Source organism: Mya arenaria, chromosome 4 (assembly GCF_026914265.1).
Source record: "Mya arenaria isolate MELC-2E11 chromosome 4, ASM2691426v1".
Classification (NCBI taxonomy): Eukaryota; Metazoa; Mollusca; class Bivalvia; order Myida; family Myidae; genus Mya; species Mya arenaria.
The window spans coordinates 2949017-3000593 of NC_069125.1; the positions used below are offsets into that span (position 1 = coordinate 2949017).

Genomic DNA, 51577 nt, shown 5'->3' on the forward strand with positions numbered 1-51577 from the left:
TTTAACTTTTTATAAAACCAAAAAAATATCCCCCCCGATGACGTTAAACATGTTATCAACTTGGTATGGATTTATAACATGTCTTATTGCTATTAAAGCAGAACTCTTCTGGTCTGGCCAATGGCTCCTTTCAGGGGCACAGACTGCTTTTTCATTAATTTAAAATGGGGAAGAAAAGAATACTTAAAAGAAGTCTTTATTCGAAGCAAAATATTGACATCCGACATAGCATTTACATCGTGTTTTATCACGTGGTATACACACACTGAGTATATTGTTATTGAAAAAGGGCAGCTTGGAGGCTTCCGAATACCCCAGTACCTGATAGCAATAACTGGCCACTACAATTAAGTTTCTTTCTTACGTATGACTGGACAACACTGAACAATAACTGTTGACAACTTGCGTTTCGATGTTGATAAATTACACCGCGTTTTAAAATTGTATTTATAAGTTGCATAAAAGCTTTGATTCTACCAACTTAATTCAGCTCAACTCTAAACATATTTGCTTTATGATCGTTTTACACGATTACAAAAACAAGGACAAATTAGTGACATACAACATGGCCACGCGGTAATCAAGCCAAAAATGCATTTATAAATAGACCACATGCGAAAATAGTTTACACATTTTTAAAAAAAATCGGTTGTGAAACAAATTAATGCAACTTATATCAATCCCTCTCATTAGCACGATGTCACGCAAGAGTATGGTCTTGTGTTGTGGGAGGAAACCGAAGTACCCGGAGAAAAAAACCCAGTTGTCCGTTAAATGGGGGTTCCGTGTGACAGTGCTATTCACTGTGGCACGTTAAAGAACCAGGGTTGCTCTAACCAGGGTTACATTCTGTCTGTGCACTATGGTCCAAACACCTAAAATGACTAACAATCTTAACGGAGCACTCGCCGAATGGGCAAGCTGGCCCGAGTGCGAGTATAAATAAGCTTACACACCACCTGTATTCAGAAGAAAAAAATCGATTCTTTCGGTTTTATGAATACGTTAATTCTAGTTATTATGAACTTAGCACTTTGTGGAAACATAAATGAAGAAAGTGTATCTTTGATTTTATCAAGCCGTCTATAGTGGTGTAATGGACACGGAGACTGGAGACTTGAGAATCCTGCGCCCTCAGCACATTCTTTTCTTTCTTCTTAAAATTCGTTTAAACCATTATAATTTTTAAATTTATTTCGTGTTTTTACATGTTGTTTTTTTTCAAAAAATATTTATATCGATTTATTTTTCAAACAGACACTAAAGGACCTTTTAAAAGAGCACCATTTGCCGCCTTTATAGTCTATAATGTAACTTATCATTTTCAGTCACGAAACACTTTCCTAAACTCAACCAATTTTTTTTATTATATACCCATCATAAATCCACACGCAATACATATCACAAAATACGGTAGTCCGTTTTCCACTCTAGTGACGTCACGTCATTACAAGTATCGTTGCGCGATGTTAAAATGACGTCATAAAACAAATAAGTGCGTCGTGAAAATAACATTAATTATATTATGAAAACATGCGTCTTTTAAGTGATCTAACCAATGTTGTATATAATCAAAGGGTTATTAGTACTGCGTTTTGATCCGCTTGCGCCTCGTGAAATCCGAATCTGCAAAAATCCTCTCGAGTGAAATACAACCTCCCTGATCAGAACGCAGTACTAATGGAACCCTGTTGTATTTTATAACTTTTAAAACGTATATTATGATCCTTTATCTATATTCGCTCATTGAAATTATAAATATTTTATAAGGTATAGGCTTTGAATTTTCGCATAAATTTTGAATCACATAACACTCAGACATATTTTAATGTCATGGTACCTGAAACCAATACATTATACTCCCAGAGGATACACAAATTAGAAGCTGATGTAATTTAGTTCAAAACAACAAAGCACGTATATATGAAATATTCATTTAAATATAAATATAAAGTTTTGTGAAGCACAGTCAATATCGCGGTTGTCCAAAACAGCACTGGTATTCATGTAATTTTGTTGCAGTTGTAATTAGAAAATGTGTATCTTTTACATGCTACTTTTCTACTGCGGATTTGTTTATATCTACGCAAAGATTCCTGCACGCGTTCACCATGGTTACACGTCGAGCGAGTGCCATCTTGCGTATATACCAGGACTTACATTTGAAATCTGTCTCAGCCAGTGCCGGGAGTTCTCCACTGCTTGTTCAGGTGAGGAAAGCTTGGTCGTCCAGGCCGCTTGGCTTTCTAATATTATCATAGAACGCTTAAACATACATTTACAAAGACCGAAATCGATGGATGAAACGTATCTTTAGTTTTTCCAATCATTGTTTCTTCGTTTGACAGGTATCGCCTATAGCCGCCACGCCCAACTATGCATCGTGTACCAGAGAGGCACTGGTGAGCTAAACAGGACACCAGGATGGGTCTACGTAAACTCATCGGACTTACCACCGGTAAACAACGTTATATTATAGATATATAAGTTAAAGTTACAGCACACAGTGCACAACCAGAGTTTTCGATATAATAAAGGAACTGTTTAGCACAAGTGTATAATTTCAATCACCATGTCAAGAAATACAATTTGTCCGGTTAGCGCGGTGGTTAGCGCACTCGCTTCTCAACTAGGCGACCCGGGTTCGATTCCCGGCTTGGGCGCATGTGAGTTTGAAACCGGACAATTGGGTTTTCTCCGGGTTGTCCGGTTTCCCTCACAACACAAGACCACACCCTCGCGTATAATCGTGCCAACGAGAGTGATTGATATAATGTTGTAATAACTTGTTTCACAATCGTTGTAAAATAAATATGTTTAGACTAGACTAATACAAGCCAATTTTTCCACTTGTCATTTCTACACAAGCGTCAATTTCAGCTACACATTAACCCCTATGTGTTTAATCATGTTAGCTTGTCTTGGAAGTTGCTGTAGTTTGGGTCATTTGGAAGAATGTATTCAATTTTGCCTATAGAGACGTGAAGAAGTATTAAGTGTTAGACATAATTACTGACTACTGGTAAAACTTAATATTAACTTAAATAAAAAAATATGCTGTTTTTTTATGAGTAACATTTACTTTTTTAAGACATATGACAGGTGTTAATGAAAATGATATGCTTAAACAACTGTTTTATTTGGAATGTAAATGTAACCTATACAGCATTAAATATTAATCTGGCCGTTTCATAGGCGAGTTATATTTAGGGGTATGCTTTACTAAGCGTATGGATATTGATTTTAAAATGTCAGATTTATTGGGTTCGCATTTTTTAAACAAAAACACACACTCTTATTATTCATTTTTAAAGCTTTGTATACACCATGGAAAATGGAAAATACAAACGAAACTTGAAAAAATACATCACATTGGCGAAACTGAATCTCCGAATGTTAAATTTACTTCAATTTTGTTCATATCATCATGAACACATTCTGAGGCGTTTAAAATGCATTTTCGTATAACTGATTGCGATTTGTTTTTGCAATGTTTCAATCTAGAAAATTGCTTAGTTTTGTGTTCATCTGGCATTGTCTTCATACCGTGACCGGTGAAAGAACATTTTTTGACCCACATAAAATCACGACAATGGTCGCTGTCCTTGAGTGGCTCCTTTTCTGTAAAATATTGACCCCCCCCCCCACACACACACCAAATAATAACATGACTCCCAACAATCGTTACTGTAAATAGGTATTTAATCCCACCGAACAGAACCGACTTGGTCATTTAATATGTGTGCTCTTAAGTCTTTGACAGGTGGTAATGCTGCAGCTATTGCTGTTGATACTACCACTACTGCTTCTGCTATTGCCACTGTCAACAGCAACGCCATAACACCACCGTCACCACCGCCACAACCACCACCACCACCGATGATAATGATGGTGATGATGATGATAATACCCATCAAAACTACTACCGCTCCTGCTGAATTATTATTGTTGTTGTTGCCACTTCTACAACAACAGCTACTACTATTCCTTCTACTAACTATCATATAACTACTACTGATGCTGCAAATCTCGCGTTAATCGACTATATGTTGCTGTGAATGAAAAAACTAAGCTTCTTGTATCAATGCGAAGACCCTTCATTTAATATCTATTTATAATGAGCGCAAAGTACAATGAACCCTTAAAGGGACTGTAAATCAGATTCGCACCAAAAAACGTTTTTTTTCTGTAACGAATCTCAGGACAATTATGTAATGGAATGTGTTCCGCTTTGATATCATAATTGTAAAACAAGTACCAAAATGTAAAAAAATGTGTCGGAGACCTGGTTCGAACCCGTGTCGCCGAAATTGCAGTCCAGCGTCGTATCCACTGAGCTACGACGGCTTACTCTATTAATTACATAATTAAGCTATACACGTACCTCGGTAATTTCACGTGATAACACCGACTAGCAAATCACGCATTAGGAATGAATTCTACCTGACATACCCAGTACTCTTTTTAATGGAAAAATACGAAATAACTGCTAAACTTAAATAAATTGTAAACTATGTGGTACTTCAGTTAGGAAGTTTCAATGCATTGTACAAATTGATGCCAAGTTTATGTCAGTTTTCGACAATTTCCTCTTTTTTTCCCCGCTATTTTATCATACGGAGTACAGCCCCTTTAAGCAGATTTTCGACATCCACAGATAAACGACTCCCCGGTATCATTTTATTAAATATACATGAGTCATAACATTTTGAGCCGGTAGTCGATAAGTTTGACTGGGGCTCGTGATTCTATTTGGGTCAAAATACCTCCTCACGCCAAATCAAGTTTGTTAAATTAAACGACTTGATTACGGCATTGTTCTATAAGAGGCTATTAGGATTTGGCCGGCGTGAGGAAGATATTTAGCTGTTGGGGAACTAAGAAATATAGTTAGTACATTTGTACTTGATGTTTTCAATCTTTAAACATAATTCAAGAGTGTGGTTTAGATAGTTAAATATTGTTATCACGGAGATTGTTCATAAACAATATCAATGATGTAATGCTTAGCTTAGTTAATTAATAATTATACTTTTTTATAGTTAAGAAAATCATGTCAATACTTAATAATAAACTATTATTGAAATTTTTGTTTTATTTTTGACAAGTGTCGTAATAAACAAAATGAGACGAAGCGTTAAACCTAAGAAACATGCACTATAGAAAGATTTTTCCGAAAAATGACCAAAATCATTGCTCCACTGAATTTCATGCTGGTCGTAATGGCCAATAAATGAAATGAATTAGCTGTTACAGCAGATAACTGATAAACTACATGGAGAACCAAGTCAGCCCTTTAACCCTTAGCACAAAACCACTGAATTGAACAAAATGCATATGCTGCTAAAATCCAGGTATATGCTGGCATACAGGGGTTTCCTTCTTAATCGAAAATTGGATAGGATTTCTTGGCATGCATACCTTTAATAATATGCTACGCTCACTCCGCACAATATTAATCATTAAATGTTATTTCATGTCATCTATTACATTATGCTCTGCGACTGTTTCACAAGTAAGAAATAACTAAAGGCCAAAGCGTTTGGTGTCAGTTCCAGTACGGTTTATGAGGGAAAATGGGATACCTGGCCCCAGTGTCACGAACATACTTAAGTCTTGTTTCAACTGAGAACAGTATTTTAAATCTTATACATGAAGTTAAAGGAATAATTTGAAGTATATATAATCTCACATAAAGACGTTTTTAATGTCGTGTTAGTTACGAATGAGTGAGATCGCTGCATTAATATACAGCACATTAAACACGCCATTACTCTATTATTTAGCGGTTATTGAGCGGAATAAGTTATTTGGCCTTTTTGTAACGCAGTCCCAAGCTGCGTTTTCATAGGATCATAATATACATCAAGTTTCATCACAAAACAAACCTTTTTTTATCGTAAATATAAGCGACCCTGACCTAACAAAACCTAAATACAACCTTCAATACTTCTGCACAATGGCTTGTTTTTTCATATACATCATCATCATCATCATCATCATCATCATCATCATCATCGATAAAAATGTAAATCATTTCGAACTCAAGGTGTTGAGCTGAAAATCTTTTTATCTATTCTAAACCAATGACAATGGTAAGAACTAAAACTAATGTCCCAAACTTCACGCTCCTATAATCTTGTCTTGCACTAGATATGCTTATCTAATAACTAAATAGAAAAATGTTAACGAATATCACATCCATATTCTGTTTTCTATTCAAGGAAGACTTCCTTTGCGGAGATACTCATTGTGAATCTGGATACACATGTAAGCACCTGCCCTCCAGTCCGGCATGTCACGTGACGTACTGCGGCGTGGAGCCACAGCGTCTGCCGTACGGTCACACGCTTGGGAACCTGAACTCTATCGGTAGCCGGAGACGGTACATGTGTGATTTTGGACCGGAATTCGACATACAGTCAACCATGATTCAATGCCGCAATGACGGCACGTGGACGAGTCCAGGAGATATAGCGTGCAATAAATTTAGAAACGCTGTCCAAAATGGTTACATCAACAATCATGTGACTCAGACCTTAACCGATATTGAGCTAACCTACTGTGCTCAGACATGTATAGATGCAAAATGGACTTGTCAATTTTTCATGTACTCCGAAGACATGAAGTCCTGTCATTATACACAGATTCGCTGGTACGGGTGGAACGACTTCCCCCAATATGACGTCAAACCAGGATGGACGATAGTACAGAAGCTTTTCCCGGTGTATATTGCCAGGAGTCGGTATAACATGCGGTACAACATGGCTAAACTAACAGCAATCGAACGATGCCAAGAGCTTGGAACGGAAATTGCAATGTTACAAGACTTGACGGACGCGTACAATGACGGTTACTATGCGTGTAACTGTGGCTACGTCAGTGACCAGGAGCACCCGATATACTACATGCCTTGGGTCATTGACGGATGTGGTAATAAAAAGGGCCTTATCGTATGTGCGTGGCAAACCGAAGCAGATGTTTATTGTAAAAACCAAGATTTCATTTGAATGAAAAAAAATAATATTGCTTTGTCGTTAGTATACGATTACAGTGTGTATACGCGACCACTAATAGCACTACAACTGCTCTCCGTACCAGCTCTACCACTGCTCTGTGTACCGATTCTACCATTGCTCTGTGTACCGGCTCTACCATTGCTCTTTGTACCGGCTCTACCTCTGCTCTGTGTACTAGCTCTACAACTGCTCTGTGTACCGGCTCTACCACTGCTCTGTGTACTGGCTTTACCACTGCTCTGTGTACCGGCTCTACCACTGCTCTGTGTACCGGCTCTACCACTGCTTTGTGTACCGGCTCTACCACTGCTCTGTGCACTAGCTCTACCACTGCTCTGTGTACCGGCTCTACCACTGCTCTGTGTACTAGCTTTACCACTGCTCTGTGTACCGGCTCTACCACTGCTCTGTGTACCGGCTCTACCACTGCTCTGTGTACCGGCTCTACCACTGCTCTATGTACCGGTTCTACCATTGCTCTGTGTACCGGCTCTACCACTGCTCTGTGCAGTAGCTCTACCACTGCTCTGTGTACCGGCTCTACCACTGCTCTGTGTACTGGCTCTACCACTGCTCTGTGTACCGGCTCTACCACTGCTCTGTGTACTGGCTCTACCACTGCTCTGTGTACCGGCTCTACCACTGCTCTGTGTACCGGCTTTACCACTGCTCTGTGTACCGGCTCTACCACTGCTCTGTGTACCGGCTCTACCACTGCTCTGTGTACTGGCTTTACCACTGCTCTGTGTACCGGCTCTACCACTGCTCTGTGTACTGGCTTTACCACTGCTCTGTGTACCGGCTCTACCACTGCTCTGTGTACCAGCTCTGACACAGCTTCATGTACCAACTGTACCATTGCTCTCCGTACCACCTTTACAAATGGTCTCCGTACCGGCTCTACCACTGTTCTCCGTATAAGCTCTATCACGGCTCTTCTTACTAGCTCTTCCAGCTCTTTCACTGCTCTCCTTACCAGGCAGCTATACCATTGCTTTCCATTCTAGCTCGATAACTGCCCTTCATACCGGCTCTTCCACTGCTTTCCGTACCAGCTCTTCCACTGATCTCCGAACCAGCTATAACACTGCTCTTGATATCAGCGCTATCACTGCTTTCTATGCCAGCTCTATCAGTGCTCTCGGTACGAGTTCTACCAGTACTTTCCGTATCAATTTCAAAATCGTACGTTGAAATCGTATTATGTTTGCGCTCCCTAGGGACGACATTTTTTTACTTTATGAAATGCAGATATGGATCATGAAACCGCTTTTAGAATGATAAGGCTATAAAGGAATGACAGCTTATTAAATTTAGGTTCAGAACTTACAATTAACACCTTATTTCGCGCTTCACGTTCTATTCATTATAAAGGTTTTCGAAAATTTGCGTAGTATTCAACCGTTTCACATATCGTTATGTGCTTTTTTTGAGTGTGTTGAGTCCGAAGCACTCAATAGAACGACAGAACGTAACCGGAAACAGTTTGTCATATGGCGTCATAAAATAGCGGGAAAAAATAAATAACTTTATAGTTGAGTTGATTTTTAACATAAAATTGAAACGCTAATGACAAGAGTATTTTAACATATAATAACTTAACTCTTTCAACATGTTCATCTAAGGTTGGTCTGTTGACACAATAAAACGAAAACAGATTAACAATTTTAAATTTACAAGTATATTTTATACGGGATCTTTGGGTCGGAGCATATCCGTATATGTCGCGTTCATCGGATAATAATCGCATTTGCAGAACTGCCGTTCATTTAAGGAATGGAAGTTGAGGTGTAAATATTATTGATTGAACACACTTCTGTAATAAAGTTAGGACTTATTTCGCTAGCAAAAACGTTTTGAGAACGCCCCCAAAATATTTGGTTACCGTAGGCCAAATGGGAATGACATATGAATAAGTAATACTGGTTAAACTCAGGAAAGTTGTCAACTGCGTGCACGTTAAAGAACGAATGGGTTTATTCGGAAAGAGCACGTGGCGTCATTTCGTTTCGCGCACCGTTTGTAATAAGGGTTAATACTTTGTCGTAACAATACGTTTAACTGTTATAACTGAATCACCGTAGGTTATTTTCCACACCGTCGACCACAATGATCACAAGTACATGGCGACACTCGAAGATATAATTATCTATAACACATTTAAAGAGATTTGGTTAGTGGTCACCAAGCCGGACATGTGGGTTATAACACCGGGTACTCCGGTTTTCCCCACAACACAAGACCACACTTTCGCGCAACATCGTGCCAACGAGAGTGACTAAGTATAACTTTCTTCACAATCGTTGTAAAAATATGATGTTTAAACTAAAAGAGCTTTTTAATATAGAGACATACATGTATTACTTTTTGTTGTAAGAATTTAGCGTAAAAAGAAATTATGATTTTAATTAAAGTTCATTGAGACCGGTTATATTAAAACCATTTATTTAGTACATTTACACAACACAACCCTCCATTTTCCCATAGTCCATAACGGCCCGAATAAAGTGCATACATATATACATGTATAGGAGGGCTGTTCGACAGGTTTATAGACTATACTAATATATTTTTACGGAAGGTCAGTTTACCAAAACGAAATAAAACAATAATTTTCTATGGAAGGTCAGTTTACCAAAACGAAATAAAACATTATTTTTATGAGCAAAATACCTAACATTTATTATGTTTAATTTCTGCAAGGCAAAGTTTTTACTTAAAAAGTCTAAGATATTTTTAACAGCCCTCCAATATACGTCATCACCATTGGCTGCATATTGTATTTGTTGATCTTAATACATGAACTGCATCCCTTATTCATCTTGTTTGTATCAAAACAGTTCATCCACTGCTTGAACTACTGTGACGTCGCTCCCTTCTTTCCTGAAAACATGGGATTTAAAGATGCACTCTTACTCCCAAATAAGACTTACCACAATTAATACATTTTTTTTTAATATTCCAAAAAAGATGAATACATGTCAAAACAATGGTTCTTATGAGTGTTAGCGAGTATAATTTGAAAGAAAGGCGCAGAAAACACGGTGTTTTTACCTTATGAGACTATAGTAGATCACAGTAAATCTTTTAGCATTCACCAATCATTTAATAGTTTTGCTTTTCAGCTATTGAATACACGGTAACAGTTTTGCTATTAGTAATAATATTTTACATTAATAAATTATTTTGTAAGTAGTAGGTTTATCACTCAAAAATTATGTTTGTTATAGATGTGTATGTATTTATGTTGAATAAGAGTGTCACTTTAATAAATATATGTTGAAAAAGTACTGTACATTGAATCGTTTACTGAGAAACAGTTAAGCAACAAAATTTGCTCATTTAATGAGCTTTACTGGTATTTGCTCAACTTTTAAATTCCTGCGCGGATTATATACTATAATATGTCGAAATAGGTATGTTTAAAGTAAATTAGCTACGTATTTTCGATATTACGTATAGTCTGAAAACAAGGTTAAATGCAATGTTGTTAGACATTATATAATATTCTGATGAGACATTAACCTTTTCCCTCTTCCGGTCACGCCTTTCTTTGTGGTGTTTCTTTTTCTGAAATGTAATTTCATAACAAACGTATGTTCGTACTGTATAGATAAAATATACTTCATGTAAAGCATGTGATCAAATAAAAATTATGAAACGTGGAGATCGCCAAAACTAATTATTTACCTTACTTTTGAATGACATGCAATTATCTGTAATCGAACAAATTACCTAAAAAGAAAAGCTTCCAAACTCTTCACATTATACCTGTTTATAACGCTGATTACACCTCAGACAAGTGTTCATACTCCAAGTAGTAGAACGCGCTCATTTAAATTATCAATTGAAATATGGAAACTTATTTAGTACATCACTTTAAAGAATAAGTGTTTCCAAGAGATATAATAATTCCAAATTTTCTACTTCAGTTAAAATCTGAACTCATTTCTGTAAAAGAGCGACCTAAAAGTTATGTGTCCCGGTGTGACCAAAGTTTCATTTAAATATTTTGAGTTATGCCCCAGGTTAAAGGTGTTTCTCGCCGACGCCGACACCAAGAATATGGCGGTAAACTGACCCTAAATAAAAGATCACATGACCACATTACTCAGGCATACCCTATGTCTAACATCGTCGTCACTACTGGAATCTAAACTTGAACTTGAGCTGCTGTATCGCTTTGTCTTCTTCTTTCTCTTTTTCTCTTTTTTCTTCTTCTCCTTCTTGTTCTTTTTGCTCTGTGTTCAATAGATCGTCCATTAAATCATTGCTCTGTGTTTAATGGATCGGCACTATACTGATGTACTAACTATGTGCATTAGCTATAAACATACTTTGATTTTTAAATGATGTTTTTTTTTAATAAAAAAATAATTGATGCTTCATATACTTTACTTTCAACTTAAAAGCAGTTCCATGATCTGGTTTACAAGGTAAACAACTGTTTCTTAATATTTTATATCTAGTCTATATATCACACTACCTTTTTCTTTGGTGACGATTCTGTATCTTTCTTGTGAACATTTGAAGTCCCCACTTCGTGCATATAGTCGTCCAGGTCAGGTATCAACTCGTACGATGCGTCCCCGGTCTTAAAACAGTCTTGGGCTAAATGACCTGTTATTTAACAGATGTGTCTTTTCTTATAATTATACAGTTTGTTGTTGTTTGAAATGACTACTGATTTCAATTCACCGGTAGTATATAACTATCATTAAAACAAGTAGTATGAATAATTATGTAAAATTAAATGTTGAGCTTCATATAATACAGTCAAAACTTCAGGAACAAGCCCAGTCGCCGAAAAAATAACGATGAATCTGTTTAAAGGCACAATGTCAAAGACCAACATACACTTAACTAGAGACACAATATGCTAAAAACAAACAGGGACAAAGAACAAACAAAACAACAATGGCACACCGCGCATGCGTCGAACTATGGGGGTCATCATACTAACAAGAGTATAATCTAAAATCAAGAATTTCAGTTAATATTTAAACCTCTTATGAATTCTACCTTGGATCAACAACTAATCCTACTCCCAGACTCTAGTAGCAAAATCCAATGAACTTTGCACAGACTGATCATTTAAACTCTTAGTTTCGAAATACATACCATAACTACTGAGAAATGATCATTAGAATACGCGATCGTACAATACGTGAGTTGATACGATTTACCTTATATATTTATCCCTTCAATTCAAAACCATCATCGGCACCCCAGCGTATCATAACCTATATGATACCCTGGGCAAATCAGCTGTAAAATCTGTACTTATGAATTATTAATTAGGTGAAATCCAGCCACTTGATAGGTCGCATGAGACACACCTCATGCGGTGCGGAAATGGCCGAGAAGTTACGGATGTAATCTCGGTTCGAATAATCCAATGAGATCACGGCTTACAAATCGTTTAAGGCAGGATATTGTTAAATATGCCGATAACTCGTCACAAAGGAGATTCTTTCCTCTTTGTTATCGGTTATTTCATTGGTCGGAAAATGCTTATGAATATTCAAGATTTACGAAGTTCCTCTTGCCAATTTGCCCACGGTATCATATAGGTTATAATATGCTGGGGTGCCGAGGATGTTTAAAACCGACTCTGGCGACAAGTCTTACCCGTGCCCCCACATTTCTTGCACGTAGTATCGAGTACAGCATCCAGGACAATCTTCTCTCGCCCTGGTCGGTTTCCAAACTGTTTACGCCTCTGCTCATCCTGACTGGAAAACAGGAGAGTAATAAATAGTGCTGATGCTATTGTTTATATTCACAATATTTGCGATAACTCAATGATCGACCGCGTTATAAAGTGTAATTGTATATTATATGATTTATCTAGTACTTGAGTTTTATCAGGAAGGTTTTATGAAGCTCGGACTGGTGATACATTATCGAGAGTTCTATGTACCGACCGGAAGTCAATCGATCGAGATTATTTGAGTTTTGATAATAAACACTGTTTCAATACGATCACATAAAGGCTAGGAGTAGTGATTATTAAAAGTCTTAAGTCTGGTTTTAGACTCAAGACTCAATATGGCAAAACTTCATTACATTGTATTTTCCTTCTATCGAGGCATTGATGGTGAACATTGCTGAAATTTGATACTATTTGAATGTTTTAATATTATTTATATATCTGTTTGTAAAATGAATGGAATAAATATGATTTTTTTGTTCCTTAATAAAACTGCTTTTCTGCATCTGAGTCTAGACTTGGACTTGAGACTGTTCGAAATCATGGCCCCAAGCATAGCATAACGCCAGCACTCGTCTGTTCATTATAGTTCATTTACACTCGAAAAAGGGAAATAACTCTTCATATATTTATGCCAAAGTTACGGGTTTTGCTTCACATGCGCGTATGGACTTTGGAAACATGTGGACTATCCTGAACGGGTTTGCAAAGATAAAGGTTTTGCACAACGATATTGTCGACGACACCACCGACAACGACATAGCCGACGACGACGCCTTAAACGACATTGCTGACGACGTCTAAGCCAACGACACAAATGGTAAGACAACACCTCGTTTATCTATCTGTGAACAACAGCAGAGCTAAACACCTATATTTGTATTATTCAACATTAAATGATCTGTTACATCGAAACTTGTTATGCAATTTACCTAAGCTCTATGTTATTTGGATCTTGATCCTGGCCGGTAGTTTGGTTGACACTTTTCATTGCAAGTCCTATCTTATCACCATCTTCCTATAGTATAAAGAAGACCACCAAATAGTCAAAACTCATAATATAAATGTATGATAAAGAATACATTTTGTCAATATATTCAAGACTTATTATAACATTATTATTCGATTATAAAAATAAATTACAAAAACAAATTGTGGTCCATGGTAAAAATGATACTTTTTCCCACTGTCGCAAAACTTAATCTTTACTCTGGCATACCGTATATAACATCGTTTAATTTCCATGTGGCTTTGAAACATGTATAGACTATAGATATACACATAAAGATACCTTGATTTAACATGGATACCGTACATTACATACTTACTTGAATTGATATGACTTTACAGTAAACATATTCCCCTCTTGCAAACATGTCACTAGGGTCGTCCACCCTACTTTTCGATATCTGCGATTTGTGTACTAAGCCTGAAACGCATAGCAAACACAAAGTAAGAGCTGAAAGAGCATGTAATTCATAGTAGGCATATTTTAGAAGGTACATAGTTCTTTTTATGCATTATTTTTATAAACCTTTTCACTGACTAACATGCTATGGAAGACATTTATCAAACCATTAACATTTTTACAACAAACTGATGGTGTTAGTCTGAAGAGTTTGTATACAAAAGCTTGATCATCTACCATTATGTCTTACCTCAGAAAAGAATAAGGAAAAATGTTACCTTGTCTGTCTGTTCCTGGAATTTTGACAAATATCCCATACTCTTTCACAGACGCAACCTGAAAGTAATTTATAAACCTTATGCAAAAATGTTAGCAGTCATATAAATATTGTAATTTTGACAGGTATCAAAATTTTATTATAAGTTTAATGGCTATCAATTTTATCGACTTTAGAGATTGACACACAAAAGTATATTTGCTATAGAGTATGACAAGTTTCAGGCATGGCAATAGTACTGAAAGTCATACACCTGACCACAACGAACAAGTTTTTCATCATAAATTTCAAAAGTTTAATATCTTATATTAGTTTGTGCATAAATTCAACATATTATATAGTAGTGTAATTGTCTTAAAATAACGCTAAATTTATATTAATGTTTAACAATGTCTGCGTGAAATCGGCTTGTACTATATACATGTGTTCAAGTACATATTATCAAGAAATTTTACCAGTTTGATGACTGATGTCTTTTAAACACATATGTGTGAAACTAGTTCTGTAAATATGATACTTCAAACATGTTTAACTCATATTTGTCATTTAGAATAACATTTAACCTCAAAAGTCCTAGCCACTGTTTTCAGGAGTTCAATCACATACACACGTATGGTACGGTGGTGTACGGCTTTTAAGTAATAGCCTATGAATTATCTTAGCTATCCTGGTTACATTTATAATCACAGTCGAATAAAAGATTAAAGAGCTTGTAGTAACATTATAGTTTTCATCAAAACCTTTATGTCAAGTTATCTGCAGATGGGAACAGATGAAAAACCGACTATCCGATAACCCGTACACTATTTTTCTCACCTCACAATGAAATACTTTAAACATAGGTGGCACGGGTCCCTCATTCCTTCGTTTTTTAATCGGACCTTCTTCATTATCTTGACGCCTTTCTGGTGGACGTTTTGACATTTTATCGGAATTTCAGATCGATTGACAATCACCACACTTTATTGTTTACAATTTTGAAAATGACAAAAGTTTAGACAAGGGAAATAACTGGTAACAAAATGGGATAAAAGCATCAAAGGGAAACAACCATAAAAGTCACAATAGGAATTACTATATATATATATATATATATATATATATATATATATATATATAAGTGGAAAAAACATAATCCAGTTATATATATTTTTTCATTAAGTATTTATCTTGATGAATGTTGCATAAACTTAAAAAAACAACAAAAGGAAAGTTTAAGTTACTCTTTTAACAATGTAAACGTCTATGAAAATGAAGAAATGTAACCGTAGAATTCAGTTAATGTTTATTGAAAATCAATGGAAATGTACAATCATATAGAAAATGGTAAAACATGCTATAATCTTACAGTTCCTGTATTTTGTAAATGTATATCAGCAAAATATGGTTTTGAATATTGACTTTTACAGGGGCAATCGAAAATATTGTTTATGTTACAGTAATATGCTCATTACCAGGTATAGTTATGAAAAGTAATTGGACGGCGATACTTTCTGGCTCAAAACTTGTGGCCAGGGCACGCGGGATAAGTTATGTTTTACGTTTTTGGGACATACAAATGAAAATGGAGCGAGCGGACGAACTAAAATAAAATAAGAACGGGGAAGAAGTGTTAACGGTCATTATTGTTTTATTTACAAATGGCAAATTATGCGTCCAAATACATCAAGCGAAAGATATTCAGCCACGGTATTTTTCAAATGATATATAGTTGTGCATAAATGCAACTTTATAACACAATATAAACAATTTCTTGAAAGTGCTTACGTCTTTTTTAACAGGGTTAAGCTAAGCTCACTATTGTTGTGTTTCTATAATATAAACGAATATTACTTCTCTAAGAATTTTTAGGCGTTATAGAGAAAATATAATTATAATAATTGCAAAAATCCGTTTTTCATTTATTAAAATCGATCTTAAGAATGAATTTTGGCTAATTGAAATAAGCTTCTATAGCCCGTTAAGCTTAAAAAGTTTCGAGCAATTGGGACCTGAGTTAACGAATTGCCCCATTGTCAATGACGTCACGAGTTGATCACGTGATCACAGCGAAATCCTAAATGACACGGCGTTGCTAAGGACGTCATTTATTGCATCGGGTCCAAACTACTCGACAGCATTTTTCATAATATTTTAATATTATTGCATAAAAAACTTGAGCAAACGATGGGGAAACTTCGGGAGTGTTTCCGCACATGTTTCCGCGAATGTTTCCGCGCATTCTTCAGAACGTGTGTAGTTTTCGATGATGAAGACAGTAACAATCACGCTGTTGTTCTGGTAAATAAAGCAATTTTGTCACTGAGTAAAGAAGCTTATAAATATATTACGAAATTCTCATGTGAATATCAAGTCAGTAACAATGTACATGTATTCGTTCTTAGTGGTACATCTAATTTAGTAATACGACGTGAACCACGTGTATATGTACCTCAGTACGAAGACCAGCCTTCACTTTAGTGTTATGTTGTGTTATAAGTAGGACATATCTATGTTTATTGTGGTATTTTCTCTTATTTCGTTTTGATTAAGATTGACTATGATATAAACTACTCTCAGGCTCTTTTTAAAGTCCAAGTCCTATTCTTATTTAAGATTTATTTCATTTCTTATTTCAGGATGAGACGCCGAAAAACAAGTCCTGGATTGACAAAGACATGACAGGGGTCACTATTGGAGGATACGTCATTCGACAAAAGATATGCTTTAGCAACTCTTACATTTACCTCGCCAAGACGAGGAGCGTATTTAAATCCCCAGCGTTTAAACTAGCCGCAAAAGTGAGCAGAAAAGATATTGCAGGCGATCAGCTCAGAGAGTACGAACATTTGAGGTCTCTCCGTCATGCAAACATCATCAAACCAATCGCTTATGTGTCCGCCCCTACCCTTGATGTTATGGTGATGGAGTATGTGAATGGTGGAAATATAGGGAAGTACCTTGATGATCATTTCAAGGATCTTACTATGAGGGTGAAATATGGAATTACATTCCAGGTTATTACTGCAATTAATTTTATTCACGAGAATGACATAGCTCACAACGACATTAAGTTGGAAAATATATGCATGACTGGAAAGGGGTTAATTAAAATAATTGACTTTGGGTCGGCCCTGAAAATATCAACATCGACTATTCAGGACGTCCGAAGAGTTCCGACGACCTTAGAATATCTACCGACAGAGTTTTTTGATAAACAATACACGAGGACAACTTTATACAACATACGAAATATGGATTCATACGCATGTGGCGTAACCATGTTCTATCTGCTTTTCAACAGATTTCCATATGGAAGTCGTGGAAACATGAACAGAAACCAATATGCACGAATGCTACGAAGAGTAAAGACTATTTATCTGGACCGCAATGAATGGCAAATGAAGGACTGTCTGTTCCTATTTGTAGCTAGGAAACTGTTAATACGCAATCCAAGAAGCAGAATAACAGTGAAATCAGCATTCGAACTTTTGTTTAAAAACACTTCTCCTTAAATAAATCTGCCATTCATGTGTACATTTGAATTAGATGTTGCATAATGCCTTTACGTTATTATATATACATTGATAAATAAACTGTAATATGCATTGTGTTTATATACCGATAGAACTTGCTTTACAAGATACAAGATACAATAATCTTTATTTAAAGTTGGTTATATGATGATAAGAAACATTTGCTAACGAGCTTATTTCCGACATGAATTTTACTTTTACATTTTTACATGAACTTACATAACTTCTAAAAACTTAACAATGGACTGGTGACCTGGGAATGAAAGCTTGAATATTTCAATAGGTTGTTTTCGCATTTTTTCATTTACAGGCATTGAGATTAATAAGAGCACTGTATAATTATTGTAATAACCTCAACTAGTTTTCCCAGTTGTACGGCCAGTAGGCACGCGCACGATTTCGCTAGTTGACATACCACTGTAAAACGGTTAGTTCTTTCAAGAGTACAAATTCAAGATAATTCTAGTATACATTTGAAACAGCACAGATTGTAAGTAACATTATTTATACGGGAAATACAGAAAAAAATATATAGTGAGATTTTCTGGAATTTGCAAATAATTACTGTGTTTAATTTGGCAATAAAATTACCAGAATAACTGTATTAAATAGTTTTTATGTTACAGTTTTACCTAAAGTATTTTGTGAAATGTGATTTTAGGGGTAAAATGTTTGAAAACCCAATGAAAATGAGATCTTCTTCAGTTTGCCTAAATCTTTGTCAAATTTTACAATACAATTACCAGACTTAGTCTAACTGTATTTGATAGCAGACATATTACAGTATGATACCTTAAGTATAGAAACAACGTTATTTTGTGAAATGTGATTTTAGGTAAAATGTTTGGAAAAATAATTGAAAATGAGAATTTCTGGAATTTGCCAATTATTTTGTCAAATTATGCAATGAAATTATTACAATTATTATATTTAAAACTGCACCCTCACAGATTGAAATCCAAATTTAATACAGACAAATTCCAGAAACTCTTACTTTTGTTCACATTTTCGACATTAAAACCCAAAAAGTTATATTACACAACAGATGCTGTGTATATACATTAGATATGTTATGGTGGTACACAATATCTGATAAATGCAGTTATTCCGATATTTCTATTTCTAAATCTAATTTTGATATAGACAACTCCCAGAAATTCATACTTTTGTTTACATTTTTTAATCTTTTACCCAAAAAATCACATCAAACAATACATGGTGTGCCTGTACATAAGGTATGTGCTAGTGCTGAATACTAGCTATTTAAAAAAGTTATTCTGGATTTGTTTTGCTCCAAATCCAAATTTGATACAGAAAAAAAACAGAAATTCATACTTTTGTTTACAAATTGTAACATTTTACATTGTTCTATACTTTTTTCCACACACACTTAATATCGAACAACACTTATATGCAAAAAAAAATTATGTGCATTTTTTCTGCCTTTATTTGCATTTTCAGCCGCAGGGTCAATGGACTATATTGTCCTCAAGTTGATGCTGCCTTCAATAAGGCATGTTCTTATTGACAATAGTTTACAAGGAACTCGATTTTCCAATGACTGTGCTAATTCATTTAGATCGAGGATATTATTACCGAAGCATTCGCAACGTTAACCCTTGGGTGAGGCTGGTCATGTGGTATAGGTTTCCATCACTTATCCCTGAGGTTGTGGGTTCGATCCCCACCTAGGCAACAGTATATTGGCCTCTTAAAAAGGACACAGTACTGGGTTTTGCGCAGGAAACTGACCCGAGAGTTCTTAGCTGTCTTCACAATCGACCTAAAATAAATAAGAATCAACCAGCCCAAACATATTTTAACAATTTGCCCTTCTCCAGTGGAGGGGTTTAGCTTAGAAAAACTTATTACCTTGTCGAAATCATTTGAAAATGCTAATATGACATTATTGTACCTGAGTGTTCTCAAAAGCATCATCTTCATATACGTCATATAAAGTTTTATGATACATACATGCACGATACATGAGATGAAAACTCACGAAAGGAAACAGTTAACTTGCTACCGAGCTGCTGTTTAATTCTTCATTCTTGCATCTAGTAGTGGCATCTCCCGTTAATGGCTTGATTAATGGTGATTTCAGGTTGCTTAATATTGATTCAACACGAGAATATTCTATAAATTGAAAAAGATCACTGGCACCCAACTGTATTGCACCGTTAAGTTGGAAATGTATAGGGTTATGCGACACGCACATAGTCATACGTTGATATTGGAGAGATATACTCAGAGTTGGTTTTAAAAGAAAATGCCAAAAATAAATAATCTCATGGATGTTTATGTGCCGTTACAGCTCGCATGAACACTTTTCATCGTGAGGTATTGTCCTTCGTGGGCCGTCCTACTTGCGGCGTCAATAATTTGCTTGTTAACATAATAGCACTTCCCACTAATCATGATTCATAATTTGAATGAGTGTGTGTGTCTCTGTGAAATCTAGGCATATATTTTTATCATGGCTAATATCTAGGAAAAAAGGTCACCAGTTCAAACATAAAATAAACATGTAAATACACTAGAAGCAACATGTATACACTCTTTAATCAGAGACAGCATTACAACACTCTATATTCAGCATACATGCACTCTAGAAGCAGCATGTAAGCACTCTAGAATCAGAGACAGCATTACAACACTCTATTATCAGCATACACACACTCTAGAAGCAGCATGTAAGCACTCTAGAATCAGAGACACCATTACAATATTCTATAATCAGCATACACACACTCTAGAAGCAGCATGAAAACACTCTAGAATCAGAGACAGCATTACAACACTCTATAATCAGCATACACACACTCTAGAAGCAGCATGTAAGCACTCTAGAATCAGAGACAGCATTACAACACTCTATAATCAGCATACACACACTCTAGAAGCAACATGTAAGCACTCTAGAATCAGAGACACCATAAAAACATTCTATAATCAGCATACACACACTCTAGAAGCAGGATGTAAGCACTCTAGAATCAGGGACAGCATACACTATTTTAGAAGCAATATGCACACTCTCTAGGAGCAGCATGTAAAGAAATCTTATAGAATTTTGGAAATATTCTAAAACCAGTTTATCCATGTAAACATTCTAAAAGAAGCATGCAGCATGTTCGCTATCAAGGTTAAAGTGCTCGAAAGTATGATTTTGAAGCATGAATGACAATCCATGTAGTTGTGTTAACAATCTCATGTCTGCAAGCGCGGGTTTTTGTACTTTATGTATTCTTTCTTAACCAAAAAGAAAATAAGACATTTGTTGAGCGCTACATTTGCTACTGTCTAGAAGTTTTCTGTCAATGGCTTGATTAATGGTAACTTCATAGTTCGCTATATATGGATTCAGCACATGAGTATCGATGTTGACAAGACTCACACAGAACTCAACCTTTTCTTCCATCGTGATGTTGAAAATCGGGCATGTCCAGAGGCATTATGTTGGAGAAACGCCTTCAAAGCGTATATGTAGTTTGTAGTTGGTGATTAAAATTTTTGTTTACCGTCCTATAAGTATGTCTTTTTTGTAATAAAAAAACATAAGTATTCCGACGTCGGACTTGCGTTTGTTTTTATCAAATTATGACCTCGTATATTGTTTCAGAATGCCATATTATAAGCATCTAACTATTGGCCGCTTCTGTAAGAGGCTGTCATTGATATGAGAATATAATGTACACGCTCGGTGATTCGTGACCAAGTGGGCCATTAGTTGATTTAGCAAATCATATGTTAACTCTATTGAATAGTGTCAAACGTCTGAAAAGCTGACAGAACGTTTACAGGGAAATGTCAAATTTGTTTCCTTGAATATTCTTTGTTTAATAGTATTTTTCTTCCCACACGAATATCTTTTTATATATCTTTTTTATAGTACTGGGTAAATTCCATGCTCGTTTTTATATCAGAGACAGTTTGAGTTAGAATGTACGGCATTCTCGATATAGAGAGAGAGAGAGAGAGAGAGAGAGAGAGAGAGAGAGAGAGAGAGAGGATTGTCTTTGGACACTTTCGACCATTGACTTAACTATATAATTGGCAATCGATGGAGCCTTTACTGGTAATAAAGAATGTGGTTTTATCTAATTTAGAGAATGTCGGAGTTGTGGGACAATCCAGATGCCATTAAAATGCTGTATAGGCATGAGCAAACATTTATAAACTCAGAGGATGACTGTGCCGTTAATACCTACGGACTTTAATACCGCAAATCGAAATCAGATATCGTCAGATCTACTTTTCGATATGACATGTTTTAACAATGATTGCGTCAGGATTACAAAACGGGACGTATTGTATTATGCGGTTTAAGACTATTAATAGACATCATTATTTGAATACGTTCATAAGATTGCAACTTTAAGGTTTATTTCAAAGTTAGACGAATAATCTTAAATAAACTGAAAGGAATAGATAATTATAGATGATTACGAACTAAATGGAAATGTGTTGACCAAAAGACCCCGTCTTATTTTATATACCTGTAAAGTCAAAATATCGGATTTCCATTCATTTACTTAAAACTAGCAATGAACTTGCAACAAGAAAGCAATGTTATTATATCCCAGTACATACAGGTTTATCACTTACTACCAGCAAACTAGCTAATTTTATTAAAAATCATCAATTTACATTACATATTCTTAATGGCAGGCACTTATCGATTACTTTTTGGGGCAGCCCAAACTATTGTTTTGGATTTGATTTGTATTGCATGTGGACAGAAATGTAAAAAAATGAAATCATGCTTGTCGCGCCTACAGCCTTTCAACGCTTTTAGCGCTTTCAATACAATCACGATAATAACCCCATTCACCTTGTTTCATATGGAAAATACATTTTCAGTTTTGTTCCCTCATGTTTTGTACAATGATTCAATCACTATTATACATGAGTACATAGTTTAAACCTTCCCAAAGACAATCTACGTAATATAGATGTCTGCGTGTGATTTTAGTTGAATGTCGAGTACTTGCAGATTGCAGTCTTATAAATTAGGGATACGAGGCTTTCTACTTTATTTCCTTTGAAGTTGATTTTGCTAAAATGAGGCTTACACACCTTATTTTACTTTTATAATTGACAAATGTTAAAATCTTGAAGCCCGGTTTACCCCTCAGTCTTGTCATGTCAACACGAATACCCCAACATTTACCCAGGCATCGACCTTGTGTAATTCTTGTTTATGATGTCTTAATTGTTTATTACTGAGCTTTTCAAGTCGGAATACGCAACATTTACTGATTACGATGTTCTAATATGTATATTATCTGTGTTGTGGCGTTGTGTGTCTCGTTCAGTGTTTGTTGAGTGTTGATCTTTGTGTGTTTCAAGTAGATCGTGTCTGTAGATTCCATTGTATCATTAATGATATTTCACGTTTTGAAAAGACGACACTGTATTACACTGTATTTTCCAAACATTCGATTTCTTACCGCGTTTTTAAATATGATACAGAATGTCAGGTTAAATGTGATCGTCCAGATACATTATATGTAATGAGTTGTAATACAATATCTGCACTCATTGTTAACAACGTATAAGCAAAATGGGCTGGCAATCGTTGAGGAAAGGCGTAAATGATTTGATTATCTGTGATTTCAGGTTGCTGTAAAATTTATATTGATTCACAGCGAGAATGCAGCGGATTGGAGAAAATGACAAGCACTCAAACCCTGCATCGCTATGATGAAGAGATTGTGGCAGTATGTGGAATATTATGTGTTTCTAAGTGAGGGTTTTAACTAAATTTTTCATGAGGAAAATACCCCTAAGTAGTTTGTGTGTTTCAGTACACGAGAGTGGGACAATATACTACAAAAGAAGGGGGAATCATTAAAAATATTAGTGTTACAATACTTTTATTTCCCAGTAACAGAGATATTTAATGATATATATCTCGAGTTGGAACACAAATTTTTAGATATTGATGCCAGACTTTGTATATGTCCTGATTGGCTAAACACGGTCTGCCCCGTTTCTGTTTTTTTGTCCAGATCTAAATTATTAAGACTCACTATCCAATTTTATTTAACCCTGTGTTCTTCATATGCGCATAATTTTATGTTTTACATAGCTAAAACAACATTTCCTTGCTAACAGTCGACAATCTAGCCATGAAAAAGTAATGCGATCGTTTTGTCAATCTTCTCTTTGTTGTATTAATCATGCGTTTTAGTCACACAAGTAACGAGCTGCAGACATTGCAAATGGTATTAATAGTTTTTAATTACTAGATGTCTGTTTTCCTGCTGGACGCCCATTCGCTTGAGCAGAAATCGCAATAGTTCCCGTATCGGCGCATTCAAGCTGCGGATCAATAAGGTACTTGCAGATCAGAGACAGTCATCGGCATATGATAGCCCTGCTATTTGTGATGAAGATCGCTTTAATTGTTTTCGAAGAACTTTGTCATTCGTATGAAGCACTGAGTGTTTGACATTGCTTTGTAATAATATCTCGGGAATAACTCGCCGTCGTCTAAAGGCAAATAATTGTGTGAGAGATGCGGCCTCTCGTGGTAGTGTTTGTTGTTTTCGGTGTGGCGCTCTGTTTGGATGATGGATACCGATCTTTTGAAAGAACAGGAGGTAAATCTTTTTTCTTACATTTTTATGGAATTATGACTTAACAGATTTGTCACAAGCTCATTGTTATTTTTATTTGATATGATATGTATGTCTGTTATTCATGTCGGAAAATAGCTCATTGGGCTAATGTTTCTTGTTAACACATACCCGACTTTAAATAAAGGTTCTTGTATCTTGCATCTTGTATCCTGCTCTTTTTAATATTTAAACGCGAAAAGCCGAATAGTGCCCTTCCGTTATACATTTTACCTCCAATGGTTTTTATTTTCCATCTCGTCGATGTAAAATGTATATGTTATTTGCCATAAAGGAGGTTTAAAGAATTTTATCAATGTAATCCGCTGATAATTTACTTTTTCAAGCTTTGCAAATATTAATGAAATATTTAGCAATGTTTTGAAATTGTATGGGTGAGAAATGAACTCTATGAACTCATTCCTGATATGACGCTACGTTTGCCTCTTGAGAAATGGTCATTTTATACCCTTTTTAGGCATATTATAATATCTTTTGTTTGGGTGTGAGATTAGAATATATTCAGCTCGTGAACACCAAAAGTAGCTATTTGTGCATTACATCTTTTGATGCACACTCAGAGGTATATACGTCCATCTTACATTGATTCAAAAAATTATCCTCTGTTTAAATTATATATAATTTACTAAAACATATTCTAATGTTAAACGTTTTGTTTTTGTAAATCGAATGTGTTTAAAAAGGAGAAGATTTCAACTTTGTAAAAAAAAACGTTCGTTTCATTCAGGTGAGTCGTTCCTTCAAAATGAGGAGGACCAAACACGAAGTGAACATGACAAACGGAGCGTTGGCTGGCATTACGACTACGCCATTGCACGCCACCCACCACATCACCATAGCATCGACAAACAACGAGAAGACACGCGTGAGTCTGACGCCTTAAACAATGACGTCGATATAGACGGCGATGTCGGTATAATGCTGAATAACAAACATGATGATAATATTGTCATAGACGATATGGAATCGGAATTTATAACACCGATTCCGTTTATATCAGCAATAAACGTGGATATTGAAGACGTGCAGCCGACGTCAGAGACAACGGATGACGAAGAGATAACATCGGGGTCGGGTTCAGGAGAATACCTACTCGTAGAAGACGCCACAGATAAGTATAACTCAACTAACGACGACAATGGTAAGTTGATAACTATTAACTCAATATCATACACCAGTCGTAGAAATATGCTACTTAATCCGTTGTTTAATGGTCATCGAAATGGTATTTGTTTATTCCAATACTTACAATGTTAACTATGTGCTCGTAGAAATCTTCAAACTTGGCGTAAATGTTAACATAGGTGTTTTGGCTTGACATAATGTTTAAGGTCATTGTTAAATGTTTGTCTGGTGGGCTGGTCCCTGTAGTTTCCATTGTACGTAAATATTTTTTTTCTTAATTTTGTTCATTGGATTTAGTTTTGGGATTTCTTTACCGGCGTATGTTTACATCAAGCAGAGTATGAATAATTGATTAAAGGACTCGTTTACAGTCGTAGAAGTATATTTTTCAGAAATCGAAGCCAGCACAAAATCTATAGAACTTAACTTTCTGTATAAATAATTAACTTGATCAACCAGTGAAGACATCATTTGGGCCATTGCTTCAAGTGTTTGAATGTCTGAATGCCTTTGTTCGTAATAAACCATTTACACGCAAACACATGCATGCAATGAAGTGTAAAAGTCCAACAGAAGTCCACCAAAACCACATGTCTATAAATGAACGTATAAAAAAAAGAGAATGGCGCGAGTACATATAAATTTGTTTCGAAGAAAAATTTCGACCCATTGTAATAGCTTGAATTACTTCATTTTTATTGTCGTTTTTAATCGTCGTCAACCAAAAAAAAACAACAACATTCCATTCGTACGTGCTCGCTTTCGTAACCCACATTCGTCGTCCGCACCCGCGTTTTAAAATCAAGACCATATTTCATGTGTCCACAAAAATAATATTGAAAATCATTACTTTTATGTATAAATGCCATTTGGTTATTAAAAGGTTTTAAAAAAGTTCAACAATCACAACATTTATGATACAACTGTCTGATATTCAATTATAAAATGGCTTTATTAAAATGTGTAGTTTTGTGAAAGTTAAGTTCCACGTATGCTTAGCCTTTTGATAATTAATGCTATTTTATTAATTGTTCATAAAAAGAAGTTTTGCCACTATATCTACATATTTTTCAAGCTTTACACTGTCCGCTTATGTGTCTGCGTCCGTTAAAATCGCGCAGTGAACGGACACGCTACATATGCGGATCTAACGCGAAAGTAAATGCGAACGCATTACATTGATCTAAAAGAGTTTGTACTTGTTCAATTTTAACGTGGACGATTTTGAATTGAATTAACGGCCTTAACATATTCAAAATAGTCATATGACGGCGTTACTCAACTTCAGCTTATAAAGGAAATTCCAAGATAGGATTATAAAACGATCATACAAATGACAAAGATTTTATTCATTGCTAAAACCGAAGAGAATGATATTAAAATATATAATATTACGTTCAAAACTCGAACAGTTTACAAGATGACTAAAGATGTTATATTACTAATAAAAAAATCAGCTCATTGATGAAAAATCCACACAATAATAAGATTCATAGAAATGAACGTTGTACTTTTTTAATTCTATGATCTAGAAGTCGAATTTCATTTTGTATTAATATGTACTTGTTATAATGATATCAGAAAAAAAAAATATTAAGAAATATGTTTTATGTTAGACCGAGCAAATTTATAGAGCAACTTTAGTCTGGAATTTATCAAAATATATAAAACTATATTTTAAAGATAGAAATTCCAATACATTAATGGATAACCTTATATCAGCTCATTCTCTTATTCATTTATTTGGCATATAATTATTTTTTCGCGGACGGCAAATTATTGATATCGATTTCCTGACATTTCATGTATCTAAACGGTTTTATGTGACATGTTGAACTCCTGTTTTATATATGTTTTTTTATATTCTATGACTATCTTCTCGGCCATCATAAACAACATCTGTGGGTAAACGTCAAATAGAATTATGTTTTGATGCGTCTGATATACTGCTACTTTTTCATGGAGAGTGGGATTTAAAATAACTTGGCACATGTGCTCGAGGTGTCGAGTTCTCTTACAAGCCAAGGTCATACTAACATTTACACTATCAAATAATGGTTTTACATTTCCGGGCTGTAATTTTGTCATGCAGGGATGGAACTTACTGTCAGAATTACTTGACACACGTTTTCAATACATCAAGGCGAAGAGCCGCTTGCAATACCCATGTCCCTACCTAAAAAGTCAAGGTCACACCTTATCATGCATAGAGGGATTTTATAATTATTTGGCACGTACTTATTCAATACAAAAAGGCGATTTGCCGCGTGCAACACGAACGACCTTACACGTGCTCGGTACATAAAGACGAGTCGCGTGGAATATCCAACTCGCTCTTCTTCACTCATTCACACTTGACGACAACCATTATTGGGTCCGTCATATGCCTATACTTTCTATAGCCCTTTGTATGCAAGCATTTTAGTAATTGCATAATCTTTTGAGCTGGATGGCACTTCGGGGACATTCGTCACTTATAGTGACAGCTCTAATTACATGTTGTTTTCTTAATGTACTTGATACTTATATATACTATTACAACGCATATACATGTATGTAGCAAAAACGGTAACTCTATATTAAATATTTAAATGTGCTTGCAATTTGACCAACTAAAAATAACGGACAAGCGTATGTTTACATCTACCTGCATCCTAATAATGATTAAACTTGGATAATTGAGGTTTTAATATGAATATTTCAGGACGTACTTTCAGTGTCATTCGTATTATTTCAGTCTTTCTTTCAAATATATTCTTGCAGATGATTGGATTATTCGGCAAGAGGAAACAACGAATATTTCTGTTGACACAACGGAAGCTTCGCTGCCTCCTATCTGCGACGATCATTCAAGTAAGCAAAGATATCCAGACTTAGGGCGTTTTTGTTGGTAATAAACTAGTGTTTTGTTTTAAATTGGTTTCAAGAATTTGGATATACCGAAACTGTTTTTCTTTGAAACTCCAACATTGTATGTTAAAACACCATTTAGTTAAAACAGGCAAACAACCATCTGCGGTGTAATTGTTCTAAAGAAATGCAGAAATAACGGATACATGCAGAAGCTACATCATGTTGTTAAAGCTGTACACGAACATATGCATTTGTTACATCAAGCAAAAGTTTCGAAAAAGGCTTTTTAAACCGCCGAAACCCTTGAACCCCAAACTGAAACTAGTCTGGTACACAAAAGGCGTAGGTAAAGCTTATAGTGAATCGACTCAAGCTGAAATTTTAGTTTAGTTGCAGTTAAAAGTATTAAACTAACTGCGGTCGGAATAATACCTAATCTTCTACTTTTGTGAAAATGAATAGATTTTAAAGAAAGGTTAGTAATCAGTTTTCGTATTAAGAATAAGTCCAAATTCTTACACACGTGTTTGGTATACAAATCTTCCAAGAAGCGCTGCTTAATAAAATCCAGTGTTAGAGCAAACCACCCGGAAATGTTTTGGCCAATACAGGGCTTGCGGGCTTGAGCTAATTTCGACCACATTTAGTTCTAATACTTTATTCTCTAACAGAAGCTAATTGATACGAACTGATCAGACTAGGATATACATGCTTTTTGTAATTTTAATTGTGTATAACCATTTACAATTATCTTGCATTCAACTATGTTTGTGAACAGCAACCAGTTACTGATTTCTACTCAAGAAATTGAAGCAATCGGGTTTCTATAAGGCATTGTTCAACTTACGCCGCAATAAATCTAAACGAATATAAACCAAAATTATTAAAATAATGTATAGGTTTAACTATGTCTTTGTATATACGTTATTAATACTTCGCTTATTCATTATCGTTTCAGCATCTTGGTCGTCTTGGTCGCCGTGGATAGAATTAGGAAACCATGATGTCCGGTTTAGACGTTGCCATGGCAGCACGAAATTCACGTCTTATGCAGACAGTTGTAATGGCGATGCGGTTGAGGTCCGTAACTGCATTCGTTCTAATGGACGCACTTGTCGGATGGGAACTGGGACATTAATTGAAGAGTTCAGGATGCAATGTCATGGCCTGGATCTTGACGATCTGCGGTATATAGGTATAGCTATCACGCAAGCTTATCTCCATTGGCACTTGAACTATTCTATTCATTCACAATTTGATTTTATAAAAGCGTTATATCTAAATAAAATGAATTGGAATTTCGTTCATGCTTTCTTAATTGCGCATTCGATTCATATGTTTATAGAAATATTTGCTTGTTATTAAACGTTATATTGACTTTATAGGTGTTTTAGATTCATGATTTTGTATTATTTAAGGCAGACACTGAAGGCTGCCATATTGTTGTAAGCGTTAGAAATGTATGAACTGAGTGAACATATGCAATTTTCTAGTGCACTTTTCGTTTACATAGCTATTTTATCTAAAACGTATTTGATTATATTAAAGTCTTTGTTACCTTGCGATATATTTAAAAAAATATTTCTTAATATTTTTCCTGGACTATGTATTTCTGTCTTGCAGATAAGATTTGGAGCCCAGAGACCACGGGTGGTAAGAATAATTTCATAACAGATTGAAATGACTTTTCGATTAAATGAAGATGATCGATCTCCACTCTGGCAGTACCAAGAGGACAATTTTCACAATATTTGATAGCAAAATGTGTAATATTTAGATGTTTATGTGCTGTGTGGTTTTGTTTATGTATTAAAACGATAATGATATTGGTGCCATGTGACAAGGATTTGGTATGATATGGTTTCTAATGCCGTCCATTTCTTCGTTTGAAATATCTAATAATATATTTTTATCAATATTACAATATCACAGGTCGGCATTTTCAAGTTTACACGCCATGGAAATTCTAATATTTCAGATGATTGCGAGTTCACTCTGTACGACCTAAAATACCAAATTGCGATTGGTGAAACACTTACATCGAGGCAACTGTATGACGCAGATCCGTTTCTCTGGTGCTTTTCTAAGGACAAACATATATCATTCCACACTCCAAAACATCGATGCAAAAACATTTTACTCGCTTTTTGCAATGACCATTCTCCCTGTGATAGCCCTCCGGAGAGTCGGGAAATTCCGAGCGGCGTGGCTGGCTTGAAGAAAACGTGTTGGAAGAGCTTCGCCATGGGTATTCAGTGATAATAAAGAACTATTAGCTTTTAAATAGAATTTCAATGTTGGCATTCAATGTCGTAAACAGTACAGAAGTTCACTCGTTAGATCGCCTGAAATTTCTGTAAAGCAAACATTTGATTGATATTTCTGTAAAGCAAACATTTGATTGATATTTCTGTAAAGCAAACATTTGATTGATATTTTTCAAATCATAAAATCTTATAATGCCTTTAAAAATAATGAAATACACTAATTCACTTTATAATTGAGTGTTTAACAATATATTTAGTGTTCCTTTATTCTACGCTCACTCGTTATTTATCAATTATATTAATTGAGAACTAAGTTTCATGTGTTGAAATGATGAATTAAAGATTATATATGATTGCTGTTTCGCAAATTAAACCAATTACTTAAAAAAATTGCCATTTTCTTTTTTTATTTAGCGTTAAAGCCGTTCTCGAAAAAAAGACAAGAAATGAATAATGGAGCTATTGTGACACTTAATCTCGATATATAAATAAACAACAAGGATAACATACCGCGGATTTTCTTTCATAATTATTTAACATTTATTTTCAGGGGGCATATTCCCTGAGGGACTACCTGTCGCCAATGGTCAGCAACTACTCTGCCAAAGATTTGACAGAGATAGTCTTTTTGGGAAAGCGTTTGGTCACAAGAACGTCCATTACACGACCTTATATAACACGAACCTGCGAATGCCTGTTATTTCCATTGCTTCTGTGAGGTCTTTTGGCGATGAGAAATGGCCATTAGCACCGTTAATGGTTGAACGAGGTATGTTGGATATTTTTTAGAAAATTTCAGTGTATTTTTATTTCAAAATGTTCAATAGATTAAATTGAGTTATTAATTATGTATTCAACAATAGGAATTGTGAATTTTATAACGCTTTTGCGCTCTGATTGGTGCTTGCATAAAACATATTAACTTTTAGACTCTCTTTGAAACGTTTCTTTTAGGTCTCATTCAACAACAGACGTCCAATTTGATATCCTGGATTTTCAAAGACAACAAGAAAGGTATTGTCCCAATTACAGAAATCGACAATCGATGTGATATTCTTAGTAGCTGCATACTAGGAACGCACCAAGCCACTCCCTCGGATTTTGAGCATGCTGGATACGAACCAACACCACTCTTACCTCCAGAACTTGCTGGATCCGACCTTGCAGCGCAAATATCAACGTATGCAATTACCAACACAGTACCTTTGGACCAAACAGTTGTTCCATTTTGGAAGAACGTAATAAAAGGCGTCCGTAACTACGCATCGAGTTCGTGTAACATTCCTTATAGATCATACGGTCGGGATTCAGAAGAAGACGTTCAAGATATGCCCGCGATGCATCTGATATCTGGCGCAGTTGTTGGAAAGGATGCTCGTGTTAAAGTGATCGGAAATGACGTCACTGTCCCAGAAATGATATGGATGGCGGCATGTTGTTCACAGGGTGAGAAGATCCAGTCATTCGGAGTATACACATACAACAGTTTTGGTCAAAAACCCGCATTTGTCTCCCTTGATAAACTTCAACTACTATTGCAGTCCTTGTACTTTAACACTGATGATGTTATCAATATAGAATTGTTTCCAGCGTTTGAACGAGTATGCAAGGACCTTGACAATGACGTGTCCCTTTATGTTAATATTTAATACATAACTTGAGCACACCGCTATGATACGTTTTGCTTTTTGGTTGCTGAAGCTAAAGTATTATTATATTTGCTTACTTGGTAAGTCCAGTGACGTACTTCTTTAAGCATTTAGTTTTTTTTACTGTACTCTGCTTTCCATATTGACCTAATTCTAGCTTTCATTACCGCTTATGCAGTAATAAAATCCCTGCAAGCTGATATCAACTCTCGACCGGTATTCCAAATTACCAAATGAGCATGAATATACATTTTGTTCAACTAGAGTGAGTATTGAGACTGACATTTCTTAGAAATAGATTTTTTACAAGAGCATATATAGGATACTTTAGCGTCTTATTTGTTCACGTTTATACTCATCGATCTGAGATATAACCCCAATAAAACATCTTTGTCTACATATCAGGATTTGTTAAGGCAGTAATTAGTTTTATGTTATGTACAACTTTTAAGTAATAGCTTGTAAACACTCAATTACGTATTTAAGTCTAGAGTAATTCCACACCGAGAGTAAATAGCTTTTCTGCTTGTGCGACGAAACAGAGGAAAGGGTACTAAAACAATACTGTTCAGTTGCACAAATATTATTCTCAAAAATGTTTTAAATTCAGAAAGATGATACATATGTAAACAGCGATTATCTGTAAAACATGTATTATAAAAACAAAATTCTTTATACAATAGTAAAAACTGAAGTTTAATTTCTAAATTAATATCTTTTACTAATTTTAACTCACAACTAATAATATAATTCTAATTAAAATACAAAACAACAAAGAGCGATCGCCAACGCTCGTCAGTTGTTGTTTTTAGTCGAACATAGGGCATACCTTCACAATTATTCAAGTAAACGTCACGAGCCTTGCTAAACTTGTGAACCTTGTCTGCGTGCAAGTTATAGTTTTTCATCCATTTTTCAAAATAAGACTGGAAGGATCAAAGCTAAGAGTTATGGGCTTTGCTGCTCATGTGTATTCTGCCCAAGTTACATTGGCAAACTGTTTCATGTGTATATCGCGTGCTTGTATTCAGACAATAAGAAATTATCAAGGAACATTGATTGACAATAAATAATGGCAGAGTTATGGGCCTTGCTACTTGTTTACGAACATATAACATGTGTACAAAACGTAATGTGAATACCTCGAACGTTTATTAAATTACGGCAAAATTAGTTATTGCCTCAATTCAAACTATCAAGGGGCACATTTATTAAAGCCAGAGTTATGGACCGTGCTCAAAATGTGAACCGTGAACATGTGTACAACCTTTATGTTAATATCTGGAAGTATGTTTTAGTTATAGCTAAGTTAAAACCGACAACACCAAGACAATGACAATAACTCGACTGTTTTCTTAAAACAACCAAGAGTAGCTTATATTGGTGTATAATTCGTAATATAGATTTTCCTTAGACATGTAAAATGTGCTCAATGTTTATTGAGAGTTGGGGGCAAATGTTACCATTAAAACTGTTTCAGGAAACAGGTACGTTTTAATTCTCGACTTAAAAAGTGAATCAGTAGGAAAACTAACCAGAAAACACCAATATATTACTTGTGCATGAGGTATTCGGATATCAGTCGTGTCACAGCCAATGTCAAATGATAAACATAAATTGTACAACAAAGCTATCTGCGTATGCAAAATTAATGCTTATACAGAAAGGTTGACATATTAGAAAACTAATCTTCAATGTGGTAATATCCTTTAACTAAAAGTCATCATCATCATCATCATCATCATCATCATCATCATCAATCAATCAATAATAATAATCATCATCATATTCATCATCATCTTCATCATCATCTCCATCATCATCATCATCGGGAAAATCATCTTCATCAATATCAAAATTATCATCATCATCATTATCATCATCATCAAAATCAACATCATCATCTTCATCATCACCAAAAGAGAAATCACCTTCATAATGATCAAAAATATCATAATCATCTTCCTCATCCAAATCAACATCATCATCATCATCATCATCATCATCAATGCTCCGCCTTTTGGCATGTCTATGTAGAACTGTTTTCGAAGATTTTGCCGATATACCAGCTCCGTTATTATCATAATCATCATTATCATCATCATCGTTAATCGCGCCAAAGACAGTTGTTATACTTTGCCTCAGTAACTTGATATCTCTTTCATCAGTCTCTTGCAACGTCGCGATGTCCGTTATAAAAACGTTTCTCTTATTGGGCATATTTTTCACTCGTTCAAAAATCGTTGGGTCTTTCTCAAGCAAAAGCTTCTCAATAAGACGTCGCCTTAAATGCTCCTGGTGACTTTGGTTTCCATGTTTTCGTCTTAAAATATGGAAGACCGTATCGCCCCTTTTTGTAACCATAAACGGATCTGCATCGCATTGATTCAGCAACATTAACGCGGTATCTACATCGGCTTTTTCGCATGCAACATGCAGTGGTGTTCTGCCGAAATGATCAACTGCGTTCACATTTACTTCAGCAACAAGTTTTGCTACCACTTTGATATTTCCTTTATGGATTGCGGCGTGTAATGGTGTGTATCCTTGTTTTTCAGCAATTGCTTTGTCCGAATATTGCAACAACATGCGCGTCGCAGTTTTCTTGTTGGTCATAATTGCAAAGAACAGTGGGGTCCGTCCAAAGAAATCTTTCACATTTGGATTCGCCCTCTCGTCAATTAGCATCTGGATCAGCTTCCGGTTGTTTTTCCAAACTGCGACATGAAACAGTGACATGCCCTTGATGAAAGATTTCTTGCCATAAGATGCAATCCTAAGACTATCCTGAGTTTTGTCATGATTCAAGAGGACCCTGACTGTTTCACAATGACCCCTAATCGCTGCAAGAAATATCGGAAAATGCCCGCAATGGTCTTTGATCCTTATGTTGACATCTTTGCACTTTAAAAATGTTTCGACGACCTCTGTCATTCCCAGGTCAGCAGCGATATGTAGGGGTGACCTTTTCAATTTCCCACCTTTTTCGTTCACAGGGGCCTTATGATCAATAAGAAGCTGGATGATATCGGTGTGTTTATGAATAACTGCCCTGTGCAATGCTGTGAGTTTCTTATCATTTTTCACCTTTGTGTCAGCTCCATGTTCCAATAGACATTTAACTGCACTGACGAAACCCTTGCTTGCTGCCACTATCAAAGGATAATTTCCGTTTACAGAGTTGCCTTTGTCATTTATGTCAATTCCCTTGAAATCCACAATTGTGTCGAGAACATTTTCAGATTCATTCTTTCTCTTCGTGTGCATTGCCACATAAATCGTATCGCCTGACACTTTGGCTCCATGGCTCAGTAGCAATTTCATCATTTCAGTATCCCCCGAGTGTGTTGCCAGCAGAAGTGGGTCGATTTGGTCCTTTGGGAAAACCTCTTGCTCTATCAACTCTCTCGCCAATACACGTAGCCCTCCGTACAGAGTGTATCCTGGAAGGAACATGACCATTTCTTTCATTTTGATTCCATAGTCAAGAAAGTACCCTGTCATTTTAATCACAGGAACGGCGAAGAGATCTTTATCAAGCTGGGTTTTTTTAATATACTCGATGAACTTCGTCAAAAATTTCGTCTTTAAACGCATTGTGTTTCAGAATTCCAAAGTCAATGTCACTGATCACATCAACGGTATTGGAGCGTCGACCTTTACGCTGAAGCTGCTGAAATTCGTGTGTTGAAGATTCTTTTGCCACAAAATTGCAGTTCTTGCGGCCAATCATTTGTGCGAACCTTTCACAGAGATCTCCATGATAACATTCTGGTATAAACACCCGAAGTTCATCGTTATTCTGTACGACTGTTACACGTTCCATCAAGAAATCCCGGGGACAAAGCGCAAGACATTGAAGGATGTTGTGACTTCCAAGGACTACTCCTACTATGTCCCCGTTTACGGTGTGACTGAATGTATATTCCCCAGAATGTTCGATCAACAGCAAAAGGTCCTGAACATGGCTTTTCAGGGAAGATTTTAACGTTTCCAAAAAATCGTTACTAATTGGAATTCCGAAACTATCAGCCACATGTTTTATGTGATCTGAGACCTTTAATGCATTTAGCAAATCTCGCTCTTTTATTCTCATGTTTTGCTCGGCCCAAACTGCCACCAATGCTAAGGACTTGTGGAATTGTTTTTCGTCTCCCCCTTTGAACAACTGATCAACAAACGCTTTAAAGTGTTTTTCCGGTTTACTAAAGAAATCAGAACCCAATCTGATCAACTCTTCGCTTCGAACAAACAATGTCGCACACTGGGGAAAGCCAAAGACAAGATCTTTAGTTTTTCCTTCTTCCACCACTCCTTCTGCTTTTCGGACACAATCGTCATACATGATACCATTATCTTCCATCACATTCTCAGAATCATTTTTCTTTGCTCTGGACTCCAAAATGTCTTTCTTTTCTTTGAACGTCAAAAACTTTGATGAAGACAAAAGCAACACATTTCCATATTTCTCATTAAATATTGTTAATTTGTCCATTTCTGCGAGGGCTTCCTCTTTAATGTAATGTCTAGTGGTAATAATTATTTTCAAACCTTCCCATTTGGCCGCTAGTATCATTAACGGAATAACCGGTTTCCAATCATGTACAAGCTTTTGATTCAGCGCTCCTTCTCCGAAAATGTCATCCACGATTACTGTTGTAAACAGTTTTAAAGACCAGTCAACTTCATCCCAATCTCTGGCACAATTTAATCTCACGCAGTTCTCTGGCTTTGTATCATTCGCAAGAGCCAGCCTTGCTGCCATGGCAGTCTTACCCTCCCCGGGATGGCCAGTCAGAACGATGATTCGTTTTTTATCAAGCAATTTTTTGGCTTCTTTAAAGCGGGAAGTTGCCACATAAAATTCATCATTACAAATCTCCTTCAGGAACCAAAGTGTTTGTTCTGTTTAACGAAATAATAAATGGTAAACACTAATTTGATTGAAAACAAATAAGGTAGAAATGTCTTTAATATTAAAAAGCCAATATCGTACACTTTGACTCAACGAACGCATTATTTCTTTTATAATGTATTTAGGGCTCATCCGAAGGTGTACGTAATCTTATACATTTAATTACATCCATCTAATGTTTCAAGCCCTCGAGATACTTATTTAATATATATAATCGTATTCTTAACATTTTATTCATCATTTACTGTCGTGTGTCAAACATTTCAGTTTAATTTTTGAAATAAAAATTACTAGTTTAGTACTTCGTGCAATTTTATTTTATTTTATGATTATGGAAGTACCGTGTGCACATACGATAAATATGCATCACATACACTAATGATTAGGATCATACCTCGGAGATTATTCATCTTAATTGTAACCAGGTCAAGGGATTTTGTCTTCAGTTCTTCTATTTCAGTTTTCCAGTTATTCTGGCCGCAGGACTGCCCAACCTTTACCATAGCCTTTAAAACATATTGTTAAGTTAACAAAAATACAAAGTAAACATCAAGGACAAGCCCAGTAGCCAAAGTTATACATGGGCCCTGTTTATAAACATTAATATAGACCAAAGGGAAATACACTACACAAATACACAATACAAGATGGCCATAATCACCTCACCTCAATAGAATATTTCTAACATGTACTTTTGTTACATAATAATGTTTTAATATTAACATTTTTGTATGCTTATGATATATATATATTTTTTTATTAATAACATGCGTTAAAACACGGCATTAGCCATGGCTGTTTATGAGAAGACGATTTCATTAGTTTATAAAAAACAAATGGCCCCTAGGGAGAGCAAATTTCGACACCAGGTTTACCATTTAGACGGACTTGGTGGAGGATCACCTGACAATGCAATACAAAAACTGTCCTAGCTCTAGTCATTGTGGGTTATGAGAAGAAGATATTTCTATGTGCATAAAGCGAGCCCAGTTTAAAACCCACGGTGAACATTTAAACAAAAGGGGTAGAGGACAACTTGGCAATACGTTATACAAACTATCTAAACTTAAGCCATTGCGGTTTAAGGAAAGGTCGTCAAAATATCATTAGATTTGTGGGCAATCATTTACAATGTGCCGGAACCCTTTAGAAAGTTAAAAAGGGACCAATGTCATTATGTTTCTATCAGCGAAATAAGTCGGCAAAGTTGTTTCTCAGAAGATGCAATAAAAGGGCAAACATGTTCACGAGTGGCAGCGTACGATAAGCGTAGGGTAATCACAATAGCTAACCTCTACACTCTCATTTTAAATAGTAATTGTATGATATGTGTAGTTCAATATGGCCTTACATACCTGGTCCAAAAAAATGGTAACAAAACTCTTTTTTAAAGGATCAGTGAAAAAGTTGGCTAAAAGGACCAAACATAAAACGTTTCAGAATTTTATTTTGAGTTTCAATATGAATTAAGGAGTTGAGAACATTTTACAAAAAATAAGAATTGGCTCAAAAGGCAATTGAAAATCATGGGAAAGGCGCCCAAGGATACCCTATCAATAAAGTTATAAGCTTTGTGGTGACTGCTTCTTTTTTAAGAAAAATGTTTAATATTTACCAGCAAAAGAATCTATTTCTCTATTTTTCGCTATTTTATTAGCTATCATTTTTATTTGAAAGATCTACAAGAAACCACAATGCATGATTGACTGGGAAGTACAGAGCAGTTTGACAGAAACCCATCTCTATTTTTTGGACACCCTTTCCCGAAAAAATGCAAACCTTTTTCAGCTAAAATCTTATAAAATCTTCGTTCATAGAACGTGCTTAGCTTCTTATAACCCCAACACATGTTATAAAGATTGCATTTTTACTTTTGAAAAAGATTGTTTCTCAAAACTAGAATAAACATGAAACATTTTTATTGTTGGCTTAAATCACCAACTTTTCATCGTGGAAGGCCTTTAAATACAAACTCACTAAATGAAATTATATTTTCAGATAGAATGAAGGAACCTTTAGAGGCAAAGGTATATCTTCAGTTACATTCAGACAGCGCGATATAAAAGTCATAGGCGAACGTTAGAGAGCACATAGACCCAATTAGTGTATTTATAATATTAAGTTGTTTGAAATGATGAAGTATACGCACACCAAGCACAGGCCGTCAGGTTGATGTCGGAAAAACGTCGGGTTCCGGCGATGGATGATCGTCGTGATTACAATGCGCGTGTGTTTTTATTTATATGGCAATAAAACCAAGAGTTCTGGAGCTGAGTAGTGCAAATTAATTTTGGGTCAGAACGAGCGCATATATTTTTCTATACATTCGATAACCCTATTTACATACGCATTAGACCGATACAATTAGTTAATTAGTTAAAAGTACTTATTTAAAACACTGAACGTTATAAAGCGGGATACAACGTTCCTGGATTTATACCAGTACTGAGTACTCCAAATTTCGCTTTATTACCAATGCCAAGCGTAAGGCAAGAGAGCAACTGGTAGCAATGTTCATCACTGGAGCTTTCACCGGCATGGTTCATTCCCACAGACGCCGCCTTGAGCAAAATGTGACACAAATGACATGTGCATCATACAAATGCTGACCAATATTCATACGCAGTTTCATGAGTGTATAAAGGTTAAGTGCTACGTCATGCGGCACAGCGTTATTCAGACCATGTTTCACTAATAAAAGACCGTAACCCTTTCTATTCCGAGTGCAATGTAAACTAAATGGCTATTGCGAAGCAGCTAATGCTGACCAATATTCCTGAAGTTCCATGAGTGTATGAGCAACCCTTGCTTTGCTACATGCGAAACAAAGTTTTTCAGACCATGCTTAATTTCTTCAAATGCAAAGAGCTTAAGATATTGAAGGTTCACAATAGCACATGCTTATCAACATTCCCTAAATACTTCATGAGTGCAGGAGCGCAATACTTCTCGCACTTAATGCTATTATTCAGGACATTTTTATTAATTGAAGGGTCAAAAATAACTGTGAAATGCCACATAAATTTCTGGTGAACGTGCAATACTTTGGAGCTAAAATTGTAATGGCGGGACGTGAGGAGACATATGCAACTCTTACAAAGTTGCGTGATTGCACAATAATGCTGACTTATTTCTCGTTAATTAACTAATAGCGCTGTGGTAATTTATCATGCTATGTCTAACGGTATGCATCGCCCTAAGGGTATAAAACGGGATTTCGCATGTTGCCTATTGCCGTCGTTGAAGCATATATGGGGGTATAATAATATAATGGAACGGGCAGGGACTTGTCAAGAAACCACACAATTGAACGACGTTTAATAAAATACTGAATATCAAAAAATATGTTTATTTAGAGAAAATAGAGGAAATTGTAAGATTCATCATTAAAAAACTTGAAAGATCCGTATGAATTGCAGGAATGTTGCCAACTAACCCACTTTTTTGATTAAGTTGTATACAAAATAAGCTGAGCTGTATTTTCTTACCAACAGGAATATAACAAAATTATATTTCACAAAACAAAAATAGATAATTGTTATATTTAACCGGAAACAATGCAAAATATGTGATGAAATATAGTAATAATTATTTCTTATTTTTCATAAAATATTAGATAATAATTACTACATAAGTTTATATCATATTTGTTATAGCTTCACCGCGGAATTCATATACATCGTTTTCGAACTATACGTTATATACTACTCGTTATAACTTAGTCACATTTGCTCTACGGCGGCCGTAGGCCCCGAAAATCGAGAGATACTTGCGGTGGCCGCAGACGATTTACGGTGGCCGCAGGGTAACTGGAGGGTGTATCCCTATAATTCAAACGCCATAGGGGTCGCCGTAGGATTAAAGCGCGGGATTATATTATTTTCATTTCTAAGCTCGCCGTAGCAAACGACATGCCGAAGCCATGCCGTAAAGCGGTTCCACGGTCGTACGGTCGTCGTATGTTCCTCCTGCGACCGCCCTGCGGGCGCCTTGTTGCTACCTAGCATCTACAATGGAATTTGTCAAAGTTCTTCGGCCGCCGCAGAGACGCCATAAGGCGACCGTATGTCATCCCTACAAAGGCCATAAAGCAGCAGCATGTTTTCTGTCTTTACAAATTTAAAATACGCTGTGCGGCTACCCTAACATTTGTGACTGCTACAGTTTGTGACCGTAGGAATACTGCGGCGGCCGCATACTTGCTATAGGCCGTAGAAATGTCAGACCCTATGGCCGTCGTGGCATATATGACTGAGGCATTAAGGACATGTGTGTTCAATGCTGCCATATTCAATAATTCATCGAATTCAAAAAATATATTTTGTGTCTAAAAGACAAAAAACTTTTTTAAAAAATCGTCTTAACACGAATATAATCGACGTTGCCACCTACTACAACATCGGTATGACATCGGTCAAGGACGTCGACTAAACGTTGGATTTTTGCGATATCCTAACGTCAGTTCATTGCCAGGAATATACGGTTACAACCGAAATTAGTCGGAGTTTTGATCGTTCTGACGTCGAACTGGTGGCGTGTGCCTGCTGGGAAGGGTATATTTTTATGTCATTTTTAGATGAAAGGATTTCTTTATACTACTACTTACGTGTTCGAGTATATTCCAACCATCTTCAAACTCCTTTTGCGTTTAGTGTGCGACGTGTGCATGGCATATCTGAAAGAGAGAGATAAAAAGATCAAAATGAAAATAAAGGTGTAACGCCGATAAACACGTGACGATATATACTATATGATGTTCGTATTTACACTCGTATGGTGTACGCAACAAACCAATGATGTGTTAGCACAATACGCACACTTATATATGCATAAGAAGTTTTAGTATTGCAGTTCAGAATAATTATTCCCCTAAATTACTTACATTGATTCATTACCTTGGTTTAATAGTATAAAACTGAATAACATTTCCGCACAGGTTATCGTTTGCACATGAGAGCAATTCAAAAGTCATAATTAGATAAACCTTGACAAATCAAAAAGAAAATTTGACTAATTTAAACCAACGAATTAGCAAGTTTTATGTGAGTGGATGTTGCAGGGTTTTTTTCATGAACGTTACCAGTGTTTACATATAGTGTTAACATAATACCTTGTTTCGCATGTTTCTTATCCGCACAAGGCTTGCAATATCTTGTCGCATGGTGTTTGTTATCTTGTTGTTATCCTTTTCTTTCCATATGGGATGTTTTGGATCCAAATTACAGACACTTCTAAGAAGTAAAACTAAAAGAGTGATGTCAAATTTTCCAGAGTCTGGGTTTTGATTAAGCAGAGTGTATTGTTTATTTGAAAGTCTTTTCTTCAACTGTTGTAATATGTGTTTGTGTGCTTTCAGTTTGAGATGATTCGCAAGGTTAGCAGGAGGGACGATGGAGTCAAATTTTGCTCGCAAAACTTCGCATGCTTTCATCACCAGCAGGTGTAGACGAAGAAAATACTTTTCATTCTGGTTTTCCACCACAGGCTCCATGCTGGAACACAACAAAATTAATAAGCATTTCGAGTGATTATATTTGAAAATTAATCAGCAAGGTAGGGCAATGCCGTTGTTAATACCTGCCATAGAGCAATCCATCACAGCCCCCATCTTTAAAAGAGTGACGTTTACATAAACACACATGTATAACCTCGAATATCTTATTATTGGATATACAATTGAATGCAAACCGCATACAATTATCAACTTTATTCTGTCTCAAACTTTTTTCCTTTCTAGAGGAGGACAGTAATATGAATAATATATTTAAGAAATATTACATACCACTGAGTGCCATATGATACAATAAGAATCGGCCAGTCACTCCCCGAAGGTGTATATGGACCGAGGCGTTAGCCGAGATCCATTCACCTTCGGGGGCTGACTGGCCGGTCCTTATAATGCCATATGGCCCGCAGTGGTGTGTTATATTTCTTATATTATACCGAACACTTGTTTTACCATTTAATAATTTTAAAGCGCCTTCGATGTGTTTTATTGAACAAATCTAATAATAATTACTTGGGAAAAAATGTCGTTGTGAAAATTGCAAGCAGCACTCACCAGTTGTATGAAATCAGCGGTCCATATTATATGACGTCAGCGGTCCATATTATATTTTTGACGAGGTCCGGGCCGCCCAAAAACCGCTGACGTCATAAGAACTGGATTTTTTTTTTAAATGCATTGATATACCGACCGATCAACTTTATATACATAAAGAAGGGACACATTTATGTAAGGTATAATATTTAACGTAAGCGTCGATCAAAATAACGTTTGCTGACGGCTTCAGATAATTGTTTCACAAATCGAATGCTTAGACGGAGCAAACGGTATAACATGGATTTGTATGTAAAGGTAATAGTGATAACGGTTTTAAACTTCTTTAATGTCATTCTTAGAAAAATGGAGTGTTATCAATGAAATAACAGCCCGGAAATTATCAATGTCATTTTCTCTGCAAAGTAAGGAGTGAAAATATTAACATAAGGGACTACTTTTGAAATTAATTGAAGTTTTTTCCCTTCAATAAAAACTGAATACGTCAACTTTGAACCTTTAAATTATGTCAAAACAATAGCATGATCCTTGAAAAAGATTGCGTATGTTTGAAAAAAAGTTTTTTATGCAAATACAGCGTACTTTTTATCAAGGAAATGGCAATTTCATTTTATCAAACGTTCTTTTAAGCTGAAAGATCGAACATTTGCTTCCGTACAATACATTCTAGACGTAAACAAATGTTCAAACATAAATTCAATGTTCGGTATAATAGCATGTATTAAATAATTTTCTATTTTATCGTTTTCTGACTTTTAATACAAACTTCCCCAGCTATTCATACAGCAATTGGTGGATAAATTAGAATTATCACCTCACATCAATCGTCATGTCACAGACGAAGCGTATCTACAAGCAAATCTCTAAAAGTGAGGGTTCACGTGCCATTAAGCCATTTATTTCAACAAATTTTAAACCTAAACTATTTTTAATCAATATTTGTTTTGTTAACGCTTTCGACCTCAGCAAATGAAGACCACTGTAATAAGGTCAATGTAGTAATGCCCTCTTCAATTTAAAAATGGTTCGTAACATTTGTTGATTTCAGTTTAAGATAGTTCAGTATTACACTCTAGCTCATGGAAAAAATATTTTTTCCATATCGATTTGCCACTCGTGAAAACAAGATCTGTGACTAAATCCAAAAACTTATAATTCGTAAAATGTTATTATAAAACCCCAAATCTGAACGATACCATTTTAAAGCATTTTATTGCAAACCACTGCTTGGTGCAAACTGACACTTACAAGAATTAACGATGCTATTTCAGATTGATGTGTTTAGTATGAAAACATGTTGCTTTTTTTAAAAAAAGTTCCTGCATGATGGATGTTACTTCGCAATTATTATTTTGTGAATACATATTTTTCTCTGTAGTAAATATCTCATATCAAAATAACACATAACATATAGCTCCACTAATTTCTAAGCTGAGTAATGGTATTATTTGCACAAATAAAAAAACATTATCATTTGACTTCATAGGGTTGCGCCGTCTTGTTCCACCACACATATTTAAATTTTAAGCCACGGAGAATCAATGTACCTGAATTGTAATTGTTCACGTTTAGATAACATATTCCGAAGATTGCTGTGATGTATATAGATATAGTCACTACATCTAGTAAACGTTTTATGTACACTGTCTCCGTATTTTAGTTGTTATACAGATAAAGGAATTCACAGCCCACTACTTAATAAACTTATTTTAACATTTATTTTTTAAAGACTTTCTTGTTCAAACTTTAGGTTATATGATAATTATTCTCATTACTCTTTGTCATGGTAACTCATACGTTGTTACAATGTTACTTTTAAATGTTCTGTCACTGTTTGATGGCATGTATGTAATATAGTTTGCATATGATTTAAGACAATTAAATGATTGCCATCAGATAATGTCATAAAGGAAAACAATGACGTCACCATTATCTAAAAGCTAGGCAGTATGCTTTATTATAGCTGTTGTTATGAACTGTTGACATGTATAAATACAAACAAAACACTGTTTATAGAATATATTTTATCATTATCGAAGGAATATGATCATGCCTCATTTATCTGTCGCGATTAAAAGATTGGATGCTGCCGTGATTGTGAACGTCATTTGATATGAAATGTCATGGCAGCCAATGTCATTTTCTTAGTTTATTTTTTCATAGAAAGCACATGACCCCACCCCTTCTCCCTTTATTGGCTAAACCTATGGGTTCGAATAGGTACGTTTAGAATATGTTTGGTTTTCATAGTCTGCATTCGCACATATGTATATTCTGGTCGTAGATTTTTATTTGTCCATATAAAATAAAGGGAAATTGTAATGGTTACATTCGAATGTTTCTCCCTTAAATATTCCAAAACTATTGAAGACTAACATTAGTTGTTATCTGAAATCACGAACCAAACTGAACTTAATTATATCCCATTCATCATTTAAACCTGATCTTAGAGATTGAGATATAAAACCTTTTCTACCAGGACGTACTCTTCTTATCGCTTGGTTGACAATATGATCAGTATAGTATTTCGTTCTTCGCCAAATAAGGCTTATTATGCACATTTGTGTGATTTGTTTAATGCCTTTCTACCCCGGATTATTTTCATTTGAAGAAGTACACCGGGTCGTTTAACTCAGAGTGACACTCATATTCAAAATCAATACATACACATGTATAACAAAGAAACATTTTGAGTGATTAATCTTTAACTTCTTACTTACGAATGCATTTAAGTAAAAATATTAATAACCGATAACAAGATTCTTACCGTGTATTTGATAGTTGTAAACGCAAAATGTTTAATGATAAGTGAGAGCTAAAAGATTTGGTGCGATCTACTATCATCTCATAAGGTAGAAATACCGTGTTTTCTGCACCTTTCTTTCAAATTAAAGTCGTTATGCGTCATAAGACCCATTGTTTTCGACATTAATTCATCCATTTTGGTATACGTATTTAAACAATTGTATTAATTGTATAGGGAGTAAGAGTGTATCTTTAAGCATTGAGAACAAAACAACTCGAACATGATTGTGGTACGAACAAATCAGTTTCTATCCAAATTCATCACAAGCCTACCAAACTTATTTAACTACAATTGACAAAATTCAAAATGGGTTCTGTTTAGAAAAAAAATGTATGGATATCTTATCTAACTTGATCATCATAACGACCAATTTGTGCCTTCCATACCACAGAGCGACTTTACCAAGGCCAGTCAGTTCTCAATATAATTATGTTTGAGTGGCGCTTTATAAGCCGATCCAATGTCCTAAAATTCGACACTAATTTTAAAAACTACTTTAACATAATCATTCAAATTGAACGTGAATGAGCTATCATTAAAACAAATCAAATGTCCATACACAGAAATGGGCTTTCAAATAATAAACATCTAACAAATAATACCAGTATGTCTCTCAAAACTGTTATTTATTTGTTTATCTTTTTTATTCATACAAGCATTTTTGAACAAAAAAGCATTACAATTCAATGTCGAAAATAATGGGGGGGGGGGGGGGTAATCACAAACTCTACAACATGTTTCGAAAAATAGTAAGTGTATATTGTATATTTACCATGTTTCTGTATTGATATTGTTTGGTTGATAAGTAAATAAAATTCGACACTCCATCTTACATAGTGCAAGACATACCAGGCAGCAAATCTACTTAAGCTTGTCCACTGCCACCCAATCATATTGTTGCAAGATCATTCATTGTCCAACAAATTTAAATTTCAGCATATTCCCGGCCTTTGCAACTCCAGTACCCAAATAACAACATTTGAGCATCAGTTACGCCCATATTGTGTCCGAATATGCCACAAGGAGCGCTGTGAGGGCAAACGTGAAGCTCATTAAATCCAAATGTGGCTACAGTTCAGCCCATGTGATGTAAAACTCACCAGACATCTGCTCTATTTGAGCTACAAACAAGTCCATCCGTGACACAAATGACACTATCCAACTAAGGTTTTTTCTCTTTAAAACAGATGTAGTCAACTATATGCACAAATATCCTGAGCAATGCTAAAGCCAAGACGATTAGGTTCATCTTAGGATCACACATATGTATCACACAGGGACTCTGCTAAAGCCAATAGAGTGTCTGATATACTTTTCATGACAACATGTAATGTAATCTAGCGTCAAAGACAACATCAAAGCCCTTTATATCTAAGGCAATCCAATAACTTTTAAACATAATTTTGTGTTAAACAAGAACTACATTCAACCACATCATAATTTAAATGTATCCGTTATTCTACCTTAAAAGCTCATTCAGACCAAAGAAACCCAAGCAGGGCTTCAACTAAGAGCCTTTAATTAAGCCATTTTTGTGCCAATATTCGCATTCTATACCATCTAGGTGGAATATGCCTATGTCCCTGTCTACAATACAGCCTGACTGGGGAAACAGCCAGTAATTTAGTGCGAAATATAATCGAGATGACAGTATGACTACAGCTAGCTACAGCTGTGCCAATCTTACTATACATGTATGAGGGCTTAACCCGAGCAAGTAAAGTGTTATATAAATCTTATTATAGCAGTAATTATACATCAACGTTAAAGCTTGTTTAGGGTCAAGCAAATCCAAGATGGACAAAGTAAAGGACAATGAATTGTCTAATAAAAGACAACAACATTGTATCTAACAGGCCGAAAAACAATTTTCTTTACTAGCAGGTGATCGGTAATGTCCACATTTAGTGAAACTGTGTGTAGTAAAATCATCGTTCTATAGATTTATATATATATATATTTTACCATTGAAGACTTGAACTTTGATAGCCATAGTAAGGATTCTGTGAACGAGATCTATTAAGTATCAAGATTATTGGTTTCTACACAAATTTGAAGTCAATATGTTGGATAGTTGATGTTCAGCTGTATCCTGTTGTTAGCACCCTGTACTAGCATGACACTCAGATGTTTAAAAAAATATGAATAATATAATATTTAATAAAAAAAGCATCTTAACATGAAATCAACTATGATCTGTCATTTTGCATTATCTAACAAATGTAAAACATGGAATATTAAAACCTTTTAAACGCCGACAATAGGCATTGGGGTATACTTTGAATTTTTACCTTGAAGTGATCTTGACCATGACCTTAAATAGGCCAGTGTTGCATGCTTACTTGAAGTATGAAATGAATTTGATACTTCCTTGTGTGGACATAAGTATTTCAAAAAGCATTTTTAAATTTTTCTACCGCCTTGGCATGTTAAGATGTGAAATCTACTTGTTAACAACACATCAGATAACTCTTTGCTGGATTTTTTGTCCAAGATTATAGTCCAACCAAGTGACTGGATTTCCAATATATAGAAGATCAATCAATTAGACAAATTCCTGTGGTTAGAGCTTTTAACGTTTAAGGAGTATGTTTTATTGACTTTGCAAGATCGTTCTCATAAAATCAATACTAAATTTCAATAAAATTAAATCTGATACAAAAAATCACTTAATTCAACAGTGACACAGCTATATAATGAATGTTATATGCATGAAATAACATTAACTGATGATTGCCAGCAATTTTAAATTGCATGTTAACCATCGTACACGTATTAAATATCTTAGTATTTTGTAAACACATACATGTATAGGGGAGGATCTGTGTACTCTTTCCATGTACCGTCAAACCTGCTTCACTGGCCAACCTAACGAAATAACAGTTTTAGCTCATATGAATAAACGTTGTATAGAAATTTTAACAAATAAAACAAATTGAATAAATCAAAACTCAATAAAGTCAATAAAAAGGGCATATATATTCATAAGTGTTTTATTTCAAGTCTTGACGAGACTTGTTTTGACTTAGATTTTTAAATTTGTCAACTTCAGAAACATGGCCTTGCTCTGTCTTCTAAAGCTTTTGTAATTTATAGATTAAAAGTTAAAACTTCTAAGCATATTAGCGAAACCAACATAACCAAACCTTAGTGATTGACATAACTTGCAAGAGAATTCATCATAAATCCATCAAGGTGATATTAACCCGGGATTTTCCGAAAATATCTACTTTCGTTTTAATAAAACGCATGCACTGTATGGTAGTTTGTAGCCTATTTCGTGGGCGATACTATTTCCCGTTCTCCCGCCGTATTATCCAATTCATCCGGTCTCCTAATTCCCGGCCCCTAGCAAGATATTGAAATGACTTATGGCTTATGTGTTGCAGATGTTTGGTAAACAAAATTGACGATCTGATTTGCCTTTAATTTATTACAAAATGAAATGATATATATAAACATAATGAACTTTTATTTACAAAGATGTTAAGGGTTTTTTGTTTGTTTTGTTTTTTGTTGTTTTGTTTTTTTTAAAAAGATATGAAGTTTGTAGAAGGCAAGTGTAAGTCGTAAATGAAAATTGTATGTTTTAAAAAATGTTTCAAAGTTGGCTTACTGTTCTTCCTCTTTTCACAGTGTGTAAGAAATCAAGCTATTTTGATAATTGTCGGACAACGTTCTCCTAGTACGCGACAGTTCACTTTGATGTATTGTCCATCAATAAATAGATACTATAAAAAGTTTCCAAGAGTGCATGTTCGACTCATTTCATGAATATCAATTACTGAACTGAAGGAGTGCAGAAATATGTTGTATTATTAATGCACTATAATGAAATTCGTTGTATATTTGTAATAATGTTTTATGCCATAAATTTATCGTAAAATGGCAGAAAGTCAGAAAGGTTGAAAACTCTTGTTATATATGTTATCTGGGAGTAAAATGTATTATTGGTCCCAGATGTTATACATTGCATTTTAGTATAACTGTATTTATTGCTCGGAATAAACATATATTACAAGTGACTCTTCCATTATATAATAATGATGCAGATTATACATCTAATATATGTATATGTATTTTTTTAATTTGCCAATAGGTTATCATTTATATTTTCTATTATTTATTTGAGCCTTTGCCTTATATTGTCTTTATTATAAACCTTAATCTCTTCATGTTGTACTTTAATTTTAGAGAATAAACGCACTGACTTGACGTTTGAACGAACAGTAGCTGTGCGTGTGTGTCAATAAAAAGTGCTAATGCAGTAAGCCACTTAAATTTTGACATATAAATATTACGTTTTAATTCATTGAAGTAAGTACAATAATTATATTTCACAATCGTATACATGTTAAATTTTCAATAATTAACAAAACAGGACTTACTTACATGACACATTGATAGTATTACATATATAAACATGAGGGTAAAACATGACTCTAGTATTTTTGACGTAAACAACTATTAATATTACGATGCGCTAATTCATAATCTGGTTTATATAGTCATCAATAAAGTTTATATAATCATACATAATTTTGATATGTATATTAACCTATTCAAATATAACTGTTTCAGACTTATTTTGTGTCTTAAACAGCTGTATGAGTTGAAATAAATTGGGCCTTTGGACCAACAACGAATCCTACTCCCAGCTTGGTCTAACTTTTAAACTACGTGTCATATCAATTTGTCTTAGCAGACAGACAGAACATATGGTGTAAAGTGATACTTGTTGTCTAATTCATCAGGATCACAATGTCATGTTTGACAATAATGTAAGTTATATAGTTTTAAGTCATATATAGCAGTATGCAGTCTTAAATAATGAAAACATATATGACGGGGGGTCCAACGTGTTTTGCATTGCCGAATATTAAGGGAGGGAATTGTGTGAACGCTTGCTTTTCTCCGATTCTGCATCACACACAAAAATGCATAATACTTCTTCGCCCAACATAAAAGGTGTTTAAACACGGTTTCAAGTCACGCAATTTTCTATTTTCACTTTGTAAACAACTAATCGCTCAGCTTATACATTCAATAACTTTTTGTTAATGCCTCTATAAAGATAGGTTTAAAAACCGAGAGAAGCTTTCACGTGTGGCCTCCGACTTTTCTTTGCCATTGCTATAAATATTTGTCTATAAGACGTTGTTTTGAATACAATTAAAGTGGTTTTAAACATAATATTGAAACAATATTTTTTCTGTTATTTATGACTACTCTTTTAGTGCATGTGTGTACTTTAATAGTTTATCTTCGCCATAAATTGTCATATTATTATGATAAAATATGATATCATTTGATGAAATGTTTTGA

At 35.1% G+C, this 51577-nt stretch overlaps 3 protein-coding genes across 3 annotated transcripts; 1 reads left to right on the forward strand and 2 right to left on the reverse strand.

The window, feature by feature from the left end:
- Positions 1 to 9447: 9447 nt before the first annotated feature.
- LOC128232484 (zinc finger CCHC domain-containing protein 17-like) lies at positions 9448 to 15404 on the reverse strand. Its single transcript, XM_052946058.1, has 9 exons — positions 15234 to 15404; positions 14419 to 14476; positions 14061 to 14161; positions 13665 to 13750; positions 12651 to 12754; positions 11506 to 11639; positions 11141 to 11260; positions 10545 to 10589; positions 9448 to 9902 (listed from the first exon to the last, which is right to left on the reverse strand). Exons 1-9 carry the CDS (start codon positions 15339 to 15341, stop codon positions 9861 to 9863), a joined length of 798 nt encoding a protein of 265 aa, XP_052802018.1. The 5' UTR covers positions 15342 to 15404; the 3' UTR covers positions 9448 to 9860.
- An 8841-nt stretch (positions 15405 to 24245) lies between these two features.
- On the forward strand, positions 24246 to 32910 carry LOC128230334 (uncharacterized). The gene is made up of 8 exons (XM_052942525.1): positions 24246 to 24540; positions 25304 to 25717; positions 28465 to 28554; positions 29513 to 29749; positions 30178 to 30207; positions 30533 to 30802; positions 31372 to 31590; positions 31776 to 32910. The coding sequence occupies exons 1-8, from the start codon at positions 24456 to 24458 to the stop codon at positions 32468 to 32470; spliced, it is 2040 nt and encodes a 679-aa protein (XP_052798485.1). The 5' UTR covers positions 24246 to 24455; the 3' UTR covers positions 32471 to 32910.
- Positions 32911 to 33035: 125 nt separating this feature from the next.
- On the reverse strand, positions 33036 to 49527 carry LOC128230335 (ankyrin-1-like). Its single transcript, XM_052942526.1, has 6 exons — positions 49399 to 49527; positions 49059 to 49120; positions 42496 to 42877; positions 41992 to 42060; positions 37780 to 37891; positions 33036 to 37375 (listed from the first exon to the last, which is right to left on the reverse strand). Exon 6 carries the CDS (start codon positions 36065 to 36067, stop codon positions 34235 to 34237), a length of 1833 nt encoding a protein of 610 aa, XP_052798486.1. The 5' UTR covers positions 36068 to 37375; positions 37780 to 37891; positions 41992 to 42060; positions 42496 to 42877; positions 49059 to 49120; positions 49399 to 49527; the 3' UTR covers positions 33036 to 34234.
- Positions 49528 to 51577: the final 2050 nt, after the last annotated feature.

Excerpts from the sequence above, each read along its gene's own strand:
- LOC128232484 (XM_052946058.1), bottom strand. The coding sequence starts at position 15,341 with ATGTCAAAACGTCCACCAGAAAGGCGTCAAGATAATGAAGAAGGTCCG. Across the intron at positions 10,590-11,140 it reads ACGACGATGTTAGACATAGG|AAAAAGAAACACCACAAAGA; the intron begins GTATGCCTGAGT and ends ATTACATTTCAG. Across the intron at positions 9,903-10,544 it reads GTGACCGGAAGAGGGAAAAG|GAAAGAAGGGAGCGACGTCA; the intron begins GTTAATGTCTCA and ends CCATGTTTTCAG.
- LOC128230335 (XM_052942526.1), bottom strand. The coding sequence starts at position 36,067 with ATGCGTTTAAAGACGAAATTTTTGACGAAGTTCATCGAGTATATTAAA.
- LOC128230334 (XM_052942525.1), top strand. The coding sequence starts at position 24,456 with ATGCGGCCTCTCGTGGTAGTGTTTGTTGTTTTCGGTGTGGCGCTCTGT. Across the intron at positions 28,555-29,512 it reads TATCTGCGACGATCATTCAA|CATCTTGGTCGTCTTGGTCG; the intron begins GTAAGCAAAGAT and ends TTATCGTTTCAG. Across the intron at positions 29,750-30,177 it reads TGACGATCTGCGGTATATAG|ATAAGATTTGGAGCCCAGAG; the intron begins GTATAGCTATCA and ends TCTGTCTTGCAG.